This window comes from Eurypyga helias, unplaced genomic scaffold (genome assembly GCF_000690775.1).
Source record: "Eurypyga helias isolate BGI_N326 unplaced genomic scaffold, ASM69077v1 scaffold11338, whole genome shotgun sequence".
In the NCBI taxonomy this organism is placed as follows: Eukaryota; Metazoa; Chordata; class Aves; order Eurypygiformes; family Eurypygidae; genus Eurypyga; species Eurypyga helias.
In genome coordinates this window covers 1-53,451 of record NW_010266547.1, presented here as the reverse complement: position 1 = coordinate 53,451, position 53,451 = coordinate 1, and the positions used below count along the sequence as shown (strand labels likewise).

The 53,451-nt window shown below is 41.0% G+C and overlaps 1 protein-coding gene across 1 annotated transcript; it reads right to left on the bottom strand.

Moving 5' to 3' along the window:
* Window positions 1–5,614: 5,614 nt before the first annotated feature.
* Window positions 5,615–48,518, bottom strand: MGAT5 (mannosyl (alpha-1,6-)-glycoprotein beta-1,6-N-acetyl-glucosaminyltransferase; the record flags this gene model as incomplete). The annotated part of the gene is made up of 12 exons (XM_010157148.1): window positions 5,615–5,813; window positions 7,358–7,515; window positions 11,561–11,635; window positions 12,406–12,522; window positions 16,050–16,196; window positions 23,910–24,059; window positions 34,010–34,143; window positions 37,948–38,081; window positions 44,241–44,375; window positions 45,242–45,411; window positions 46,932–47,093; window positions 48,447–48,518. Coding segments are annotated over 12 exons (1,653 nt in total), but the record flags the coding sequence as incomplete, so codon positions are not given.
* Window positions 48,519–53,451: the final 4,933 nt, after the last annotated feature.

Sequence of the window (53,451 nt, the reverse complement as noted above, 5' to 3'; positions counted from 1 at the left end):
CCGGCTGGCCGTGGCCGCGCTTGGTTGTAACGCCGCCTCGCCCCACAGGCATTCCGGGGTTCAGCCCCTGGTATTTTTCAACACACTCCTACAGTAAACATTTCACACTTGATACACGGAGTTTGCTGTTTACACGCTCCATTTCAATAGAATATTAGGAAATTACAAACTAATTTTTAAAAAAACCCTATAGAGCTGCTTAAAAAAAAATATGAAGACAAGATTTAAGTCACTGCCCAGAAAATGGTATGTTTCGATGTCACGATTATAGCAGAACTACTAAAGCAGCTCTCAACGCATCGATCAGTGCATTAGTCTCCTCAGCTTTACAGCGGCCCCTCAACCGACCGGACCGAAGGAGAACTACCAACGGAAAGAGACTGCAAGTCACAAGTTGAAGGCATAGCAGCTGTAGGGCAAAGGTCACAAGGAAATCACCATGCCAACCTGTTAGCACCCCCAGAAAAAGAGACTGTGAAACTGGTAACTCATAGTCTCTTTAAAAAACCAACCCCCCACCCCAACTCCACGCTGTCACCGAACAGCTCGAGCTGTAGGGCAAAGGTCACAAGGAAATCACCATGCCAACCTGTTAGCACCCCCAGAAAAAGAGACTGTGAAACTGGTAACTCATAGTCTCTTTAAAAAACCAACCCCCACACACCCCCAACTCCACGCTGTCACCAAACAGCTCGTTAACTGAAGATTGCCACTGACACTCGAATAAGAAGTCACATCAGCTCAGTCAGAGAGGATACACGCTGCAGCAGCAAGCGAAACGGGCTGCTGCTACGTGCACAGCGTCAAACCTGCAAGCATTTGGTCTTCATCTCCTAAGCTACAGTGCTTTCCGGTTATTAAAAAGGGAGAGCTGCTTTTTTAATTTGAAGAAAAATTAATGGGGGAGTTGTGCTATCACTGAAGCCAGTGGGAGTCCTGAAGTTAATTAGACCTGGATGAGATGGTATTCCAGCCTGATTCATCCCATTTCATTTATTTTACTAGCAAAATCTGGTCCTGAAAAGCACTATGAGCAAAATACATACCTGAGAAAGCAATTTGGGTTTTGTTTATGTGAAAAGTGCTGCGAACGTGTAAATCATCTTGGCGATTTGGACGGGCCGCTCATTCTTGCGAGGGGAGGGAGTGTCTTTCGTAGCAAGGATAAACCAAGGACATGGATTAGGATATTCAAAGATAGGAGCACGCCGTGACTAAGTGAGAAGACGTGGGTAACGACCTGATTTGCGGCCGGTATCAGCAGCACTGTCAGCAGCCTGCGTGCTTGCCAACGGGCAGGTTGCAGAAGCCCTACAAGTAGTTGGGAACGGGGATGAGGCAGAGCCCTGGCTCCGTCCGCACCCCCGTTCTGCCATCCCCAACTGAAACCTGAGCAGCAGCTGTTTCCCAACATCTGCACTAAGCTGCGTATCCAGAGACTCTCCCCAGCGAGGGCGGTAACTCTGGGTATCACGAGAGGACCGTAGGCTCCTGGTAGCCCCAGGAGGCCCCCCCTGTACCCACGTCTTCATCCGACAAACCAACACCTCAAACGTTACCGAGGAGCCTCAGCTCTCCCGCTGCTTCTAGAGGCATCCCGCTAGCCTCGTCCCTGGGGAACGCGGCGGCTTTACGTGCTCTCTGCTCACTGAAGAGCCCCCCCATCCCGGCGGGAGCTCTCAGTCACGTGACACACACTCAGTAAAGGGCATTGTGCTCACAACTTCTCTGCAAGAATCACTGAAGTGTCATTTACCTTGTCTTTTTAGAGCAGATTTCCCCACTAAACACATTCAGAACTGGAAGCGCTCCGTTGCGGCGCCATCCAGCCCTGCTTTTACTTGTAATTAGTGTTCCATTATACTTGTTCAGACAGCGTCCATGTCCCACTCCACCCAAACCCCACAGTAAAAAAAGGCACATAAACATTACATATTCATAGGAGAAACAATCTGATATAAACAAGCAAACACACGCTGCAACTATAAATTACAAAAAGAAACATAGAAACTAAGCAAAAAAAAAATGCAAAAAGCAACTCTGTTTATACATGTGCAAATCAACTTGCATATATGAAATAAATGAGGTTTTTATTGGCATTTTTCAACAGTGTGTATTTACCAACTTTACCTTTCAAAGGCAAGCCTTTTAGGTTAATTTTAATAAATATGTAAATGCTTCTCTCAAGTTTTCTAATCTCGTAGGAACAAGATTTTTGAAAAAAAAAAAAAACAACGAACCTAGGTCACATACAAAAATACAAAATTTTAAAACAAAGAATGTCTTGATATGAGAGATATGTTTAAAAGCTTGTAAAATGGTTTTATATTCAACTTTTGACATTTGTTTTCCCATCAGTCGCTGATCAATATATTCAAATGCAAGTCATGCAAAACCTGATTTCTGAATAAAGGAAGCTGCAAGCTTAACTGTCAGACTGAGAAACAGTAGCACAGTCCCATCTCTAACATCCTTGTTTCAGTGCAATTAATTGGACTACACCTGTCTTCTTTAATTAGGAAGGAAACTAGCTACGGAACTCGGACAGAAGGCTGCCCTCTGGCCTCAAGGGTGGATTTTTAGCATATGTTTTAGTAAATCATTCAAACTTTGAAACAGTCCCCCACGGATTTGCCTGAGCACCTCTCTGCTGAAGGATGAGTTTCGTTACGGGTGCACGAACCAACGCTGCCATGCGATGGGGTGTGCCGCGTCGGGTGTCGCGAGCAACGCGCACGGAGTTCACGCACGCGCTCACGGGTCTCATCGAGAGCCGCCTTGTGCAGAAATTTAGACCGAAGCCGCGTTTCATTGAAGTACTATTTCTTCTCACAAGAGAGTTTAAAATTAATAGCAGAGGCCCCTCAAATGACAGGTCTTGGTTCTTTTTAGTTTAAGATTAACAAGTCTATAGCTTTCAGTGGAAAGAGGATCAGACCCAGTGTGGATGTTCTGTCCCTGCCTGCAGTGCGGGCGGCGCTGGCTCTGCTGGTTTGCTTTTGCCAGTGCGCAGACGTTCGGTTCCGCGGACTAGGAACAGTGCTACCGCGTGGAAAGCCACAGGCTCCTAACAGGCTCTCCCTGCTGTGGGAAAGGCAAACTTAGCACCGCGCAAAGCACTAGACCAGATGATCTTGTAACAACAAATACCAAAACCCTCCCATCTTTAGAGGCAAAATAAAACGCCGTGTGGACTGTAGCGGGGAAGGGGAACAAGCAAATACATATTTACAGCAAAGATTTACACGACAGCAAAAACGATGTGTTTCGCATTCTTTAAGTGCGCGCCCACAAATCTGTTTGCGACGTGATTCTGCAATATCTCACTCCCAGCTACATTCCAGCCTGAGGATCCTCCGGCTGAAGCGGTAAAGACGAGCTCTGCTGCCGCCTGCACGCCCAGCACCACGCGGCAGGAGCTGTGCTTTACCCCGCGGGATTCCCCGGTCGCAGCCGCACGCAGGGAAGATTTCACCTAACTACAGGCCGAACTGCCGCCCCTGCTCACACTCAATTCCAACCCTCCCGCCCTGGCTCCTCCGGGGTGTCGGAACTATTGCAAACCACGTTGGTGCTGGCTGAAGCAAAGGCAACAGTAACAGGGGTTTCATGCTAGTTTGCGTTTGTTTTCATACAGAAAGTTTGCCCCCCGTACAGAGCCCAGCCGTGCTGCCCCTGGAAAACGACTCGGAAATAGAGCAGCTTTTATCATCATCCCAGGCCAGCTACTGGTGACCCTGCCGTTGCACAGCTCCCACGCATCCTGCCTGGATACGCGACAACCTCTCGGGATTAAGCTCCTGTGTAGTCCACAGCAACATTAGGGAATGTTACAGGAGAACACCGTCGGGGGTGCTGAGGCAGGAAACAAAAACCATGAAAAAGCTAATTCATTGCTTTTAAGTGGAAACTTCAAATGTTTACTTTCTCCTGCCATGAGAATTCACCTGCCATGAAAGAGCATTTCCCCTCCTTGGTCTTTGGTAGGTCAAGAGACACATCAATACGCACACACAGACAATGAATGCCGGTTACAAGAAAAACCTGCACCAACCAGAAACATCCAGGAAAGGAAAAATTTGCAGTAGCTATGCTTGTCACTATTGCCTGCTAATGTCTGTTCATCCTCATGGGATTTGAGTTCCTTTTTCCAGTACGACCAGAGCACGTCCACACTGCAAACCTGCAGACTACGACTGCTTTCAGAACAGCTGCAGATTTGTTTCTCGCTAAGCGCAGCACGTAACTTCCTGACTACAGAAGGTGCTGTCAAGCATGCCACCTTCTGCCGAACCCCCCCCAAAGTTACCCCTCAAAAAGAAGGTACTTTAAAAGCTTGCGGCTCTAAACAAACGGAGCTTCATTTGAATTCCAAACTCTTGAATTGTTTCATTCTAAATTTGTAACTTGTGTGCCTGCCACAAAAAACAACCCCAAAACAACCCCCCCCAACAGGAAAACAATCAAAGAACCCAAGAGATTAATCGACGCTTTCCTTAGCAGTTGTTTGTCTCCTCTTGTTCTTCAGAAAAAATTGCTCTTTAAAAACCTAGCTAGTTATGAAGACATTTTACATTTCTACCATACAATAATTATAGTTAGCTTAGTTTAACCTTTCTATGTCATTCAGCAACACTTTAACTACTGGAAGCCGTAGCGAACTGAGGCTCTAACGATAATATTGCTCCAATGATGCTGAATACTTTTTGCTTCACACAGTATTTCTAGTAGACAGACTACAACAGAAGCATGGGCAAATTCCAAGGATTACTCTCTAAACGGGACCAGGAAACTGTTAACGAGTCCGTTCCGAAAATGGCAGTATGGTTTTGTAGCTTTTCCATGCCGAAGAGTGCCACAACCCTAGTGAGTTGTCGAGTCACCGAGACGACGTGTCAACAGGCCGGCAACTGCCTCGTCGCTCATTCGCGATACGCCGTGTTCGGGCTGCTCTCACGCAGCAGCTGCCACGCAGACAATGCCTTCTTGTATGCAGAGATTGAAAGGGAAAGGAAAAGAAAAGAAGAACTGGGCCCAGCTAAGCCAGCAACAGGGTACAGAGCTCTCTCGTGACTCCGAGGTCTCGGGAAGGAAACCACTCCACAGCCACCCAGGCTACAGCGGGACCCCAAACAGTGCACCTAGGATAAAACGATAGTCCTCTCTCCCCTGCACCCCCCCTCAAGCACACTTTTTGCAACTGTCTACTGGAATGAAGTCGAGATCCCTTAGCTAACTGCGACAGGGGATGTCCTAACTCTTTAAAAAAATAGAAAACACTTCACTCAAACAACAAAACCAGGAGTTTGATGGGTCTGGGAATTCTCTACAAACTATTCTGTGCAGTCATCTTCAAATCACTGTAGAACATGAAACTGGTTTCTTTTCCAAACAAATGAAGGAATCTGAAGAGTTACACTGCAAATGTTCTTATAGGAAAAAAAGATCAGTGAGCCGTTTCTGATGAACCCCTCCTCTCGTCGTAGATAATTCTGCCCAGCAATGATAGCTCTGCCTGCAGCGAAAAACCTGGACAAAAGTGCAGGAAGTAAGAAGTAGCTCCTCTCAAAACTACTTACATTTTGTCCTCAACTCCAAAGCAGCTCTGCTGCTGCTATAGGCAGTCTTTACAAAGCGCAACCTGCCCCTTAAGGTAGTCTCTGCAGGGGCAGATTCTTCTGTGGGTTGGGTGGGATCCGGCACAGCTGAACAATAAGAGGTCACCTTGGAAAACACAGTGCTTCCTTCTTCCATCGAAAGAGGGGACCAGAATATCGTTTGCAGACTCCATGGTGAGACATTCGATGTTATGCCTAAGGAGCAAAGCACACGATCTAAATCACAGTGGAGTTTACAGGAGGTTGGTACAGTTTTCATCCTTCCTCACTAAAAATAAAATAAAATGCTCTGTTACATCCTAAATGAAGTACATTTAGCATTGCAGATCTCCAGAAAACGACTCTCATTTCCCTTCACCTGCTCAGTCTCTCTCCAGAGGGCAGTACAGCCTTTTTCAGCTTGACTCTGCTTCCTAAAGATTAACAAAAGAAGTTGAAAAGGAAAAATACGCCTTTGAGTGTTTCCCAAAGTGTAATATTGAAATACATCACAGATTTCCGCTAAGCCAAAAGCAAGAGAAACCTGAGAGCAGGAGCTGCTCCAGTGCCTTCAGCAGGGATCTGTGCCAGGCAGCCCTGGGCAGCCGGAGCCGTGGGCAGCCGGGGCCGCGGCAGAGGCTGGCCAGAGCAGGACCCGCTGTGTGAGGAGCCAGCCAGCGCGAGCTAGCTGACCAGAAACGTGCCAGTTGCCATTTTCTGGCCACAAAGCTTAAGCACGAGGGTCGCGATTCCAGCAGAGCCTTGTTTTTCACTTACACTGGAAACCTTTCAGCATTTCACAGGTTACCTTTTTCTCCCCCACATCTAGAAAAGAAACCTGACAAAGTTTTTACATGAGCTGCTTCTGAACTCCACTGACAATTACAGCTTTTCAAACCAAATACAGAAATAAAAACCTTCTACAATTTAATTTAATTGCAAGTGGAGATAGAAAACCTAGAAAGCAGGTTCCCTAGCAGCCATTTGTTGGAGCCCAGCTTCGAGTGCTTTGTTTTCCCTCTGGAAGGAACACAGGCATATTCCCAAAGAGACAGCACCTAAAAGCAACATTAATTTCCTTAATGCACAGCTGGTAAGCTTTATAAAGTGGTACTAACACCTTTAACGCATGAGGGTTTACAATTCTTTACCTAGAACAATACCGACAAAAGGTTTGCAAAAACAGTAATTGCCAACGAATATAGATTGTTCAAAATGGGTGTTAATCATAAGCAAAGAGGGAGCTGATAAATAAAAGCAACTCCTGATAAGCGTGAACAAGCGACAGAAATCACACAAGGTGTACAGAGTCCCATCTGCTGCAACAAAACGCAGCCAGCACTGGTGCAAGCGCTGTGCAAGTTCACCCAGCTCAGGATACGGCCAACGCGGTGGAACTGCTCAGCCAAACACGCACGTTCCTGGCACCCGCAACGCCTGCAGCACGAGCCTCTGCTCAGCCCAAGCAAGCGGAGGGCACCGCAGGGTGTACGCACGTCGGAGATGGAGGGGGGAGGGAAGGGACGGAAATCTGCGGCCTTGGCACCGTCCTCGCCACAAAGCCATGCAGGGAACGGGGCGCTCGGCACAGCAGCAGCTTCTGCCAGCCACTGCTGGGAAGGGCTGAGGGCTACCCTCGTGCCGGCTGCTGCCGGACAGGCAGAAGGGAGGGTGGGGAGCAGTCGTACACCTAACTTCACGTGCGGCGAGAACCAGTGCAATAGAGACCAAACAACGCGTTTGTGCTTTTCAGTACTCACCTAAGCAGAGCTTTGTCCTTGTTGAGATGCTGGAAGAAGGAAGGCTCGCAGATGAGCTGGCTTTCCTGACAAACTTGTTTACAGGACTTTCCAGGTTCAGCCATTTTTACTTGAAGGGCACTTAACGGGGGCCACATCACCTGCCCATGACAGAAATCCTGCAGCAACAGATCATGTGTTATTATGCACCCAGTTCCCTGATAGCAATTTCTCCCATTAATAAGTGGTGGTTATCACCCAAACACTCATTTTGCAGCTCATTTCAGTTGTATTAAAAGCAATAATTTAAGCACATTTCAAAGAGTACTTTTTTTTTTTAGCATGAGGGAATTATCTATCCCCTTTGATCCCTACTCGAAACGTGATGGTATCGTTCTCCCCAAAGGAGCTTCTTCCCTACCTTTAACTTATTTAATTTATCATAAAGCAACTCTAGCTACTCTCCACTTTCCCATTCCCAACCCACTCCGGCTTTCTCAGCAATTCCTGTTTCACTAACTCGGTGCTAGCAGCACTATCTCCGTAACAGCACAAGTACCAGGAGGGAGTTCTGGTAGGAGAATTCCAGAGGCCTGTTAGCCTGCAGTTACCCTACAGAGCCCTCTGGAAGGGATCAGGGGACTCGCAGTGCTATGGAGGGGGCCGAACTCGGAGAAGACAGAAGATTTCTACAAAGCAACCAGGATTCAAAGCGTTTGTTGGCTGCTCTTGGTCGACCTGGGAGTGAAAGTGCTCTCCGGAAAGTGAAAAAGCCTGGCTAGAGATAAAGGATGCAGTCAGGCGTCACCGCAGCGGAAGGAGGGAAGGAAGGCACGATACGGAAGCGCACCTACCGGTGAAACTACTCCGAGACAAGTTCTTACAGTCTTGACATTCCAAATGAGAAGCAGCGAAGAGAACGTTTAATCCCTGGCTTTCCCCAACATTCCCTGACGGGTGGTGGTCAAAGCTGATCAGAAGATGTGGGCCAGGTCTGCTTCCTCCCGACAAAACTAACACTTGCATGAACAGGTCCCAGACTGTCACCCAAAGCTTAGAAAGGCTGAATTACTTGGAACTGTGATAAAGCTGAGGCCCCAAACCATTCACCTGTCCTCACTACCCGTTTGGTGGGTTTTTTCTGTTAAGATCTCCCCTGCTGAAGGCGGAAGTTTTCATTCTCCCAGGTCTAACCATGAATTTAATATTGAACAACCATGAACCACAGAATATCCTGAGTTGGAAGGGACCCACGAAGATCACAGAGACCAACTCCTGACTCCACACCGGACACCCGAAAAGCTAAACCACAGCTCTAAGAGTGTGTCCAATGGCATCTTGATCACTGACAGGCTTGAGGCCGCAAGCGCTTTCCTGGGGAGCTTGTTCCAGTGCCTGACCATCCTCTCAGTGAAGAGCTTTATCCTAGTATTCATTCTGATCTTCCCTGATGCAGCTCTAAGCCATTCCCTTCTGCCACACTCGAAACTACTGAGTCATTTTGGAGCATATTTATGGCAGAATAATTTTAACAGCATCTAAAAAAACAGGTTAACAATAGAGGTGCTTTTTAATGAGGTTGATTCAAAAAGGTCAATTTGCTATTTGGACTTCAGCACCCTGCTTATGCTGTCCTTTCCTAAATCGATATTTAAAATACTGCATGCAGGAGGAACTCTGCAAAGGTTCAAAATCCAACCCAACACTGTAACATGTACTGTACAACACTGTAATGTATGCTAAGGCAATATATACAATATAATGCTGTTATACAGGACTGAACTCACAGCTGGTGCAGAGAGAAGACAGATTTTCAAAGACAGTGAATCAGTTGTGAGGCGTCAGCATTTGCTGGGGGCTTCAGCTTTTAACATCTCCTAGCTGAAAATTCTTCCCCAAACCAGGGCACAGCCTCACCTTTCCAGCCCCTAGCTTGGTGGGACACCTTCCTCGGCTGATGCCAACTTGAAGCGCGTCTCAGAACAGGGCTGCATTTCAGTCTGCCTTCTCTGTTTTCCTCTCAACCCTCAAAAGCAACCTAAATTTGGTATCTTCCCCCAGTCTGTCTTGCCCCACAACCCTACATGCATCAGGGCAAACTAAAGAAAAGATGCTGTGTAATACGGAAGCTTCACCAGAGACCCGTGTTTAAGTTTGGTTTAGCTGTAACCACAATTTCAAGGTGACCCAGGCTTAGCTGTGCTGTCAGTGGAGGTGTCCTCCTCCCTCCAGCTTTTCCTGCTCTCGGATCAATGTCCTCACTCCACTCCCTTCGCCAGGCTCTGGTGCACAGCTGACCCCCTGCTGAGCCAACTCAGTTACTAACCTAGTAAAGCCCTGCTAAAATGTTTTCTGCCTGGCTTCCACGTGCTCCGCTTGACAACATCTTCAAAGCCAGGATGTCTGTCCCCCCATAGCCCAGCCTGCCTCACTCAACAGCTCCCCAGTTTGCAACTGGGAATCCTGCAGCTGCTTCGGCTGCAGTTGCCTGGCTGCTCCTTGGATGGCAGTGCCAGTTTCAGTATTCCCCCCTTTGGTTCCCACCCTTCGCAGCCACTTTGTAGAGCTGCCACAACTGTTTCTGTAGGCAGAGAGCAAACAGGATCGGGGATGGATCAGGCAGGTGGCACCGAGGCACCTAAAGCCACACTGGGCCGCAGGCAGGGACACGGCACTGGCAGGAGTAGCTTGGAGGGAAAGCTGCTTTCATCCAGCTGAAGGTGGCACTGCTAAACCGGAAACCACTGCTCACAGTAGTTCCCTTACTTCAGCCCAGCTGTTGGCTCTGAAGATGCAGGGAATTCACTAAACCTTTCTTGTGAACACTGTCCTCTCTCCTGATCTTGAGCCAAGGCACCAAAAGGGGAACGCTGAACAATCCTGTACATCCTACAGCATCAGTGTCCCACAGGGTGACTTGCCTGCGAGTGGCTCTGGCCTCCTCCTCTTCACACTCACCCCCTGAAGACCACACCCTCACGGCTGAAGCGCCCCACACCAACTCCACACATCTTGGTTCCTGGTCCCAAGCCTGTGGTGCTTTCTCCGTTCTGCCTGTCTCTCACCATACACTCTTCAAAATAATGTCTCAACCTCTGTGTTTGCTCCACCTGACATGTTTATTGGGCACAGAGCTAAGCACATGCAGCTAATAATGACGCTTGAGCATCCTGGGGGCCGTGAAACAATAATGGCTTTGGACAATTAGACAAAGCAGTGAACGTTATTACAACAATGCTCTATTTATTTCTGAGCCTGACCAGTTAGGCTAACTACAGTTCTGATCTGGAGCTATGCTGTTCTTTGTCACTGTCTGTACCAGTGTCCCCTTTCAGAAACGCAGGTACAGGAGCATGTGCGGTGCTTTTGAAAGCAATCCTGGAAGTTAATTGGCATAACCGAGCTGCAGGTCATTGCCCTCTCTCTTCGGCGGCAGCCAGAACAAAAGGCAGAGCTGGCCCTTGCAGCCTTGGGCAGGCGTCCAAGCAAACACACAGTTTCTAGAAATCAGGATCCCATGTAAATCTCTGCAGTTTATTACTCCAGCTCGGTATCTTCTGCTGCTCTCAGCTGGCAGTAATGCAGGGGGACAAAAACTCCTTTCAGTAACTGGTTCCAAACCATTTAAAGCTTTATCAATTGAAACTAAATACTTGAAAAATCCACCCAGAGGCTTTAGCCCCAGTACAATTCTACTGCAGAAGTATCTCTGTATATACGTGATACTTTGTAATCCAAAGATTTTTTGTGGGTACACAGTTAAGCAAAACACACAGACACTGAAAAATTACTTTGCCTTTCTGCTTTGATATAACACCAGGAGGAGGAAGGTTGTTTATAAATCAATCAATCAATAAGATGTAAAGCTCCTATAGCTCCTGAAATTCAGGCAAGTACATCCATTTCTGCAAAGACATATGGTAAATCAGACACTCACAGATGAATCAGAACCCAATGGCAAAGTGAGAAGCAGAATGAATATTCTGGTAGCTAGCACTCTCTCTTAATTGCTAGTCAGTCTCTTTACACGTGAAAACAACCCACTGGTAGCCATATCTGGAAGAAACCTCTCAAGCCCTACGAGGCCAAGCCCACAGAAGTGAATCTCAGTCAATGTGGGCCTCCCAAGGCACCTTCATCTGAGCAACCAACTTCCCAGCCAAGGACTGCCCAGCTGCTATTTCTACGTGAACGGCAAGATTCATCCACAGTAACGGTTCATACCTGTCTTTCAATAAATGCATTCATCCTCTGAAGCATTCCCTCACATGTAAATTCATAGGGCAAATAAGGGTCAATCTGTGGAAACACAGTGGGTTACAGTTAGAGGGGGTTTTGTTTAAATGACCTTCGCGATGCGCTGTGGGGTTACAGCTTAAGTAGCAACAATAAATGCAAATACACTCATTAACAAATCACAATTTCACAAAGTCATTGGCAGCTGGAGCTGATTTTTGCTCCTTTGTAACAGCAGCAGAAGTTGCTCAGTGATTAAGTAAACTCAGGGCATACTGCAAATTGACAGACAGACAGGTACCCTGAGACCCCCAGGGATTCCAGAGCTCCTGTTTTAACTAAACTTCGGTTCTGGGGCTGAAGTGAAAAAGAAAACAAAGAAAACAAAGAAAGAATGTGACACCCTCAAACTTGCCCCCATCCCCTTCCAGGGTGCTCATTACAGTTCCAGGCTGTACGAGCCCTTCTGGCAAGGCTACAGAATCAGCCAGAGTGTGGTGCATGTGTCTGGACAGCCTGCCAGGCTCTACGAATCAAAGAGGCAACTTCCTCACGGAATGCACAGAAAATACACATGGCTGCCTAACTTACATACGAAATCCACATTTCTATACAAATTGACTCACACTCATTTTTTGCAGGTAAAAGCCTGACACAGCCACTTCTAGAACACGGTAATCAGATGCCACAGGTATGGAATAACAATTTTCTCCACCCAGCATCCTACCAAAGCACAGCACTCTGCCTTAATTAGCCAGCATTAGGATGCACTCTACACGCAGTACGTAATGCACCCTCAAGTGGGGATGATAAATTGAGGATGCAGTTCTCACCTTCTGATTCAAAATTGATTTCACAGCCTTCTCGACTTCCGAAAGATTATTGATATCTACAGTCCAGACGTGGGGCTTCCCAATGTAAACTTCAGCATAGGGATGCTGAGATGTCAGCTGAAAGGAAGAAGGGGCATTGGTAAACATTAATGTGTCAAGATATCCTTCCCTCTCACCCTCTTCATCAGGCTTTTTGGATGAAATGCACCACAAATCACAGTCAGTGTCGTCCCTTCTGAGCTATCTTTCAGATTTCCCTTGTTTAAATGTAGGGAGTGAATTCAGTTGGAAAACTGAGAATCAGGTAACAATGCAGATCACAAGTAACATTTGTGCACCTCTCGTTTGTGGCTTTGATCTTCATTATGACTCACATCACGGAATACCTGACGCTCACCGAAATGATTTGTACAACGTGACCCTGCTTCCCACAGCTCATTCACGGAGCAGCCCTACGTTTTCACAACCCCTAATTGCTTCCAGTCCTGGTCAGACCTGTGTGACTGGCTCCAAGAGATGGCATCCTTACCCTGTCTCACCTTCAGACAACATCCTCGCCCAATCTCTCCTTCAAATTTCAAACATTTCCAAGCTTCTGTCAGTAGTAGTGAATAAAGAACCGTTTCTATCACATGAATTCTGGCTCCCGCTGCTGACAGTCCAAGAGTGATTTGACTGCACGAAGAGTGTTAACTGGGAATTGGCTCACCGCTTTGTCAGAAAACAAATTCAATAAATACCCAAGTAGATAACTAAGAAACGTTTAACATTAGAGGTTACTTTCACAAGTAGCAGGATGGCACTGAAAGTAATTTGTGACAGGTGTCACAGGACTGAGAGGAACACGGAAGCGAAGGCACGGAGAGGCAGCAAAAGCTGCAGAAGAGAGGGCGGTGTGTCACAGCAGCCTCGAAAGAAAACTGCATTTTCAATAAACACATGAGTTCCCACAGCACGTATGCCTGGACTTTGTGACATTCCTGTTGCTTTCAGCAACAACCAACCTTCAATTACACCTTTAAAAACATCAGCGTGGAATAGCGTTTTGAACTCCACAAAGCTGTAGGAATTATGCCGCAGACCACTCTATCAGCTCAGGCACCCAGATGGCAACACCAAAGCCAAACCTGGTCTGCAAGATGAACAACTAAACTTCTCAGACTAGTTTTAAGGGTAACTAGCACCATATTTTTATTGCACCAGTTATTCTGCATCTATACTCTTAAAAAATACTATTTCCTAATGATCAAGTGCTTTAATTACCCCGATGCTTAATGTTCAGGAGATACTCCCTCTGTCTCTAATTACAATCTATAAGAATTCTTATAAATAGATTTGGAATTAATTTCTAAATTAATGTCTTTTTTTTTCCTTCCTAAAAGCAGAAAATGAAAGAAACCAGACCCACCAAGTACATGCTTCAAGTGGACTTGGCATGCCATGTTTTCTCTCTTGGGGGGGTGGGGGGAGTGGAATGGAGGAGGGAGTTCTGTACAAACGCTGGTACCGACCTTGAAGCTGCTTGAAGGTAGTTTTTTCTCTTCTTTCCCCTGCCTCCTTCCCCCAGCAAAATCAATGTCCCAAGACAAAACAACTGCTATCTACAATGAAAATTGTCACTTCTAGTTCTGTACAGACTTCACTACAGGACCCCATCTTGGGGGTGGAGGGGAAACAGTTCACACACACACACACCCCCAATTCTACCTAGAACAAGATGGGAACAGTGACTCACAATGGTCACTTAACAGAAGCACCAAACACAGACTTCATCTTCAGGTTGGTCTGTGGATAATCAATTGGCAGAACTACACAAGCTTTGTTTTTGTTCTCCCTTAACACTTGAACAAACTGAGAGAAGGATTTAAAGACTTTCTTAATCCCGAAGAACCAGCATGTGGATTACTGGCAGTCAGATCTGAGTGCAGTTGTGAAAACCAGCCAGAGCAGAAGTTACATTCAAGGCAGGTCAGCAGAGCATGTGAATGTAGCAACATTCAGGATGAATGTCCATTGTATTTATTACTGTATTTAGCAGGTAGATTTAGATATCAGGGAAAAAATTCTTGCCGGCGAGGGTGGTGAGGCACTGGGACAGGTTGCTCAGAGAAGCTGTGGATGCTCCATCCCTGGAAGTGTTCAAGGCCAGGCTGGATGAGGCTTTGAGCAACCTGGTCTAGTGGAAGGTGTCCCTGCCCATGGCAGGGGGGTTGGAACTGGATGATTTTTAAGGTCCCTTCCAACCCAAACCATCCTACGATTCGATACTTGGCCTCAGCAGTCAATAGGGATTACTGTTTTGTGCCAGTCAAGTGCACAGCATTTCTTACAGTGCTGGCATATGCCAGTGGGATTTAGCACAGCATTCCGAGCACTAAAATTCCTACTGAAGTGTTAGATGGGTCCAGATTATTTACTAAGCCTAAGCAGTTATAGTGTCTGAGCACAGAACACTGTGAACAGTCAAGCAACGCACAGAGGAGAAGCTTTGTAAGGTGCCAAGCCCAAGGAGAAATTTAAACCCTTTTTTCCCTTATTGCTGACTCCTTTGTCAGCAATGTGACCCATGAGAAGGGGCGAGTTTGAACTCCGGTCCCGAGCCTCCTGATTGTATAACAAGGTGAAGGGCAATTGCAGTCCTGGATCATAAAACCATAAGAAATTTATGATCCTGGTTTAAAATGGAAAAATGTCCACTTATCACCTATCGCTGCTCAGTATGCAATTTATATAGCCAAAGTGTAACCTGAATTGGGAAATAACAGCTGTGCAAGGTTCTCATTATCTAAGGGTTACCAGACAGTGTTCCCTTCTGATAAGCATGTAAAGAAAATGAGTAAATACGCCTATGTAGAAGCCACAGTCACAGGCAAAAGTGCAGATGTCAGAAAGTGCTACACAAGTGTTAAACACCTGCAAGGGGTATAGGCTGGATTCTACCTACAGCAAAGAAGAAAAATATTCCCAAGTCAGTGCCAGGAGGACAGGCTTAGTTTATTTAGCCTCATTTCTCTTTTACTTAGTGTCTAAACACACTGGCTGCTTTGAAAGCTTGAGGTTTGGTTTTCCTGTTCTCCTAGAATCAGTGCTTCAAATGTCTTCAGTGTTTAACCATAAACAGGGTGGGCTGTGACCGTAGAACCTGAGCTCACAGTTTAGCCTTGTGCCAGTCTTTTCTGGAGAAAAGAAAACCAATCCCCAAACACACACAGCCACCCACACGTGGCATTTTTATCATTTACTCAAACACCTATTTGCTTCCTGCACAGTACACGGCAATGTTTGTTCCTTCAACAAAATAAAACCAATTTCACATGACACATCATGTATCAGATGACACGATCTGTTCCTGGACAGAGCATCAGGTTTTCAAGTGAAACTTCTGTTTACGATCTATCAATAAGAATTAGCAGAGCATACACATAGGCAAATCTAGAGGTAAAGCTTAACAGTATGTTCATGAAAATTTTGATTATCCTATAAAACCAGGACTGATAATCCCATCAATGGCTGAAGACAACGTCAGGTGCACACCTTTTGCAATAAACTGCAAACATTTGTGCAGTTTTTCCTATATTGTGTTACTAAAAACCAAATCCACAAGCATTTTCAATGAAGAAATTAGTCAGGTTGACCAAGCTTACCTCTCGGAGTGTAGGTTTGCCTTTGAAAAACTCTGTGTTTTTGCTACTTTTTGGTGGGTTAAATCTTAAATTTAGAAAAGCACATCCGTTAGCAATAGCCTCTAAAGGGGCCGGCCCTTCATACGGGAATCCGAGACCAACGAAAAGCTGAAAAATAGAAGACAAGGACCATCTTAATTTTTGTTGTTTACAAAACCCGTAAGCTAAGAGCTAACTTACCACAAGCAATGTATTGTAAATGCACCAGGCTGAAGAAATGGAACGTTAAGAAGAAAATGGGAGAAATTCAGCAGCTCACCCCCTCCCACCCAAGCAGTAACGGAATGTCCCATAAAACTCATTTGACAATAACCTTCTGTAGCGAGCCGAGGTGGTTTTTCATGGAGCTGAGGCAACAACAGAGCCTTTCAGGTGGGAGTTTTGGGGAAAAAAGCGCGCTATGTGGTGGTTTGATTGGTGTTGAAGTCAAACTCTCTTGTCAGTACGGGTTGTACTGCAGCAGCCTCACAGAACAGCTACGCCACTGTTACCCCCCTCTCCCCACAGCAGCTAACTGCTGGGTCTGCCAGTTCGAACGTGCTCCTGGCAAGGTGATTAAGCCTTTTAATGATTAACGGTAGATGGCAGCAAACATCAGCTGAAGGCACTGTACCCAGGCAGTAGGAGATTGCACAGGATGGAGGGCGTTCAACGCCTCCAAGGTAAACCGAAGGAGGAAAAACGCAGCACAAAGCTACTCTTGGATCACAGGCGCTCTAGAAAAGGCAATGTTTTTCCCCAGCGTGAAGAAATTCAGTAATTTTTCTGAGTTGTCTGGCATTTATTTGGATTTTGACCACTTTCCAGGCCCAACATAATTAAAACCCCTGAATTAAATATAGGACTCTTTATTTGAAAGTCTGTGTTTAATGCAAGAATTAAAAGCTCTGGTTCACAGCAGCCATTTCTCAGCAGTGCTGAATGACTTACCATGTGCATATATTCATATACGCTCTTCTCAAGAAAATAAAGAGCAATCTTCATAACTATTAGGACCAGGTATTCAGGATGCAAATATTCAATGAGGTCAAATTATCCTATTCTGCATTAAATTATCTGCAACGTGGAAGTGAATCTTTGTACCGAAGACTCAAAACTGAAGGCTCTTTCTAGGAGCTGATGTTAACATCGCTGCGTAACGCTGTAGTAAGTACTGCCGTGCGCAGGCAGCAGCAATCCTCCCTGACTCATGGCAACAGCGTCAATTCGGGGTTGGCTCATTTGAAAAAGAAAGTTAACACATCTGAGCATAGCTGAGGACATACAATTTTCACTGCATGGAGCTGAATATCATTATTTCGGTTTTCAATTTTCAAGTTAAAAAAGCTGCCTACTTGCAAAGAGTTTCTCAGCCACCTCGCAGACTTAAATCTTACAGGAAACTCTCCAGTGGCTGATGAAAATACATCTGGAAGGCTACCTCCACTAGAATCATAGAATGGCTTTGGTTGGAAGGGACCTTAAAGATCATCTAGTTCCAACCCCTCTGCCATGGGCAGGGACAACAGTAAAGCTAGATTTTCTAAATTTCGGGGTTGTATATGGCATAAGCTACGTTACCTTTCAGTCAGAAAATTTCAACTCAAAAGAGGTTTTAATTAAAAGAAAGGTAATCCCTTGAAAATAATCACAGACATGAAACCGTTTTGTGCAATCTGCACACATAACGTTATTTATTTAAACTCCCCCTTCATTCAGCCAGAAAACCAGCTGAGAACCAGCAATTAAAACCATCTGAAGTAGCAATTCTCCTATGATCCTGTGTTTGTCTGTTCTGTAAGGAATGCTGGTTTGTTTGCTTGGGTTTTCTCTTTTTTAATAAACTGCTGCTGTGCACTGCTCAACAGTTCTGTGCCTGGCTGGTCCATTTATTTAGGAGGAAGCTCCACGGGGAAAGAAACATGGGTTTATGTTTTGACAGCACAGAGCACACTGTCAACACTTAATCTATAATAAATAGCTTACCACCTGTTTCACATCCATTTTCCAACCTTACCTCTAAGCAGCACCATACCTTTGAAGAAAGAAAGGACATGTCTGACTGCCAGAACGGTGTAGGCATGTGCTGCCCGTTGGCCTGAGCCTGCAGCCTGGCCCACAGCCCCCCCACCAGCTCCTGCTTTCCACCTTCCAAAATCTTCTATCACTCTCCATCACATCATCTTCACCAGAACAGCTGAAATGCCTGACCTGAATCTAGACCCTGCTCCTGAAAATTGCCTGTTATTAACACTCCTTGGTTAGAGAGCTACTATTTTTGTACAGGATAAAGAGCAAAACTGAGGAACATCTTAATTGCCTCAAGAAAGTCACATTCACTGTGATTGAAAAAGGAAGCATTATAGAACACGGGTCATTTCTGTAACTCATTCTTCTGATGCTCTAACTTGCTTATCCTTTGAATCACATGCAGTTTGTTATTTCCAGAAAGGCTAAACCAATCTCTCAAGGTACTTCCTGAAAGTATGGAGTGAGTGAGTGCTGCAAGTCACTAATGGAAAAAGGAGGAGGAAAACAAACAAAGAAAAGAAAATAAGTAGAAACAAGAGACAGCAATTTTCAGGTTCCAGTGAAGTACGCACCCACGGTCAGTAGAGTCGAGGCAGTGTGGAAGACAAGGCTCCCTCCCACGCAACAGTAAAGATTTAGAACACTATTTTGCAGTATCAATGTACACAGCTGCCTCCACCACGTAAGGTGCTGACTCTGGATGGCCTTTAGGGTACACAGTCCACCATGGAGAGGCACCTTCACCCCATCTGCACCTCATCACCATGGAGAGGCACCAATCAGCCTAGAGCCTGAAGATCTAGAATGCAAAACTCCACATTTTGGACAATGTTGGTAATGTAACTGTGGGTACATAACGGTTCAAAAATGTCAGCCCTGATCTTGCCCTGCGAGCTGCAGCAGAATTGCTGTGCAGAGTAGAATTCATTCATACCTTACTGGTTGATTAGTGCTTGAAACCATTTAATTTTCTGTATGTGAGCATTTTTCTCACGTTTTTGAAAGCCAGAACCGTTATTTTTCATATAGTGCTTTAAGCGGGCACACACCACAGCAGGCTCTGTGTGCTAACGCCCCGCATGACGAGATGACTGCCAGGAGGAGTTTACAGTATAAAAGTATATCTGAAGTAGATAACAGCAAATAAATAGAGATGTAAAATGATCACAGTAACAGCGGTGTGGTTTTTTTTTTTAAAACCATTTCCTTGTTTGCAAGTTCTACTATACAGGTGTGTCTGTGCTATAGGACTGCATGAAATGAGAAAATCTCACTTGCCCAACTTGAGTAAGGCAGGTGTCGAAACCCTGCAGTGAACTGAAGCCCTGGTTTGCAATTTCAGGCTTTTGACTTGGCCACCCAGCATCAGACCAGCCAAGACACCATTCCTTTCTGCTTACAATGTAGGCAGTTCCTTTCATGGTGTAGTAGCTAAGTGGAAACTTCTCTGACATGAAAAGTGCTTCACAACCACTTCCATATAAAACCAAATCCCATTGTTTTTATTTTTTGGTAACTAGGGACTTCCAGTTTACACTAAGCAATTTATTTGTGGGGTTTACAGCACCAGATCAGACTACTATTAAAATGAGTGCTTGAATAGACAGTCTTTCTAAATTATAGCAAAAAGTATGAAACAAGGAGTGAATATTTTACTTCTCTGACTGTAATTCTGACTAGCTGAATATTTAAGAGAAAAATTTCATATTCTAGAGACTAAATGCTATAGTTCCATAAACCGGAGTGTTTAATCCTCTCCACTCCCATTTCTAATGTTACTGCACTTTATCTAATTTATCCTGTTGGGTTGGTAGGTTTATCACCATTTTTGTATGACTCCTTACTAAACTTACATATTCTCTTCTGAACTAGAGAAAGAAGTGCAGCAAAGGCTGTTGTTAACTATCTTGAATTATTTTTCTCATGAATATAAAGTACTTTCTAGAAAAGTCAATCCTTTTGTGACTGAAACAACTTTAGAATAGAACCACTAGTTAAATGCCTTTGCAGCTGATTTTGTGAAGCATGTGCAAGTAAAAAAATTTGTTACTTTGTAAAAGGCAATATGAAAAAAGGAGTTTGTTTTCCTATTTCTGCTTATCCAACATTGTAACAGGATTTTCCCCAAACTGTCTGAACAGGGTGTTGCTCCTACTTTTATTAATCGCCATTCAGCAATTGTAAATTCCACTAAGTAAAAGCATTTGGACTCCCTGTGAAAAAATTCACAGTGACTCGAAGTAAAACATTGCATCTGAAACTTTCTTGAAAGGAGGAATATTTCTCAAGAATTCAGTCCTGGTTCTTCCACCAGAGTCTGGTCCAACTCCTCCAGCTGCCCACTTGGCAAGAAGCCACCTAAGCTGGCAGGAAGGCTGTCAGCTCGCTTACCCTATTTTCCTCTGACTCGATGAATGGCTTTGCATCTTCTCATTAGGAACTGTTGACATGTCTCTGTTTTGTCATGCCCTACACAGCTGAACTAGCCACAATGAATCTCAAACAGGCCCCTCCTGCTTGGAAAACGCACTGATGCTGAAATGTGTTGCTTTGTAATACACACCAGCAGTTGCATGCTTTTGAGAATAACCATGTCCTCGACCAACTAGCGCAGGGAGACCAAACACAGTCTGGGAATACAAGGCGCTGATGCAAGAATCATGACTGAGCCATCACCTATGGGTGAAGCAGTGCAACACACTGACAATTCTGAGTGCACTGAACTATGCGAGTCGTTAAATTATTATTTAGCTCTGGCTTTCTGAAAACAAGACTGTTTGTCAGCTGACCTAACAAAAAACTTGCTAAGACAGTGTTAAGTCACAAGCAATGAAAGCCAATCCTTGCCCTTGGGTCTCACACCGTATGTTTAGAAAAAGAAAAACCTGACAGTTTCTGGAAGCCTAAAGACAAAAGTTTGTTGCTTGGAGCCAGCAAACAGCAGGCCTCGATGGTTCCAGTGAGCATTGTATGCAGAGATGTTACCATGCCTGAGTTACAGCTCCAGTGACTTGCACCCTTTCAGCACACTGACTGCCTAGTGACAAAACCCGTAACTAAATTAATTACAGGGTTCTGGTCACGCTGCCTAGCAAGTAAAGTGATTCTGACTAACAAGTGTCCTTGAACATCACGGGATGCATGTGCACACATACATGAGGCTCCACAGGGCACAAAGCTCCCACTCAAGTCAGCTTGATTTTTGTGGAAAACCTGCACTTATTTCAGCAATTCAATCCATGGATATGAACACAACTGACCCACACACGCAGCAGATGGCTAGCAGACAGGTGAGTGGTGGTTTATGCTATGCTATGTTAAAGTATCGTCTCTTAAAACATACCAAAATCTAAAACTGTGAATGTACAGGCAACAAGAAGACACAGAGCAAGTCTGTCTGTTGATCAACACTCAGAGGCAACCATATGCTAAGGCAGAACAGCCAGTGTACCTATGAGATGCTAAACCTCAGCTAGCAAAAAAACCCCAACCACCCCAAAATTCACCTCCAACTCAAACTGTCCAAACTCATGAGATGGTAGAGATCAGTTTCCACTTTCAATCCTAGGATGGTGCTGGTTTACTTTTTTCTGTTAAACTAGATATACTGGAACACGTAAGTGTTAGACAGGAATAGTAACTGAAATTTGTGATGCAGTAAGCCATATTTAATTTCATTTTGTAGCAACATCAGAAATACATTGCGCTCCCATCGCCTGACAGTAATAAGTATTAGGGGAAGCAGATGGACTCCTATCTGCTTATCATCAGGTCAAAGTGTTGTTAGCCTGGCTGCATCATAAATAATTAATTTCCTTAAAAGGCAAACATCTTTTGTCACTTGCAGATCTGCTAACAAAAGTTCAGAAAAGCCATATGAAAATACTGTTTGCAGACTTAAAGAAAAAAGTTTATTAACAAAGATTGTATCAAAAAGATAACGTGATAAAAACACTGGCTTCCCGACACAGGGTTCCGAAACACATCGATGTGTTTCTCCATGCCGTCTCATAAGAAATGCAGGAAATTCTCAAAGGATTTTCCACAGTGTTAGGAAGGAAAAAAACCCAACAAAACAATGCATGACTATATCATAAAAAATCATAAAAATCTTAAAACGCTTGTAGGACTCCGAACACAGTACAGTAGAGATCCATGCTTTTCACAAAAATGCAATCTGTGAAAAATAAGCAAGTTGCTGACCTCAGAGGTAGCTCACAATCACAATACAGCAGCTTCCATCTGATACTGCGATTACTAGTCAAAACCGAGTGAAACGAGCCTGGCTACTTCCTGAGCCACAAACCCCACGTAACTGCACTCTGCTGAGCTGCACAATGCGTATGTATCAACTTGGATGTGTCCCAAACTGGGGCAAATTGACCTTACATGGCATCTTTGAGCACAGCAAGCATAACCACTAACAACTAGATAAGTAGCCTACTTAATATTGAAAATTGACTTTTTTAGTGTAATACACGTAAGATGGCTGGTAAAGAATTAGAGGAAGACTTACTCAAACTAACTATTGTTAGGAACTGTACTGTGTAAATTTTAAGGACTTCAGTAATTCTGTAGGAAGTCCATGAGCTTATTTTACTATTCCAGTGAATAGAACACTTTTTTTCAGAAAGAAGTCACTGTTTGTGCTTGGGGTTATTACAATGTCAATATTCTTCCCACGTTGGTATGATGATTAACACAGTGATTTCACACTCCACACAGGCAAAAGCTGTGTAATCTCAGTATTATCTATGACGAAAGTAAATGTTGACTTTTTAATCTGCAACATTATGTGTATCTGTATGCATCAAGTACATACACACAGCGGTTGCCTTTAAAAAGTCATAATTTGCCAACAGCTGTCACGCAGAGATGTCAAATTACCATCATTTTCCCAAATATTTCAAAAAGGAGATCTCTGCAGTCGTGTGGGAAGACTGGGAGGTGCTTGCTTTTCTTTTCTTTTTTTATTAGATTCTTCTGTAGAAGTGCACAGCACGAAACTCTCAACCATGGGGACTAAGTGGTGCAGTTCCACATATTTTGCTAATTTTAAATAGACAAACCACTTCTTTCACCAACTGAAAGTTAAACACCCTATTGAAATGTAATCTACTAAAGCGTTTTAATGTTGTAAAGTGCCACAAAGATTATGGGAATGACACAGAAAACCCCACAAAGCATTCTAACTATGGGGGAAACTATTTATTTCAGTATAGATACTGTCCCTTATCTTGAGTTTCTTTGACTGTGGGGCCACAGGCAAAGTACAGCACAACCAGCACACTCTCTCGCTCCCTGCACAGCTGAAGCAGAGGAAGGAACTGAGTGGCGAATGAAGTGCTTGCCTTTCTTCTTTTCTCCCCCAGAGAGTAGGATCACTCTTGGTTAAAGTCACTGGTAGGGCAGAGCAAGCCTGCCTACCGTACAGCTTTCAGGCATTACCTAACTCTCACATCAGGGGTGTAAACCAAAGAACATTCACAGCTGAATCTCCTTGAGGTGATATCACATTTAAGAAAATGAAAAATGCATTTATCCATGTTTCTCAAGCTGGTTGTTGAATGTGTCTGTGACTGTAGGCTGTCATCCCAATTTTCTAATATTGCCTGCCAATCCACAAAACACGGACATGATGACAGACGTATTCTTAGCATGCAGGAGGCAACTTAAGCTCCTTTACATGTGCTCATTTATTTTTCCAATGCTTTTCAAATCAGGAGCTCACTCGTAGGAGGTAAAAGCACGCACTTCAGATACTGGCTATCTGGAGCTATTTTTGCCACTACTCCCTCTTGATAAACTTACTTTGGTTTCTCTCAGCAGAAACTGCAAATCCCGCCCACTGAGGATGCCATGGTTTTTTACGTAGCCAGGAATATAAATAGTGCTTGCCCCGTGAACAGTTCCATGGACTTCCATGTAGGTGTGGATGATGTCCAAATAAGCCTTCTTATCCTGTAACAGCAACAATAAAATATTTTCAGTCTTTACACATTTCAAGCAGTGCTGTTCAATCAAAGCTGTTTTTTACCTCCTGTACCAAAGCCCAGAAAGAAAGTTGCTCTTTCATTCTTATATGATTTCTATAATATTTGCTCTTTCATTACATTATGAGTTTTGTTTTATACTAAGCTGGAAGAACACTGCAGCTTTTTTATTCGTAGTATAGGTAGAAATAAATCAATACCAAGGTCCTATTAATTTCTAATTGGACAAAAAAGAGGTCACCATCAGATAGCTGCAATCTCAGAATGCCTAAACAATCCTTGGCCTAAAAATACTAAAAAGTAATAACAAATTTTCATGCTGGTTTTGTCAGAGATGGAAAATAATTAGTTATTGTTTACCTTCTTTGTGAAGAAAAGGGTGACTCTCACCCTTAGTAAGATGCACTTTTGCCAACTGAAAAACTGAAGGGACATCTTCAGATAAATACCTAGCATCAGAATCCCATGAGATACTTACAAATATTCCATTTTGGAAAAGACCCAGAGAAGAGGAATGGCTTTAGTGTTGAAAAAAAAAAAAAAAGAAAAAAAAAGAAAAAAAGTACACTATCCCAGTTTGCAAACAAGAATTCCTTTAATTTTCAATGCCATATGTTTTTTGAGTTTTTAAGATTACTAGCATCCCAAAAGCAATTAGCTGTAGACCGTATTTACAGCCAGTATGCAGCACGCATCACAGAGACTTTCCTTCAATATTTGCACATAGTCTTAGTAATGGCTCTAAAATCAGGCAACAAGTTTCAGTACTTCTTGGCAGCAATAGAGTTTTTAAAGGATTCTACTTTTTCTCACTATTTTTGTTATGTAAATTCTGTACACTGTTCCTCCACAGCCCTGTGTGAAAGCTGGCCGATGAGTTTATTGAAGTTCATTCAAAGGGCAAGTAGGTTGCTGAAAATCCCCTTTCCAAATCCTGGAGCACTAAAGTATCAGGCCCAGGTGAACGAACACTATCACTTCCTAAATGTCCTTGCCAAATCAACTGCTGGTATACGCTCCAATACACAGGGTATTTTATCTCACACACGTGGCTTCCAGCTGTAGCCTGCTGTACGGGCGACACTGTGATGAAGTAGACTGCCTGCATTATTATTAAATCATCCCGTTCTGGTACCTGTGACAAGGCTGCACCGGGCGGACAATGTCCTGGGCTAAGTATTACATAAACTGGCCAGAAAAAGGAGACAAATGTGCTTTCTTGCTTGGTGTGGTTGCTGTTATTGTGAATTAACACAAATTATTCAAGAAACTAAAAGCTTGCTCCATTTTTTATTTTTCCTTTTACTTCAAATTTTAATATCTCTGAAAAAGATGTTCCTCCCATTATTTGTAAAGCAGCACAATTAGAAACTGTTGAGAAGCTCATATACTTTGTTAGGAGAAAATACATCGTAGAACCTTTCTCCTGCCCATTTGCAAAGAAAAGATAAATGGAGTAGCCTGGTCTTGTTTCCAGAATGCTTTCCTTACAAGAGCAGCTACAGATCTACAGATCTGTAGTGTTCTGAACTGGAAGACAGTGCCAGTCAGAACACTAATGCACCTGCGTCAGATTTTACTGGTTCATATCACAAAAACTGATGATATGAATGCACACTTAACTCAAGAAAAATATGAGAAGCGAGCAGGTAGAAAGAACAAAACCAGGATTATCTAAAATTGCACTTATTTTAACAATTTCAATGATAATTTTATAAACCTGTTAAGAAATATTTAGCTGCTGTAAAATAGAGTATTTGACATGAAAATTATTTTGTGTTTACAGTCTTTCTAATGGTTCCTGAGGAGATGCATTACTGGCTGTGGGACTGCTGAAGATTTTATATGCATTCAAAAAGTCATTATGGAAGAAAAATCCATGAATCATTACTGAACAGGGACACAGAACTTTTGGCCCAAGTAGTCCATGAACCACTTGTCTCTGGTGCTGTGAAACGTGCCTGATTTCCCATGCTTCCTAACACATCACGTTTTGGCTATTTTTGGAGTCAGAACACAAGACTAGATAATCTTTGACCTGAACTGGCCTCACTGCCATGTTACCATCTTTATTAGCCTATTTTCAAAGATGAATATAAAATGGACCAAATGAAACACAACATTTTCATGTCTCCTGTTTATACATGATGCCAATAAAAATCTAGTGGGATTGTGAGAAACATCTGTGAGGCTCTTTGCTTAAATTCTGCTGGAAACACTCTGATGCATACAATGGACTTTCAATTTAGCCTGCATTATTCCCCAAATCATCTTGCTAATGAGAACCTTCCTACTATATCCATGTGCTGTCCTCTGTATAAATACCAGCACTTGATTACTTCATATTAGGGAATACAGGATTAAAAAAGAAAGGAGTATACAAAGATAGGAGGAAAAGAACAGGCTGCTATGCTGTATTTACAGTGGTACTTTGAGGAGGCAGAGGGAGGGTTTTTAGTAAAACTCAAAGTTACAAAACCAAGTAATAAATTACTAATAAATTCAAATTAACTGAGCAGACCTAAAAATTATATTTAAAATCCATATATAACCAATCAATACAATTTAGGAAGATAAAGCAAAGGCAGTGATTGAATATATCATGTTTTACCCAGCTCTGCAAGTGCAAACAAAACATTAAAATTAACCATCCTTAACCTTAATTGGGAACATTACTTAACCATATGACTGACTCCTTTCCTGATTCAGAGTATAAAACCACAGATAAAACATTTGGTATCCCAAACATAATCCATTCTTCCATCCATAATATTTAGAAAACTAATGGTGTCTCTGGGTTTCCACCTCCACAAGATAGGGTAACTGCTGCAGGCTGCCCTATAGAGTCTATAGAAATAATTTTTCCTCACAAAGGAAACCTTATAAATAGATAGGCACAAGTAAAGGGATCAATATATAAAATTGTTACTAACCAGTCTTCAAACAACAAGAGTAAAAATATTAAAAAAACACCACACACACAAGCTGGAAAAAACAAAGGGCAATCCTCTTTCTTTTAATCAAACGAGATTTTTAAAGAACAATTGGAACCGAGAGCATCATCTTCCCTTTGCTCCCTATAGATGAAACAATTGTTCTTAATTTTTCCAAAAGTCTTTCTAAAGGAAACAAACCAAAAAGTACAGCCAAAAACTCAGAAAGCACAACCCACAAAACAATCCCTCCTTTATTCCTTGAGTCAAAAGCTACTGCTTTCATATTCATCTATAAATTACCACAAAAATACCAGTAGCACCTTGTACCTTACAAATCTCACTAATGTTTGTCTCCTTTTGCAGTTAAATAGTCCTGAAATTCCACATTCTTTGTAGAAAAGTGCTATTTTGGATCATACAGGTATATACTGCAGTAAGCCACTACACAAAAAAAAAAGATCAGGGCACACTATTCAATTCTAAACATCAAAAACTTTGAATTAGAAAATGAGAAAGTATAAATACAGCATTTATAAATAGACTACGAGTAAATAAATTAAGAAATAGGATTTGCCAACAAAGTATCAACATTCCTTCAGCTGTTAATCCACTTCCTGAGTTTGCTTGCTTGGGTGCAGATATAAATATTCTTTTATCTTCAATCATTTGACAGCAAACTCCAGATTTTTACTTTCTCCAAAAATAATTAAAAGAGAAAAGGATCATGGGCTGCTGGCTAGCAATGAAAAATGCACATTCTCTGCAGAGTTTGGGTCAGACTGTGCTGTTCAGCCATGTCTGCTGTCCATACTGCAAGTCTAGACTTTGGGCATGAAAGGTAACCACATCAAAAAAAAAAAAAAAGGCAAATTATTTCTTCTCAGAATCAAAAAGGAAGAGTAATGGTGAGTAACAGACAAACCTTTTCTGAAACAACCCTTCAGCAGCTAAAATAAACATGCCATTTACAAAAGTACTTTTTGTTGATCATTGACTGCAGAACTGTTATTACTGTTCATCAATTATTTCCAACTACTTCTAAAAGCATCATGATAAGGTTTTTCTCATCAAAGAAATCAAATGACAACTGCCTGATAAAGCCTTTCCCTGGGACAATGTTGACAAGAAGACACAGTCTGAAGGGCTGAAATTTTAAGTTTGGTGGGTGAAAATTTTAAGCATAAAAGCTACAAAAATACATGGCAGAAACGTGATGCATTAAGAACTAAATTCTGCTTTTAGCTCTCTTGATGTGGTAGACAGTGGTAATTAACAACTATGCTTTACCAGCAGTTTGTGAGTCCAAGGTTATCACACTATTTTGTAATTTTAGACCATTCAGGTACAGCACAGAACACCAGAAATTCAGTACTGAAAGAAACACAGCACCACATACGCAGAACCGCAGGTCATCTACGTTACAGAAGAGCTTGACTGAGAGTCCTAAGCTGCTTTATGGCTTGAAAGTTCAAACTGCAAAGTGTATGTAAAACAGCCCATGTACTCAGTCTCACTTTCTGACACTGACGAAAAAGGGAAAATACAATGGTTTTATAAAATTTGACAAATGTAACTCAGAAAAGTAAGTACTGGGACAGATATCTCTGTACATCCTAATACATATCATTAAGTCTAGAAGTTCTAACATGTCAACAGTCAGTTTATCGACAGATTCAGAAAATACCCTGAGCTGAAAAAAGCTGGAAAGTAAGAATATGCAAAGGAAGCACTGTGTATCTTTGCAATGCTTTTGCTGTTCCCTAGATGTCCATTTAGGGTTTTTTTGTTGGGCAACTATCACATAAAATACACATTAGCACATTTATATATTATTTATTTGCATATATATAATCTTTGCACAAATAATGAATAAAACATCTCAATAAAAACTTGGGTTATTCAAGATCTGCCAGAAATCCTGCTTATTCATTTCCCTAACCTCGTCGTTCTCTATTTCATTCATCATTTCTTGCAATTCTTTATCCATGAAGTTTTCTCTTTTTTTTTTTCCCTCACCCTGAGGTTTTTGAAAGATTTGACAGTTTCAGTGTCATGTAATGTGCACTAATGCTGAACCAGGGATTTCCTGCCCTTGGAATGGAAATTTCCAGAACTATCAAAGAGAAATACTTGGGCACCATAAGTGCTGAAGCAAAGTGCAGGGGTACAGAAGAAAATAGGAAGCAAGACCACAGGAAGAAAAGGTGGTGTTGGTTTTGTGATAATCAAATAGTAGTAGATGATTGTGTTAATCAGTATTGTAGGACCTCACTACTTCATTTTGCAGCTGCAGAGTTCCACAAAAAGAGAAGCTGATCACTGACCTGTCTGAAAGGTAATCTGTCTTTCTTTCTCTCTTTCTTCATAATAAATGAAATTCTAATTTTCATAATAAATGTTGAAGAACAAGCCTGCAAAAATGTACATACACATGTACCTATTTACTGTACCTACAGCTGCTCAACTGCTTTTATTTACTTGGTTTTTCACTCTCTACTTCTTGCAGAAGCAAACGAATTTCAGAAATGTTGGTGAACTAAAGTGTCTGGCTCATTTCAATTTGTTACATGGCACAAAACCAGCACTGTGCTCATGGTGCAGTAATGAGGAAAAGTTTCCATTGGTAGGTAAGACAACAGTGCTGCTGCACATTTGGAGGACGACAAAATAAGAACACCATGAGACAAGTTTGTGAGTGAACTGACCCCGTGTGAGAGAAAAGGTGAGAAGGATCTTTTCTCCCTTCTCTTACATTTCTTTTAGCTGAAAAATGAAATTAAAATGTTCAGCCAAAGTATGTTGCTAAATATGAAGCACAAGAACCAATCAAACGGGAAAAGGCAATGCTGCCAGAAGCAGCACTGATCTGTGCACGTAACAGAACTATTCCTAGAAGTATTATTTATCCTCACTTGACTTCTCCACATTTTCTTCCTCCCACTCCATGCAGAGGGCCTATGATGGGGAAATTGGATATGTCACACAGAGCTATAAAGGGAAAAAGTTACTAAACAGCCTTGGTTATGTACTTTCCCATTGAGAACAAGCTGAATGTAACCATTTCCCATCTCCAATTCTTCAAAACTGGTATGCAGACAGTATACATTTAAGAATAACGCCCATCTTGCCAACTGGCACATAGTTTGCCTTTAAACATAAAAGTATTCTTAAGGCAACTCAAATATACTCTAATAAAGTCTACTAAGCAATTATCGTACAGTTGTATGTTATGCATTGATGGCTATTTTCTGGTACAAGCAAAATTCTGACTTCTCTCACAGCACCCCACAACAAAGAAATAGCAAATGGTGTAAAATTACTCTTTTCTTTCTAGGGTTAAGGGTAGAAGCATTGGAATAGCATGACAGGAAGTTGCAGGAAGAAGAACAAAGAAAAGACTTAGCTGAAGCTCCTGAAACAGGGGCTAAGATGACATGAAAGGCTTCAAACATTCCCTTTTAATTGAAATGTTCTGCAATTAAAGCCAATTCTGATAATGGAGAGTATTATGGGTTTCACTCACATTTTATTCATTCCTTCTTTTACACTTAGGCAGAGATAGGAGACTCTTTACTCCTTAGCACTGCCAGAAACCCTAGACAGAAACCCAAACCTTTGATTACAACAAACACATCCAAAACCAGTCTAAGAACAGCCTTCAGAAATGTGGCAAAATTCTTTAGAGCCTCTTGTTTGTAATCCTCAACCCACTTAAGATTGATTTATTTATCAGAGGGAAGTAAAAAAGATGTATCTTACAGTCTGTGCCGCTTACGTCCTTCCTGACCCCCAGCAAGACATGCCTAGGTGTCCACTCTAACACGGGATCAAGGCCACTGGTCTCAGGCTGTGTTTTTTTCTGTATGCAGCAGAGCTGACAGAAGTAATCACTGTATTCCACCCCATTACTCTTCATGTTCACACCAGAGTGTAGCCCCATTGAATGATGTGGGAAGCCAGAACATTGTAAGCAACCCATAATTCTTCAGCTACTGTAACCCACTTAGGTTATGCAGGTTAAGCAGGGGGTCTGAGCTAGCCTCAGCAACTCTCCCAGCCAGGAAGCAGAGCTGGGAATACAGGGATTTCTAGCAAAGGTGAAGTGAGAAGTAATTTGGCATAGTTCTTATTTTTTACAGGCCTAGCCAGATGCAGAAAAGGACCCATGTCCACAGCCATATAAAAAACCATGGTGGCAGTGAGCTACTGTAGCCCTATCCCCAGGGAAATCTGGTCCTGTGCATACCCCAGTTGCATTTCAGCCTGCTTGGTTTAAAATTAAACAATTTATTTGCAACTGCTATTCCTCAAAAGCCCCCCATTCTGGGGACTGGAATGCTCTCCCCTCCACACTGCGCTTCTCTAAGGACTGATCAGACCCAGCAGTAACATGTGTATTCTGTGGAGATTACACTTTTCATTAATTGGCTATGTTCAATATAAAAGAAAGTAGCAGGATAAACAGATTAGTCTGGTTTTGTACAAGCCATGGTGGCAGATGAAAAGAGCACAGAACTGGAAAAATGAAGGAAACATGAAATAAGCAAATTATACAGACATAAGATTAATTCACGCTTTCTGCTGATCACAAGAATTGGATTTTTTCACTCCAGATAAGACACCCCACAGCGTCACTGACTCAAAGCCTGCCTGCAGTGATTGCACTTTAGGTACCAGTGCATATGGGCATGACTGCAGTTACAGTCTGCAAGCTACAGGCTCAATGTGCTTGATGACACAAGCACACCGTAAGCATGTTTAATGCGGCCAGGTATTAAGTCGTACATCTTGGAAGAAAGAAGATAGACAATACTGACAGAAATGGAGCAGTGCCTCGAAAAGCAGCAGTTCTAAAAGATCATGCAAGGGTCTTGGCTGAGAGGTCCTAAACACGAGTGGTGAAAAGGGGACATGCCTAACGACGCACGTAGTATTTCTTTTTGATTTCCTGGTGGTTGTTTCTTTTTGATTTGCTGCTGGTACGGCCCCTGTGCCCTTTGCTAACATTCACATTTCCAGAGGAATGCGAATAATCTTGAAGAGGTTCAGAGAAAATGGACACGTGAGAACACTTAAGGATTAGAAAGCACAAAGCTCTCGGTTGTTCAGCATATACAGGCTTTTCAGGAGACCGCTATGGGTTACTTTGACCTCAACCCACATATTCCTACAGAGGAACAGAACAGAAACATCATCAGTCCAGTAGACAAAGTTTGTAATTGCTACTAAGACTGGAAATTACCATTTGAAATCTGTACCAGAAATAATGCAAAATCTTAGGGGAGAAGGCAGGATTCAAGGATTTTACCAGAGGAAACAGCGGGGTTTCCATCATGTGCTATTTAAAAAAGCAAGATTAGATATTCTTTTCAAAAAAAGTCATGTTTTTATCTTAAACAACCCATGAATATCTTGCATGTCATACAGCAACTCAGACGAGGCAATCACAAATCTCCCCTCGGGGCATATAAGCTATTAATACGTATGTCTGAATTCATGCAGACTGAGCAGACTGAGTAACATGAGAAATATATTTATGTCAGTGAAAAAAACCCTGGTGACCTGGCAACTATCTTGTTCCTTAAATCTAACTAGTATTCAACAGGTTGTTCTGCTGATGCACACTACAAATCAGGTCAGGAAGTATAGATGATGATTGCATGCAACTGCTCCTGAGAGACTGATAATGAGATTGGGAACTAAAAGTGTAAGCGCCTCAGCTAGAAGAGAGTCGAATGGAAGGATCCCAGCTCTGACAAGGCTTAAATTTAAAATAAGGTTTTTTTAGGCAGGAGGGAAGGCATACGGAGTGTATGGGCACGCAGAGCTAGAGGTAACTTGGAAGAATCCGGCTGGAGCACCTCTCCTACGAAGAAAGGCTGCGAGAATTGGGCTTGTTCAGCCTGGAGAAAAGAAGGCTCCAGGGAGACTTTACTGCAGCCTTCCAGTACCTGAAGGGGCTACAAGGGAGCTGGGGGGGACTTTTTACAAGGAGCCTGTAGTGATAGGACAAGGGGTAAACTGAAAGAGGGGAGATTTAGATTATGTATCAGGAAGAAGTTCTTCACAGAGAGGGTAGTGAGGCACTAGAACAGGTTGCCCAGAGAAGCTGTGGATGCCCCATCCCTGGAAGTGTTCAAGGCCAGGCTGGATGAGGCTGTGAGCGCCCTGGTCTAGTGGAAGGTGTCCCTGCCCATGGCAGGGGGGTTGGAACTAGATGGTCTTTAAGGTGCCTTCCAACCCAAACCCTTCTATGATTCTATTTAGTAAGTAAACACTTTTCTTTGAGAACTGCATGAGACACATACTCCCGGGTGTGGCAGCCTGGAAGAAGGAGCTCCAGGAAAGGACTGTTGAAAACAAGAGACCACTGTAAGCTTAACATGAAACTTTAACTTCATAAAAATACAAGCAACTCTCAGTGGTGCTGTTCCGCAGCTCTCATCTGCAGATGGGAGACAATGCAGTGATGGCAACACTTAAGAAACAAAACTGGAGATATTATTTCAGGGAGATAAAATGAGATTGAACACTTCTAAGGTCTTTAGTGAAAGACAACTTCCAGTTCAAAATGGTGCACATTTTTGGTTGCAGATATAAGAAAAGAAATAATTGAAAAGACACATTTGCTAATGACTGATCAAAATTCACAAAGCCTCTGACAGAGGCACAAGACAGAGACACAAAGCCTCAATTTCCCATTACTTCTAACAGGTTCTGCATCTTCCAAAATTACTGTGATATCAATATAAAAATTTTTCATTCTGTCAGAAAGGTATATGTAAACAGCAAAGGATCCACATCAACCTAGACAGAAGTTTCCTAACTGAAAGACTTCAAATGTTCAATTATTTAAATATGCTTATTTTCAGAAAAAAAACTTAATAGATTCAGAGAAAAGGGATACTTTTAAATTTAGAGTTATGCTTTATTATACTGATCAAAATACTTATGATCAAGTATATGAGTATAGAAAACTCACCTTCCAGAAATTATCGACTTTGCCATAAACGAGAGACTGATTCTGCCTTTTGATGTCATTAATGTGTTTAATGTCACTGGAATTCAGATGCTGCTCTACCACAAATCCCAGGAAGCTGTTATCCGGAGTGTGAGCTGTAAGAAACGTAGCATATTCAAAACCTTTTAAAGTACCAGTTAATGTTACAAAAGCGTGAATGTTGTCAGAAAAGTAGGTATAAGAAACACATTATTCAACAGCTCACTTTCTTCACATTCATACTGAGAGATACATTTGCTTGCTTTATTACTGGGAATAGCTCTCATTAGTTTTAAGTCCTGCTGCCTATGCCTACAGAAATAAGCGGTTATATTCTGTCTCATTTCTGACAATAAAAATTCTGTGGGTGGACTGAGGCCAGTCATAATGATTTTTTTGTGTGTGAAGCTTCCTTTTAGTATTAGAGATAACAGAACCAGAAGAAATCCAGCTTGACAATCTCAGAGATGCAGTACCAACAATTTGAAAATCCCTGGATTTATGCTTGTCAAGAAAGCTATACCTTGCTCAACATCATACATATTTTTCAGTAAATTTCTTGGGTTCACTCCTATATTGGAAGAGCTAACACCAAGCTCACTGCTTAGTCCATGCTAATTACTAGCCGACAAAGTCACACTACGCAGAGCGGAATACAAATTTTACTGCCGAATTTACTCAGATATAGCTATCATAAAACATATATATTGAAAAGTGACAACTGAAGTTGGCAAAATTGTTGTTAATCCAGTGCCCAGTCAAAAAAAGTGCATGCAAAGGATATAGAAAACCTAAGTTGCATGTTATTTTTAGCCTCTGCGGGTCTTTTCCCAGCAGTGACATGCAGCAAGACTTGCCACTGTTCTCCTCTTATGGACACAGACCTACAGGCTCAACCAAGGGGTTTTGTTGTTTTGGGTTTTCTTTTGTAAATAGGGTGTGCAATTCCAGGGATGGACTCCAACGTTCAAGGCTTCAGGTAGAAATCCTTCCCTGCTATAAAAAATTACTCCAATAGGGGATTTTTGCACCTCTGTACAAAGTGTCATAGCCTCACACGCTTACACAGAAACAGCTGCAATAAACATTAGGTTCTCCTCTGTAAGTGTCCCTTTTAAATTCTGGCACACAAGCTGACAACTTCCTACTAAGCATGCTTTCCAAAGTTAAAAAACCCCAAAGACTGGGCAGTTAGGACACATGCAATGCTAAACCTATGGTCAGAATTCTAAAAAATTTAAATTCCATTGCAATTATGAGGGTTTGCTTTTTGATTCCTGAAAACCAGCCAAATGGATAATGCAGTAGAACAGAGAAACCATACAGAGTGTACACTTCCCTCTGCCATTACATTTAGCCTTTCAAATGACAATTACTTTTTTTTCACTAAAATTGCTTCAGCAACAGCTAGGCACTCACTTAGACCCAAAGACTTTTTAGAATTTAGTATAGCAAATGGCATGTTGCAAATATGCCTGAAAAGGGGCATTTTCCATCCTTTCATATTTTTGGAGGAGAGTTTGCATTCAAAGGAGCGTCAAGGCAGTACACACTCAAAGGAAAAATAAATCTTTGTTAAAGTTAGCACTTAGAACTGGTGGAATTCAGTGCCTTAAACATCACTGACAGGAAGCACTCACATAGATTTTTAAGCAGTATTGTGCAGTTTTAAACATACCAGTGCTGTTATTTTGCATAAAAGAATTTAAATTAAAAAAATAAAAAGGGGAAAAAAACCCTTCACGCTTCTGGAAAGTTCAGAGAGCCACCAAGCACTTGGTAATATGCCACAGGTTTGAATATGGCTTGCTTGTTACTCAGTAATCATTTTCTGCCCTTATAATCAGAGTTCTCAAAGCATAATAGAGTCTGGGGATCTTGGGCAGCTGTCCAGGGTTCCAATCTGTCACAACATCTTTACTGATGCGTAACATGCACTTCTAATCACAACCCCATAAAGATAGTGCTATCTCTGCAGCAGAGCGCTAAACCCAAAAATAAACCCTAAATATCACACAATGCTGACTCTTCTGCAGCTAGTGCAAAAAACAGCAAAATCCTTGAATAATCTACAGCACTGGAATCACTCATGCTTCAGAATGGGTTTGCTTGCAATCTCTTTACCTCTTTTCCTGCAAAGGCAAACCAGCAGTCACTTCCAATAGTAAAAATTGGAAATGGTTATTTATTGAAGTTCCAATATATTCACAGTCTTCTGAAAATTCATTATGAAGCAACTTGCTCTGAACAAGAGACTAACAGTAGTCTATACTGCTACAAGGGAGAGATTCTCCATAAGGAAGATTCACTTTCTTCTGCATTTCATGGAGCGGGACCGAGGAGGGCACACACACAGCTGTACCACAAGTATTCACGCAACTCTTTTCCTCAAGTGCATCATCAACCCTGGTGCTATCCTGAACAGGACCTCACACACCAATTTCCCAACAGCTGAACTACTTAAATACAGCACAATCGAGCTTTCGTCTCCTTTTCCATTTAGAACATAAACCAATAAATATTAGCAAATCATGTGGCTACGGAACAAGCTCTGCTTTACTAACGTCCGGACGCAAACTCTGCAACCACTTCCAAAGTCACATTTCCCACCACACGTTTTGTTACTTGCTTGGAAACAACTGTGAATGCAGTCTTTTATCTTTTGAACAACCTTCACTTATATTTCTCTGGAAAAAACTTGCACAGCAAATGTTGACAGACAAAATACGCTTCTCTCAAGAATTTTACAGGGCAACTGAAATCAAAAGCATGTCAGCCAGGCAGCAGCATGTATAATTCTGCTGTGAAAAGCAGAAAAGTTTGAAAGACGTGACTATGAAGCCTGATGAGAAAGAACAGTGCGTGTCCTGGCCCTCATCTCAGACAGGGACCACTACCAAACTTGGGAGGTCAGGCTGGTCACTAGGAAATGTTTCTTCACAGAGCTGGGCTGAGAAGTTGCTGAACACAACAGCATGCAGTTTCCTCTTTCCTAAGCCTCACTGACCTTCAAGCTAGCTGGCAGTGGTGAATCTTTCTGCACCTTTCAGAGATAAACTTGAACCACTACTACAACATGCAAAAGAGAAAGATCCTTCGATTCTACAACCTACTGCCATAAAGTCAAAGAATAGGGCTGAAGTAGGTCACTGTAATCATTTAATCTGACCTAATTTCAATTCATACAGAATTTATATTCTTTTTCCGTTCTGTTTCTTATTCAGTTGCACTTTTTTTTCCCCCTAAGATACTTAACAATGCTTCAAAGATCTACAACAATACCGAAATTTACTGCTTGTTTTTCAATAGCTTTGTACACTGCTGGCAGAAAACATGAATCAGTTTCACGACATGAAAACAAGCTAGGTGAAATTTTTGAGAAATCCACCAAATATAGACGAAAAAATTATTTTTGCTGAGTGCTAGTTTATTAATCTTGAACGCAAATCGCAAAGGAATTGTGCTGCTCAGTTGCTAGTGGAGGAAAAGCAGAAATAGAACAACATAGTCACAAACTTCAGATTAACATGATGAAATGCAAGAAGAGTGCGGTTTATAAACATGCAATCTAGCAAGTTCCCCAAAAACCATTGCTCCATAGCAGGACTTCAGAAGGCAAAACTCACAAAAGCAAACTCACTGACATTTGAAGAAAGAGCCAATCACCACTTTCCACAGGTTTCCTGAGCATACAGCTCCCTACCACTACTTATATTAAGTTGTTGTTATTTTCTGAGCGCTGGATGAAAGCGCCATAGAGCTTTGCATAGTCTACAGACACTCACTAACATGATTCTGCCCTCTCATGACATGATTTAGCAGCTGCATTTTATTAAACTTGTCTTTCATAATCCAAAAATTCTCGATGACAGCACTCCTTTTTAAACCTCCAAATTATTTTTAAAAACAGGGATACTTACGGAACATTGTATAAAACTGCTGTGGGTTAAGGTTCCACTTTCCCCATGGTGTCTTGTGGCCTTTAGACTGGGCATAATGGGCATGGTTAAACTCTGGTTCAGTTCCAAAGGAATCCAGAACTCTCAGCATACACCTAAAAGAAAAAAAGAAATCACTGTAGGTACACATGCATATGTGTACATATAAGCATGTGTGTATACATACACAGTTATGATAATTAAGATGATGTGTTTTATTTTTGTTAGCAATTGTGGATGATTTATAAACTGAGGGTACCTTTGAAATTCAAACATTTCTGCTCATAGTACATTCACAAAGACACTGCGATCAGCCAATTCAAGGATATATCAGACATTCAAATAGCAACCCTGGAGCTTATTTTGGGTTTCTTTGTTCCTACAGAATGAATTTATGCTTTAGCATCCAAGTAGAGCTTATGGGAACGCTGCTGTGGACACCTACATTCCTGGGGCTCTGAAGTAGATTTAGGCAGAAGAAGAGAGGTTTCTTCATCTATTTTCTAGTGTTCTCACCCATTACTACAAAAGCAATGCAACAGCCAAGGGCCTCATGCCAAGAAGATCAGAGCAGAATAGTACTTTGTCTTTAGACAATTGCATTTAGTGTCCAGGTTCTGACTTTCCGGTCAATTAGACCTACTGAAGAAGCACTGAAAATACTTTAATTTGCTGAATGTTTGCAGTCAGACAGGCCATTTATTTGGTTATGAAACATTTTTCACAGACTTTTGTAGAAACAAAATATCTGCAACAACCAGTCTACAACTGAGACAAACCTTGGCATTGGATTACAAAGGATCTGGGATGAAAGATTCACACTCAGCCCTTTATTTAAAGTCCTATTCATTCCTTGAAAAAAAGTAAGTTCATTTATGAGTCGCTCCTTTCAAAAAAGAGCCCATAGTACATGAAAGGGAGAAAAAGCCTCAGTATGAAGAAAAGAGCACATATTGGAGCATACAGATTCCAGAAGTTAGGTTTCCAAAATGCAGCCTGCCAAACCTTTGATATGGCTTGGACAAGAACTTTATGGCTGTCATACTGGCCATTGGCTCAACTGCAAATGAATTGGATTATAAGGCTCTAAAGCTGCTGACCCTACCATTCTTCAGCCCTCCGTAAACACAGTTTTCAGAAAAGACCTATACAGGATGCGTTCCCACATCTTGTGTCCCTGTGTTATAAAGCCATGAACTCCTACTTGTATCACTGCACTTGTACCTGCTAAGGAAGAGATACAACTTTGTGGGTGGCAGAGAAGGGAGGTACCTGCACAAGTCACTATTCAAACTGGCTGTATTTCTCAGTCTTCAACATTTCCCATGCCCCAATTCTATACACATTCTGTTCAGTATAACGACAAGATTTTGGCTTTAAAACGTGAAAGAATTTAGTCCCCAAAAGGTCAAAGAACTCAGGTCCAACTATTTTTCAGCTTTAAAAGATGAAAACATTTAGTCCTCAAAATACATTTACATATTTCTTACATGTTTCTCCTTTCTCTAATGTATCCATTGAATTGGAAATAGAAAAAACCAATAGTAACTTTTAAATTCTCATATGAAATGCCATCTTTGCATTTGAAATTACAAATAGAGCAAATTTACTTTTTTTTAATCTTCACAGGGATCTTTCATGCAAGAAGAAAGTCAAAATATACAACACATTATGATTCACCAAACAACAAAGCTGACAGATCAGTTTCTGTAGAGTGTTTTATGTCAACTGTTCTCAATGAAAATATTTTACTACAGTGGCAATTATCTCTACATCATACAAAATACTCCTGCAGGACCAAAACAACTTCTGCACTGATGAATCACTCAGTAATAAAAGCCCACTTATTTCTTGGCAGGCCTTAAAACAAAATTCTTATCAAATATACAGCTTTTGGCCAGGTACTTGAGTACAGGGGAATAAAAAATGGGAGAAAGCTACTGAACAAACTGCAATATTATTGGAGTTTGTCAAATTATATATGTAAGGAGTGCTGCATCACATATGTTCATCTCAAAGTGTTTTGTTTTCTCTTTTTTCTGAATTCAGATGTAAGGCATGTAGCACTAACTGTTCACAGGGGTGTGTGTGACTGTCGAGTACACACAGGGTCTCTGAAGCAGTAGGACAGGAAATGTGATGCAAAGGAAACTGAGCTAAACCAGGAAGCAGGGAAAACAGAAAATATTTATACTATTTGGGCATAAAGAAAGTCAGAATAACAAGAGAAAAAGCTGAAAGTGCAAGTGTGTGCTGAAATGGTATGAGAGATCAAAGGTTCAAGTGGCGAACCTAAACCCTGAAATGCAGCAGAAAAGAACTGGTCAAGATTTAAAATTTAGAAATTAATGTAAATAATGACAGTTACACCCAACTGGCATTCTAACATACGTAGGGGCACCACAACTGTCTGACCAAGTACTATATTATCAATTTGTTTCACTTAGTGGTTAAATTCTCTTTCGACTGAACTATTTAAAAAAAAATACTGAACCTTACATAAAATATTTCAGCACTTCTAAGTGAAATAATTAATTTTGAAAATGTCAAAACAGTATTTTTTTTAAAAAGCAGGGAATATGTTTTAAATAAAAATGTTAATTTAATGAGATTTTAACTTTAGTTTTTCTCACAGCTGTGCCCTCCTTCCTTAAGTGTCACCTAGCTTCAGCAGGTAGCTGCAGAGAAATACAGCATGCCTTGGAATTGGTGTCAGACTGATTAGTCTATTCAATAACTAATTAAAAAGAGGATTGGTGAGTAGCAAAATGCTTACAGAAACATCCATATTGAAGGAATCATCTAATATTAGAAGTGACATTTTTTGGGCTTATAAAAAAATTCCGACAAAAGTAACCCAGGATGATGACCATTTTTAAAGTGACTGGTTTTCCTTAAATACTGGGCATAAGCCCAAGTTTAACTGGGCTGCCCTAGTGGAAGTATTCCTGCACATTTATTCATATTCTTCTGCCACCTGAGGTTATAATTCTACTCACATATACTTCATCTTTGTCTACATAAGCAATGCTGTCCAGCAGCACCCATCACTGTCAGCAACTAGTGCCTATGCCAGCATAAACTGTTAAACAAAGGGTATAGATATCTCTCTGCTAGTGGCTGCAGACATCTTCCTGGGAGCAAGCTGGTCAAAACCCAACCTAATCTGGCGTGGAAGCTTTGTAGGTACGGTGAGCACAGGCACAGCTACGTGCCAGCACAGATACCCAGAGTCCAGACTCTTTTGGTGTTTGTTCAGCCAGCTCAGATACCGAGCAGCTCCTCCCTGCCTACAAGAAATGCTTGCAGACACACACAGTAACTTTCAGGCCACTCAGTACTTGCATTTCAAATGTAAACTCTTAGTCAGAAAATAACCTTCCCGCAACAGATGTATTCTAGAGAACATGTAAGAACCAGGAATGTTGCTCATTTTTCAGGATAGCTGTCATGTTAATTTATTTCAAAAATAAAGCCAGTTGGATTTTTGGCATATGGGAATGAGTCATTGCTAGTGAGACTGTAGAAAAATGAAAATAATACCAGATTCTTATGCGCTATATGGAAGATGCAGGTGCTAAGAAAGGCAGTAAGCTGCACTCCTCAAACTATATTAAGCTACTAATACATAAACTGCATTCAAATATCCAGACTTCAGAACTGAAAAATACAGCATGTGCAGGCATTCTATTGCTTGAAAACACGGTGCACTCAAAAATCAGATGTTTTGCTATGTTCATGCTATTTACAGCACCAATAATACCACAGATAAAGCATGTACTACCAAGAGTCATTGGTGCTACACATCTGAGATGAACAAAACCGTGTTTCAGTGGTTCAGAAATACTCACCCCTCAGAGCAGCAGGGCCATTTTTTTGAGCTAGCAGTTCTAGAAACCTGATTTGCAATTACCAAAAATCTTCTCAGAGCTCCAGTTCACTCACAAAGATTCTACATGGCACTCTTATCAAGAGAGTGTTCTGAAGGCAGAGGTTTATCCTACCACTCTATTCCAATCTGAAGTGCATAAACAAGTTTTAATTTATTTGTATTTGAATCTGGAATGCATAAACTAGACTGAGTTGACCTGCACACGTCTGCTGAAAACCTACATGGCACAAAGCAAAAGACTTCTTTCAAGACAAAGAATTATTCCTGCAGACATTAAATACAACTGAGTGAGAAACTGAAGTTTGTAAAGAACAACAGGCACAAGGCAGCTTTATTGGCGATAATGTTTATTTTACTGGAGTGAATTAAACAAAACCAGATAATGATGCTTTTATAAACAGACTTACTAGTTTTAACATAAAAATATTTTTATGACAATTTATGAGGTAACTCATGATGCTAAGAGGAAAAAAATGATTGCAAGAAGATCCTCAAATAGGAGATAGCGTGTACGAAGCTATGAATTAACTCTTCTGCTCCAATCAATTTGGTAGTCTTTGCTAGACTCTGGATCCTGTTTTGTACACTAAACTTGAGAAACAGTGTCAAGTAATTAGAGATTCCCAACAAATCTGAATAAAGGTCTACTAAACCTGAATTAGAAGTAATGATCCCAAACCCTTAAATTATTTTTAAGAATAGCAAACTGAAGAAAAAGCAGTATATAAGATATTCTAGAGGCTGGCAGAGAGGGGAAGGAAGTACCTTATTCCCCAGAACCATGTTAGAATAAGCAGTTATGGGCAGTTTGCAAAAAATCATCCCAAGAAAAACACTTTAAGGAAAAGTTTAGCAATATAAAACAATGGCTGGGTTATCTTTTGCAGTCTTCAGTAGAAGATCAGGCAAAAATCTATCAAGAAGGACAAATACACCTGATCTGCATTTCAGCAAAGTTATGGACTAGATGATGTCCCCTTCCATCCCATGAAGTCCAATATTGTAGAACAGAGGCATTAAGTAATCTTTTAATTCTTTAAAAGCCTAAAAAAAACCCTCCTATACTACCTAAGGTATTTATTTAGAATTAAATTATTTCTACTCTCCTAAGCCAGGAAAAGCCAGTCATTACCACATATTAGGAATCAATGAAAAACAGATTCACAATTTAAGATTTAATGATTCATTAAATAAGCAAGAAAAATTGAAGCGCTAATCTAATAATCTCAATGTCATGGTGTATTTCCGTATCTTTGTTAGAGAATATACCACGTACGAAAATGAAAGCAAAAGGGAAGACACATTTTAAATTTATAAGTACAGTTTTATATCCTGACTGCAATACCGTATGTGACTGCCTAGTGACAATTGCATCTGGCAGACAGACAACCAACTGTAGCTCAGTGGAAAATGGGATTATCTTTATTAGCAGGCTCCTAAAAACCAGAATATCCGTTTACTCCTCTGCTTCAAAAGAGAGATTAAGTGTAATCTAATCTGCAATGTTGATCACAGTAGTTTCATTTAAAATTATGCTGAAAAGATCCAACGCTCTAGAAAATCCTGAGGTTGAGAGAAATAATTTTTTCTGCCTGCAGTGAACACCTTCAAGTGGGATTTACTGGACTTTACGGATCATGAAACACAACTAATTCAAATAGGCATAGAAAAATCCAAGTCAGTAATTTAGATTTGGGTTTATTTCACGCTGATATGTATTCATCCATCACAAGGGAAGGAGGCTTGTGGATTTGAAGTTATTGACAAGAAAAAACAGGGTTCTAAAACTGCAGACACTGAGGCAGCTGTACAAAGTAATTTCTTGTGACTGCCATCTTCCTTTTCTAATGGAAAGATGTTGCTACATCACAGAACCAACAACTGCAGTTTATTCTTTACACCTACCCTTGAAGACAATTCTGCCCAGCATCATAAGGGACAGAACAGAAAAATTGCATTGCTGTTGTTAGGCAATACAATTAGAAAAGATAAATCTCCACAACCATCAATCCAGGACGGCTACAAACACTGACAAGCAAAATTGCTGAACAACAAAATACAATAATCTCTCAGCTCATCTACTGATTTACAGAACAAAAGGAGGGGAAGAAAGGTAAAGATGATGATTCAACAAGACAATACAATTAATTAAGATTAAAAATGCTTGAATCCAAGAATCTCAAACTTGCTGTGGGGAATAAAGGTGGTATGCAACCAACAGGTAAGAACCCCTTCATTCCTAAGAGACAACAGAGAACCACATCTTCACTTTTAAATAAATTCAAACTCATGTGAATGTACTCACCTCTGTAGTTTGACATGTGTTACTCAACAAAACATCTTTAACAATGCAGTTAAGAGGTCAAAAAAGTGTTGTACTTACTGGTAATGTACCCATGATGGACCAAGGGTTTTCTTAAACTGAGTGAGTCCCACAATATCAATGTAAATGAGTTCTACAACTTTATCTCCCTGGGTAGGGCAGCCAGATCTGTTACCTACAACCTTCTTCATAATCCTAAACAAAGAAAGAAGGAATATGGAAAAGTATTACTTTTCAAATACCTTGAACAGATGAATTATTATACCAATAATTCCCCTTTCTAAAAAAGCTTTACCCATCATTCAAATGCTAAATGTGCTCTGCATTTACTGAAGAAATATATATACTTGGTAAAGCACTGATTTTCACTAAAAACCTCATCTAGTTTAAAAAAAATAATAATATGATTGGAATGTTTAAAAACAATGTGCTATGAAGTAAGTTGAAATAATTTCTGACTTCTACTGGCAGCTCTATAGTGTAAGAGCTCTCTATAAAATGATGCTGTCATGTTTGTTATAAAAAACCCAAAAGCCACAGAAAAAGAGTGTGTGATCAAGCTTTAAAAAGATGTTTTATGCCTAATGCTGAACTAGTAGGCAAAGCAAGACAAAAGATGAGTGAGGCAGCAATTTGACCTAACATAAGCAATTAGCTACATGGAAAGTAATGTGTTTAAAGAATTTAAACCTTTACTTTAGAATGAGATACTGAGTGAAGAATAGCAGAAACTGAAGAAGAGGACACAGAATTAAGGCTAGTCTGTAACATTTCCTATTGCAGCTAGTTAAAGCACCTGGAATGTTAAAGAGTAAGCTGCTTAGTTTAAATTTTACAACATTCATTTATGAAGTCTCAGGAGCCTGATGCTACACTGAAAACACATTATCCTTTTCAGAGCACATGTACTTAGCTCATGTAAATAATCTTATCGTCTCTTTAGTGAATTATCACTTTCATTTTATGCTTCCAGAAATTATACAATGTTAATAGAAGCTTCAAGAGTTTCCATTTCTTTCATTTTTGTATTTCAGTTTCAAAAGTGAAAGTAATCTCCTTACTCCTTGAGCTCTGCCAGTGAAGCTGAAATCCTGATGTCATGGCCCAGTAAGTAGAGAGACGTAATTAAATCACTCCACTGGACTAATTCACCAAGTGGGCCACCACTAAATGCATTTTCTGCAATCTTGAATCCAGATTCTTTTGTCAAAAGCCCCAGATGAACAAGAATCTGGAAAGGAATGGCACATGTTAGAGTTATTGACATTAAACATGCAAATATTATACCTCACAGCATTTTTTCTTACTATTGTATTCCACGTATGGCCAAAAGCAACAACAACAAAAAAAATCCAATAGTCCCACCCCAATAATTCAATTTTATAATGGATCTCTAGAACAACAATAGGTAAGAATGCCACCATACTGTTTTGCACTATTAGCTGCCACCAGATCAGTAGTTAAACCACACCCCAAAACTGGTGTTGCTCATAACATAATATGTAATTTGGCACAGAAAGGCGTGGCTCACGTGAACTTATTTTGATTGAATAGCCACTTATATTATCAAGTAGGATATACTGGCTTATGCAGGACAGCGTAGTTAAGGAATGGGATGCTGTGTGAATGAGCCATTAAGAACTTGGGAAGAGTGCATAAGAGTAGCAGGATATTTTCTGGACCTCTCCTCTCCATTGCCACCAGAGGAGAGTTTTCTCCGCAGCTCCCTGAAATCTGTGCTTGCCTTTCTAACTAAGCACAGAAGCTGAGTTCCAAAGACTTCCCTACATACCTGATGGGTACATACAGTGCAAGTATAAAATCTCCCAAAGACCAAGAAGTTTTTCCCTCACCCTTTATAAAGAAGCAACTCCCAAAACTAAACTTGACGTATTAGGAGGATTGCAGTACAGGACAAACATTAGACCTCATGAGACAAACACACCTCATGTGTCCCTGCCCGTGGCAGGGGGGTTGGAACTAGATGATCTTTAAGGTCCCTTCCAACCCTAACCATTCTATGATTCTATGATTAATAATCTCAAACAAGGAGCTGAGCTGCAGCCAGCCAGGCTTAGGAGAGGGCAGAAACATGACTGTGCATAGACCGTAACCCTAACCCTTCTCTCACTCAGGGTTGGCTCCAGTATGAACAAGGCATGAAGGGAAACCCGTTGTTGTGTTTACAACTTTTGGCTTTATCTTTACTAGTTGAAGTAATTAAGAAAAAATGAATTAAAACAAATAAAATAGAACATTTCACCTCAAGAATCTCAGAGTCTTTAATCTGAACTCATTACAGGAAGTCTAAAATGGATCCAACTCAAAGTTGTGATCAACTTTAAAGTCTGCTCAAAGGCAAAACATAAATACATCATTTAATTTCCCAATTTTGGACACAGAGGATGCACAATCGTTTTCTACGGCTGTGCAAAACACTTCAATGTCATCAGCTTGCAGTAAATTTGCAGTATCTCCCTTTAGGAATTTCTACATAGTCTCTATTTTATCCAAAATTTAAGACGTTAGGAAGACTGACTAGTGGAAAGTATGTAAAACTATTCAGAAAGCAAATAGCCATTTGTAACAGTAATTTCAAACAGCGAAGTACTTCTTGTAAAGAGGCACAAGTATAAACACAAGCTTTTTAGACATATTTTGTATTTTCACTCTGAAGTTCCTTCTGGAGTAAGAAGCTTAAAAGAGCTGATATTACTGCAGGTGGCAGGAATGACCAATAGTTTCACTTACCTTTTTTCGTTTTCTCTTCTCCAAATTTTGTTTTTCTGCAAGTGATTTAATAGCTTCAATCCAGGTATCAGCCATTCGTCTGATGCGTAACATCATCCACCTGAATTCCTCATGTCTTGACATCATTTTGTAGAGATTATCGAAGTTGATACGAATTTCAGCCTTAAAGCATTAAAAAGCCCCAAAACATTAGTTATTCTTCAAATAGTGTACTTCCAGAAGTGAAACCACTTCTCAAATGTGAACTCTGTGCTTTACATTCCTCATTAAAAGAAAAAATACACACTCCTAACACTAAGTCAATCTTTAAACATAAATTTCTAATCTACATAAATTACAATTATTTTTATTAGTTGTATTGGGTAGCCCCAGAATATGTTTGCAATGTTTCACAATGTATTTATTTCTGCAACATAAGATTTGGTTTTGTTCATGTGGTTGAAGTATTGCTAGAAAACACAATATAAAATCAGAACAGTATGCTGAAATTTCATGTATATCTTCCAAATCCAAGGAAGTCTCTCACTATACCATGAAGGAAGACACATTACTAGAGTATAAATTTTGAAGTAAAGTTCCACCTAACTTTAAAATGAGTATAAGTACAACTGGCTTTACAAAATGAGACAGCCTATATCTAAACTAGTAAGCAGTGTTCAGATACAGCCCAGCAATGATCTCAAAACACCTAAGCGCTACATAATTAGGCTGTAGTAGTTTCAAAACAACTGTGTGCTGTAGTTTTTAATGGAAAAATTAGGAGTAACCTAACGGTGCTATGAAACTGGAATCTATACAGAATCACAGAATGGTTTGGGTTGGAAGGGACCTTAAAAGCCATCTAGTTCCAACCCCCTGCCATGGGCAGGGACACCTTCCACTAGACCAGGTTGCTCCAAGCCTCATCCAGCCTGGCCTTGAACACTTCCAGGGATGGGGCATCCACAGCTTCTCTGGGCAACCTGTCCCAGTGCCTCCCCACCCTCTCCGGGAAGAACTTTTTACAGATATCTAATCTAAACCTCCCCACTTTCAATTTAAACCCGTTCCCCCTTGTCCTGTCACTACAGGCCCTTGTAAAAAGTCCCCCCCAGCTTCCTTGTAGGCCCTTCAGGTACTGGAAGCCTCTATATAAGCCTCTCCCATTAAGACCTTTTTATATATTAGGCCCAGATTTATGGGATGCTAAAAGTGGACAGTTTCACACACGGTCACTTAACACTGGTGAACAGTCTATGGATTTGTAATGTTTCTCAGTATCTGCGTACATTATTTCATAAATCTAAGCACAAAAATGTTCTTAACGGATATCCACCACCAAGATACTGTGACTGGAGAAAATACCTGATGAGCTACAGAAATACAGTCAAGGACATTTCCCTTCAGATTTGAGGGGCTGAGGAATAAAAATGGTAAATTCTAGTCTTATTAACATCTACGTGGCACAGGATTCCAGGATCCTTCACATGAATCACCATTAATGAATTATTTCTTATGTTTTAACGCTGTTCTTACCACTGCTTTCTGATCAGTTTCTTCATTAGGATTCTTTGCTCTCCAAGGTAAACGAGGACACCAATTTTCAACCTGTAAAACAATCGCATGAAAATAAATCATTCTATTATACTGTCAGCTGATCTACCGAAGTCTCTCACTGCCTTTATATTACAGCTATTTCTATGGCTCAAATAAGGCATCAGCTGATTAGTAAGTCACTGCAAGGTAAGATTGCTTTTTGCACAAAACAACCTTTTGCAATTCAATACTATTTTAACCTTGTAACTTTGCAAAAAGTCACATTGAGATATTCATTCATGATAATGAATACATGAGATTAAAACCTTTCACGACAGAGGTCAGCTGTTAAATGCTTTAAATACAGTTTCTCTAAGCAGTTCCTAAACGTTTCCAAAAAGCACTAAGTTTTTATGCTTCTAGACCTTAAAAAAAATATGTATTTTGGAACATTTCCCATCTCCCTAGAATATCTTTAAAAAAACACAAAGCCTGTTAAAACCCAAGCATGAAAGTTTCACCTTGTAGCAATCTAGACAAAAAGTTGAAAGAACAATAAAGCCAAACCCACCCTATTTGAAGGGTATAAATAACATAATTATAATTAACAATATTCACAAGTACTAATAGTTGTAATTTGTAGAGAAACACAACCAGTTCATATGCAGTACTTTTACTACTGCCTACTAGAAAAAAAAAGTACAACAGCCTGCAGTTGGGGAAGAAACAGCAAATGGATGCAAGTCACTGAAAGCTCCTGAGCTCTCCTCAGGGATCTTGTTTGTCCTGTAGAATTTTTATTACGCATGTGCTGTTAGAAATGAGACCATTCACTTTGGGGAAGAAGGAATCTCATTGCTGAAGACAAACCCATGAAAACAGAAACATAAGTGTACTGTGAAAAGGGAGAAATACAATAATTTATAGGCCAACTAAGATACCCCATCACTGCCAATTAAGTTCACAATCCCCAGAGAATTAGAAGTCAGAGTTGCTCTTACGGTTCCTCCAGCCACAGACTTGTCAAAACACAATTTTAGCTTAATTGTGCTGCAGTAAGCCTGAAGCATTAGAGATTAAAAGCTTCAGATCATACCAAATGATTGCCTAGAAGACCAATCACATGAAAATAAATTAATCGACATCATAACCTCATTAAAGAGAAGAAATGTATCAAGCAAGGGTTCCTCAGACAAATTATACAGAATCATTAATTTGAATGCTGTGACTTAATCTACTCAATGTATTGCATACAACAATTGAAAGCAGTGAGTTGATCAACCTCCTTTGAAAACATCCGATTCTTCAGTGGTCTCCAGCTCTGGAAACATGGCAAAAACTGTGGCAAATATTTAGCCTAACTTATACCAATGTAAGCTGTGGAACTACTGGTAGGAAAGAGCTGCAAGCTCCGTATTACAAATCATGAATTATTCCTAACATGAAAACTGCTCTATATTAAGCTATGACATTTCAAGGACTACTGTACGTGCCCCTTTTCTGGCTATATGTATCTCACATCACACCATCAGGCATCCTAAAGGAACTGAAGGTTTTTCAGAGCTGCCAAGGTCAGTTAGCAGCATGCCTCACTGACTGAAACACAAACACAGTTGTTCTGTGCTTTCAGAAACATTCCCCCTACTCTAAATTACAACAGTTCCACACGCAAATAAACACTTAAAGATTAGATTCAAAGTAACATCAGTGTATGCAGTTGGTCTAGCATTAGTTTTTCCTTATTGACATTCAGTCAATTCCTCTTTTCATTGGAAAGATCAACTTAACTACCAGGGGATTTTTTTAAACACATACTCGTCAAAGTATGCCAGTTGTTTTGTTATTTTCAGGACTGATAAATGTACTAGGGAAGAATGTACAGACATTCTTTTATAGAAAAATGAAAGATTTCTGCTTATTTTTATGAGCCAATGGCTCACAAAGATTTGTTAGATGGGGGGATAATAAAAGCATCAAGAAAGCAAAGGAATCTGGCATACCACGGGAAGGGGGAATAAGAAAATACCTGTTTTTTAACCAGATTTAACCTGTTGACTCAAGGGAAAGTGGAGATGGAGAGGCAAAAAGCTAACAAACCAGCCAAACTAGGATTACTTTAATGGTAAACTCAGGTGTCCTCAGGCAAAAAAGATGAGGGCTATGCATGCCCTTATGATTGAAACAAAGCTTTTGATGAAGCAAAACCAACCAACATGCTAATACAAATACTGTTGTTCAGGACATGAGTAAATTTTACAGATAAGTAAAGAATCAACTGAAATTAATAAGTCTTTATTCCAGGAGAAACTGAGAGGAAAATCAGAATACGATCAGAGTGATGGCAACGGGCAGAACACTCAACACTGAAGTTCATGCACCAGCATCACTTCTAGACCATAGCAGGTATTATCAGGTAGATACAGACTGAAGAAAGCAGCAGTGAAAAACTAGATCAGGGAAGCCTACACAAGTCATAACATCTGTATTTAGAGGTATAATGTGTATTTACAGCACTCAAGAAATACCACATTCCCAATAACAACAAAGCTTTCAGAGGGAACAGTTATTTCTCTCCACCTCTGGTCTTGCTTCCTTGTTCAGTGCGAGCTGCAGATGATCAACAGTCTATATTCACTTTGCTAAAAGGGACAAGGATTTCAACCTACACAACTACACAAGGTATCTAACACTTCAGAGACGGCCTTCGTAGAACTATTGCAAAAGGAACCGATAGCACTGGCAGGCTTCTACCACAGAATTAGAAAGCCTGACTGATTCAATGACACACAACATATATAGCAAGCAGCTAAGTTTTATTGCTTCTTTCCTCAAAAACCACACCAATTGTATTTTTATACGTATTTCAAGTAGAAAGCTTCCAGTTAACAGTTAACAGTGGGTACAAAGCCTCAGAAAAGACTGCTTAAAAATCCTGTAAATAAATAGTATTCAGTATTTTGCGTCAGAGTTAAAAGCAACAGTTTGCACTAACCCAGAGGAGTAGCAAAATGAACTTTGTGTTCCTCTCTATTTGGCCCCATGTAATGATACATAGTAGAGCAGAATACATACTACTGTGGCATCATTTCTAAAATATGTGTAAAAATTATGCAAATAACCATTTTATTGGGCTCTTTCAAGACAACCACTTTCTGCTCTTTCATTACTCGACCTTCCTCTCTTGTCCAGTGCACCAGCATTCAATTCAAACTGGGCACTCAAACACTGCCTGTCCAGAACATGCAATTTCTCAGCCTTAAGACTACTACTTCTAATTACAGCTCCTGGCAGCACCTATGGTTTCATAGGAACTTCAGATGACCTAGAAAGTGGGTGGGTGGGTTGGTTTGTTTGCTTTTTAAAGAACCAAGTATTGCCACTTCAGCCAATTGCCTCAGGGTTTCTCATAGAACACCGCAAGGATGCCTAAATATGAAACCTACGTGATTAAGTAATTTTCCTGGTTGCCTTGCATGACCCAGATATGGCCCACAATGGTACCTCGAGTTGTACTCATCAATTCTGAACAAGTCCTGCAGCTGTTCACCTCTTGATTCAGACTATTAACCACTGCCATGGGAACCTCTTTGGAAACAAAGGTGGGTGCTACAGCTCTTGAAAAATATGGGAGGATGATCATGAAATGATCTTTTCCCCATCAAATACCAGTGAAAACTTAATCAATTTTTCTCAGACTTATTGATGTAAGATAATTAGAAGCCAGGTTTTATTTCAGTGAGTACTAACTTCCAACTATAGATGTGGGAGAAAGGTAAGGAATGTCGAAAACTGCTCAGACTGGTTTGAGTGGAGGCCTGGGATCCCCTGTATCTTCTGTGCCAAATAAGTCCTAACAGTGATGCAAACACTGAAAACACCTGGTGCCCAGAACTTGCTTTTCTCCCCTTGCACCCAAATTGCCTACAGAAAGTCTATCAGCTTTCACTGAAACTACCAGGGACAAAAATAGAACTTGAGGAGAAAAACCTAGAGACTTTGTTTTGCAACACGTCCTCAAAGCTCCCAGTACAGAACATGGTGATGGGGAGGGGACAGGGCAGATGGGATGGGACCTGCTTTGGTTGATTTTGTCTTGTACCACCTAACTTATAACCAAAAAGTGTGGAGAAAATGCAACAGCATTAAAGCATAACCTGTTCTAGCCAGGAATATTTGTGATTAAACAACACATACAATGGGAAAAGAAGTGTGTGTGTATACATACAAGTGCATGTATAGATGTGTATGTATAAGATTATAAGCAGGAAGATGATATATCATGTGCTAAGGCTGCAGCTACAGCTACAAATCCGGTATTGTTCCATTCATACACACCTTTTCTCTGCCACTGGCAATGGTCACAGAAAGGATTATGATATCACTGAAGTAGATCTAGAAATCTCCATCAGAAATGTATAAACACTGCAGCTTTATATTTGCTTAGGTACAGAATATCCACATACAACGAGCTCTAAGTTTGAGCAAGGGGAAGAAGGGGACCAGTGTTCATTTGGATCCTGCTCTTCAACTTGTTCGTGTGTTTTATTTCATCATTTAAGACAAAACACAGAAGTTGACTCTGTGTGGAGAACGAGGACTCTTCTTCCCACTTTCCAGAACCATCTTCCCCTCACTGGGTTAGCATCAGTTCTTTCTCTAGCTATTCTCTCCACAGCAACCAACTGTTACACTGTCATGCACATGATTTAACAGGAAGGATGGGATAGGAGACTACCCATTTGCAGTTAAAGACGACTGTTGGGAAGCAGAAACTGCAGATTTGAAGAATGACCATTTTTTAGATGAGTGAATAAAGCTATTATTCAAAACACACTATATTTATCTTTCTCCTGTCATATTTATGACTAAGACAAGCTGTACCTGGTGCTGAATTCAGTGCCAATCAAATGCATTAGGTAGTCTTTGATCATGCTCAAGCAACTAGGTCCACCTAAGAAGCCTGCAGTAGACATAGCACTGTCAAGGTGCACAAGTCCATGGGACC